The sequence below is a fragment of the Canis lupus genome, chromosome 17 (genome assembly GCF_011100685.1).
Source record: "Canis lupus familiaris isolate Mischka breed German Shepherd chromosome 17, alternate assembly UU_Cfam_GSD_1.0, whole genome shotgun sequence".
Classification (NCBI taxonomy): domain Eukaryota; kingdom Metazoa; phylum Chordata; class Mammalia; order Carnivora; family Canidae; genus Canis; species Canis lupus.
The window spans coordinates 54346011-54417684 of record NC_049238.1 but is presented as its reverse complement, the minus strand read 5'-3'; the positions used below and the strand labels follow the sequence as shown (position 1 = coordinate 54417684).

At 45.1% G+C, this 71674-nt stretch overlaps 1 protein-coding gene across 1 annotated transcript; it reads right to left on the bottom strand.

The window, feature by feature from the left end:
- Nucleotides 1–42090: 42090 nt before the first annotated feature.
- Nucleotides 42091–60953, bottom strand: ATP1A1 (ATPase Na+/K+ transporting subunit alpha 1). The gene is made up of 22 exons (NM_001389224.1): nucleotides 60849–60953; nucleotides 60085–60144; nucleotides 58066–58269; nucleotides 57165–57278; nucleotides 56755–56889; nucleotides 56497–56614; nucleotides 55784–56052; nucleotides 55111–55309; nucleotides 54723–54832; nucleotides 52780–52914; nucleotides 52321–52513; nucleotides 50844–51019; nucleotides 49727–49863; nucleotides 48785–48935; nucleotides 48029–48197; nucleotides 47737–47891; nucleotides 47065–47188; nucleotides 46092–46237; nucleotides 45847–45977; nucleotides 45478–45579; nucleotides 42901–42992; nucleotides 42091–42448 (listed from the first exon to the last, which is right to left on the bottom strand). Exons 1-22 carry the CDS (start codon nucleotides 60876–60878, stop codon nucleotides 42420–42422), a joined length of 2979 nt encoding a protein of 992 aa, NP_001376153.1. The 5' UTR covers nucleotides 60879–60953; the 3' UTR covers nucleotides 42091–42419.
- Nucleotides 60954–71674: the final 10721 nt, after the last annotated feature.

Genomic DNA, 71674 nt, shown 5'->3' with positions numbered 1-71674 from the left:
GGAGCCAAGCCTGGAAGTCTGAGAGATACCCAGCTGGGTAGTGGCCTGCCCGGGCGGAGGGTCACTCGAAAAACACTTTGCTTAAGCGGTGGAGCAGCAGCTGCCCTGGCCCACCACCCCAATCCCTAGGAAACCGGACAAGGGATGCTCTCTTCTGGATGGAGTCCCTGCCAACACCCAGCAGGGAGCCAGTGTGGCATCAGAGTCAGAAAGCCGGGGTTACAGTAGCATAGATGAGGTTCCTAACCTCTGTGTGACTTTCCTCATTTATGTAAAATAAGGATCATGTGGTGTGGAGAGCATTCTACAGGTGTCAAGCATTGCTGAGCATGGGGGGACATATTAGTAAGCCCTGAAACACATACCCACCCACCCCCACAGCCACCCACCATGCATCAGCCACTCAAGGTCATTTTATTTGTGTATTTATAGTTTTGAATGACTTCTGTGTGCCAGGCACTATGCCAGACAATTAGGGAGAACCAATGAACAAGAGACTAAACCCCCTGCCTGGTAGATTGCAATTTCTCATGGGGGGAGACAGACAAGAAGACAAGAAGCAATAAAACTAATAGGTAGGGAGAGCCCATAGTACGTTAGAAGGTGGTCAGAGCTATGGGGCAGACAGAGCAGAGTAAGAGGAACAGAAGGTGCAAGGCAGGGGAAGGTTTCAGTTGTTCACAAGATGGCAAGGAAAGGCTACATCCGGAGGGCCACACTTATGGAGAGACTGGAGGGAGGTGAGAAAGGGAGCCAGGCAGATTCCCCAGGGGAAGAGCATTCCAAGCAGAGGCAACAGCTCTGCAAAGCCCATGAACGGGAGGGGTGCCTGGTGAATCTGTAGGAGGGAAGGGGTGTCTGTGCTAGGGAGGGTGGGGGGGGGAGAGCCATGTTCCAGGGCCCTCTCTTGGCTCCTGCAGTTCCTTGGCTTCCTCTGTCCTCATAGGGCATTCTCTCTGTTCATGTGTCTATGTCCAAATCCACCCCCAACCCGCCTACCCCCGCCCTGGCCGCCCTTTATTAGGGCCTACTCTAATGACCTTATTTTATTTTATTTTATTTTATTTTATTTTATTTTATTTATTTTATTTTATTGTAATGACCTCATTTTAACTAATGACCTCTATAAGGACCCTGTCTCCAAATAAAGCCACATTCTGAGGTACTGGGTAGGGGGTTAGGACTTCAGCTTATCTTTTTTTGAGGGATACAGTTTAACCCATAGCAACCCTGAGGGCCACTAAAAAGACCTCAGCTTTTTGTCTGAGTGATGTGGGAGTCATCTGAGGGCCTTGGGTGGAGAAGATGGGAACTCTGGGACTTAGATTTTAAAAGGATGACCTGTCTCTCCAGAGGTGAGTTTTCTTCTCATGTGGGTGTCCTCCCTGAGTTGTACTCCTGGCTGCTGCTCCCTGCTCTGTCACAGGCCAAAGCCCTCCCTGCCTCTGCTCACAGCACTGGCCCTGGCCACATTGCTGGGGAGGGCAGAGCTGGCCCTATGGAGTCCAGGGGGCCCAGTGCCAGGAGCCTCCCTCCCCCTGGCTGCCTTACCATTCTTCACTGCACTGTCACCATGTGCAGAAAACCCAGAAGGGGTTGCAGTGTACTGGGGGAAATTTCTGAACTGCCACCAAGTGCAGTTTCCCCCTTAGAGCTGAGCACACCCCCCAAGACTTAAAACTCTGCCCAAGAATTTCATGTGTCCACCCCAGCTCCTTGCCTCACTCCCCTGGGGCACCTTCTTCTCGCTTCTCCTGCAGTCCCCTCTCCTTGAGGAAGCCCATGCTCTTGGAGGTAGCCATGTACCGCCCTTCTTCCTCCTTCTCCAAGCCTTTGAGTGTGGGCACTCCCTCGGAGGTCCTCCCGTAGCTGGGAGATTGCTGGAAAGCACGCGTGCACCCGTGCATGCACATGCACACACAGGTATCGGCACTGGATTTCTTTAGGAGTGATCATTCTCAGAGTAAGTACAGCTGAAACCCACAGGAGGCAGAGGTATGTTTCCCTGACTGCCATAGAGTCTGGCAAGCCTGTCATTACCCCCTAGTGTGGCTGGAAGCTCACCCAATCTGCCCATCTGTGCCAGGGACAGTGGTTGGCATTGATGCAATAAGCACACAGGATGGCCTGTCACATACAAAAGGAACAGTTTCCCTAAATTGCTTTCATGTGTGGTTGAGAAAACATCCGTTGTCTGTATTGTCATGTAGAGTGATAGAGGAGGAGGCTATGGAGATTGTGACCCTCCAATGCCCATCTGTTCCTGGGGCCCAGTTACCTGGCAGGTGGGGGAAGGGGAAGGAATGTGTGAGATGGGCCAAGGCTCAAGCTCTATTTTCCCAGAGCTCCTCCTGTGAGTTTGGGAAAGTTGTATCTTTATCTGAGGGCCTGAGGTTATCCATCCAGGTGGATAACCTGGAGAGCCCTCTCATCATTCTGGGGGTGTCCCAGGAATATAGAACGTCCCTCCTACAGGCTTCCCAGGGCCTGACACTAGAGCACGCCTACCCCCTAGTTGACCCTTTCAACTCAAGGGCTCAGGGCCATATGATAGAAATAACATGATCTGTTATACCATGGGCCTCCTTTATACAGGTCAAGCCACCTAAGCCTTCTGCAAAGGTGGCCCATTCTCTGACCTGGTAGTATCCACAGGGCACATATTTTAGGAGGAATGTTTTGGGCCATCGTGTTAGTGCAGGTCCTCTGAGAAGCAGATGGCAAGACAGGGTTACATTGCAAGCAATGTACCAGGGGAAATGCCTATCTATGGGAACTAAAATGGGTTGGGAGTCCGATGAGGCTGGGGAGGTATCAGATTCTTCTCATGCCTGACCCAAGTGAAGGTGAGGGAGAAGGGAGCATCCTAGACAGTTTTACAGTCTAAGGAAGGTTCAGTACAGCCCCCAGGGGGTCCTCCGACCAGTCAGCAGTCAGAGAAGTCTGGGTTTCCCCGGACTGGGTCTGCCTTAGTACTCCTGCCATGTTCAGTCACTACATGGGAGTAGTTGGGAAGAGGGTAGCTTGGTGCACTCACAGCTATGGGTTTCAAGTGTGGTAGCTGTGACCCTTGGTTAATTATGCTCTCTGTAGCTGGAAGACTACAAGCTACATTCTTAGGGCCAGCTATAGACATGGCCTCTTCAAATCACCTATGGCCCTGATTCTTTGGAAATGGCCATGTCCCCACCCTGGGAGCTCTATGCCAGGTTTGTGTGAGTGTCAAACTCAGGTTTTAGGGTTACCAGACTATTTAGAGATCTCACAGAGACCAAACACACCACCCCAGAACACAGATGACTCTCAAAGTATAGCCCATTGACCACTTGCAGCAGAAGTGGTCACCTCCTGATGAGGAATGTTTGTTCAAAATACAGCTCTCTGGACTCCATCTCAGACCTACCCAAACTCAATCTCTGATGGACGGCCTAAGAATTGGCATTTAACCCACCAAGACACTTTAACACGCATACACACGCACACAAACACATACACACACTATTCTTGGGCACTCCGATTTTTGAATTTCAAATAGCTTGCATCATTCTGCTGGGAATGAACCTGTATATCAGAGTTTGTGTCTCAGAGTCTGGATTAAAAATGATGGAGTGAGGACCACAGACTTTCATACTGAGCTCTGAGAGACCTGGTCTAGCCAAGCACAGGTGCTTACATGTCACCTTTCTCCAAAAGAATACACCAGGTGTAGAATTTCTTGGAACCCACTCACCTAGGAATTTCAGTGTTTTCCTTTCTGTCTCTGAACAGTGTACAACACCACATCTCTCCAGTCCTGGAATAGTGCTTCCTTATGAGGATGTAGGGACTCTGAATCTCCCAACAGATTTCTTTTCCTCATTATCCTATGGGAAGGTGTGCTTGGGGACCTTTCCTTTAATCATTTTACATGCACCTATTGCCAGTTTCCATGGGCCGGGCTCCCATGAACCTTTCCCACCTGTCATCTGTCCTTCCTTTCTTCTCCTAGCACCAGATACTCAGGGATTTCTTGTCTTATCTGTGCTTATCTGCAGCATTCCTGGAGGGTCAATGTACATCCTGCAGCCCCATTCCTTCTAGCCATGAGCAACTGGAAACATTCATGCCTTTGTTGGTTTCCTTATCTCTGCCTTCCTCCACCTTACCTTAGAGGCCCTTTTCTGCCTTTGGGTTCATTCCAGCTCAGTTGCTTGGCCCTCCCTGTTCTCAGCCAAACCCAGATCACTCTTTCTCTGGATGGATATTTGCAGAAGCATCAACTCTAAAGATCAATTTAATTATTATAAAAACCAATAATTCCCAGCACTAGTAATGATACTGAAAATCTGGTTTTCTTGTTGCTGGTCATGGAGGCTTTGTTACAGTTCTTTAGGAACATCGTTTGATAATATTTATGAAATATGAAGATATCTAAGTATAGAAGATTCAAGAGCTCTTTGATTTGGGAATTTCACTTTTGGGAACCTAGTTAAAGGAAATAAACCTGAAAATGAAAACATTTCATATAAATGACAACGTACATCACAGAAATTTGTAATATGGAGAAGTTGGAAGTACTAGCAAATGGCTAATATTCATTATGTGTTTATTAGGTACTGAGCATAATTAAATTCTTTATCATTTCATCTAATCCTCACCATGTCTCTATAAGATAAGAACAACTATTTTCAGCAGTAAGAACTGTAATTATCCCCATATAACCTCTATAATTTCCTCTGGGCACCTAGTAAGTGAGAAATATGTGGTAGTTTGGACAGCTGGCCCAGGCTCTTCCCTAAGGTGAGGTTCATTCCCTACACTTTGAATACAACCACTTCCTGCCCCTCCCTCTTCTCAGTAATTAGCATACAATAGGGTAAGTGCCCTAGCACAGCCAATTGACTACAGGAATCACTACTGAACCAGTTCTCCCCTCCCTCCTTAGAAAGTTGGGTTTATGAATCTGTCAAGTCTTTAAATGAATTGGCTCAATATTTTTAATTGAATAAGTTGGGAGGAGCACCTCATTTATAGTCTGGCTCCTCATTTAAACCTTCAAGATCATCTGGATCCTGATCCTTTCCTTTAGTAGAACTACCTCTTTCAAGTTTTCTTACTACAGATCCCACAGTACATGCTCTAAGTCTTCACTGCAGGTGTTGATTTGCTTAGGACCAAGCAAGGTAGTGCCAAGAGACCCTCTCTAGATCAAGATAATCCTGCTAAAACCCAGCCACTGCCACTTCAAAAAAAAAAAAAAAAAAAAAAAAAGATTTGAAATTACGTATGAACTCCCTATACGTAAAGTCATAAACTGAATTTTAATCAGCTATCTGTGAGCTCCAAAGCATAATTTGAGTACTGAGTTGGTTTTCTGGCAAACTGCCCCAGTGTCCTCACCTTGATCCTTCCATCTCCACAATGATGGAAGAGAAACAGATGACAGTGCCTCCCACAGTACTTGGCACATGGATAGCCCTCACTACATATTCATACATTCACTCATTCATTTATGCCCACTTCTCTTCCATCATTCATTCAACATGTCTCTCGAGGGATGTAAATGTGGTCCTGAGCCCTCCCCACCCCATGGGAAGCTCCTGGTTCTAGTGGGAGAGCCAGCAGGGTGGTAGAACACAAGCCCCTGACTTTTCTCTCTGGGGAGGCAGGCCCCTCTATACACCTCATCCTGTCACAGCTGGCTGCTTTCTGCTGGAGGTATAGGTGAGGCAGGCAGCCCTGGATAGGAGGTGAAGAAAGGCATGTAGAAGGAAGCCCTATCCTAAGAAAGAGAATGCCTTGGCCTGTACTGGGCCACAATGTGATTTCTGGCTTTAAGTTTGTTGATAACCTCTCTTCTCTTCTCCTTTCTTTTTTTCTTCTATCCTCCCTTCCTTCCTGATTAGGGGTGAGAAAATCATCTTTACTGAGTATATACACTTGAAAGGCAAGGAGTGTCTTCTAATCAAATTAATGGTCTCCTTTAGGAGCAATTACTGCCTATTGGGACTTAGAATATGCTAGAATCATAATGTCTTCACCAGTTACATTTTTTTTGCAAAAAGATCTGTGGAAGTCATTTCCTAGAGGAAGACGCTATTATGTTCATGTAGGTAAATTCTTTTTCCACTGGTGCTCCCTCCTTTCCCCTCCTGCCACCCCTGATTTGTCACCTTGTTCCAGGTATTAAGCTGTCCTTCAAGTGGTTGGAGGAATGAAGCAGAATGCCTAGACATGGCGTCCCAAGGGAATGTCAGATTCACTCATTCGTCAAAGCCTTTTGGAAATGCGACTCTTCTATTCCTTAACAGTGAACAAGACTGAATATAGCTCTGCACCCACAAAGTTTACATTCTAGTAGAGAGAAGCTGACAACAAACACACATGATAAAGAGGATACTCTCAGAGAGTCAAAGGTGCTGTGAGGAGGAGAAAATGAGGCTGGAAAGGATTGAATCATGTGCCCAAGGTCACAAAGGGGACAAAGCCAGGGCTTGATACCATACTTATCTTCACCAAAGCTCACCTTCCTGACTCTGTGCTAGGCAGACTCTCATAGCTGGTGTCTTTATCACGGCGGAGTGAGGGTTAGACCTCACCTTTGCATAGCACTTTATGCTCTTCAAGCTATTTCTGGCATATAGCCTCATTTCACCTTGGGACATGATTATTTCCAGCTTCTCCTCTGAGGCCTGCCACGAATGCAAAAGAAAATGGCAGGAGCAGATCCTCTAGCAACGGAGCCAATTAAGCTTCCGACGAATGTAGAGCAGTTAAAGTCCCATGACGTGAAGAACCAAGAAAAACCTTGAGGTGGCTGTGTCTAGAGCAAAATCTTATGGGCCAGAATTTAAATAGCAGAAGACCTTTCTTTCCTTCTTCTGCAACTCACAGAAATAAGTTCTTATGCCATCTCCTCAGTGTTGAAAGAATGTGCCAATGGGCAGCTGCTGTGTTCTTAGGTACTGTGGGAATAGGAGGGAATGACTGTAGTGCTCTATTTTTCTGGGATCTCCAGGGAAAGATACCTCCCACTGAGGAGAACAGTACTTACTCCTTCAAGTGCTCAGTCTCAGAAGTCAGGCGGCACTTGATTGTCAAGTATAGTGACATACTTTACCTTGTTGGTGCTTATGTGAACCCCATTGGGTAGGTCCTCACAGTCTTAATTTTTTTTTTTTTACACAAACTTGACCAATGTGTGACCATTTTTTTCCCTAAGACTTTATTTATTCATGAGAGATGCAGAGAGAGGCAGACACAGGCAGAGGGAGAAGCAGGCTCTCCACAGGGAGCCCAATGTAGGACTTGATCCCAGAACTCCAGGATCATGACCTGAGCCAAAGGCAGACACTTAACTGCTGAGCCACCCAGGTGTCCCAGTCTTCATAGTCTTCTTAATTTCAAACGAAGAGACTGAGGTCCAGAGAAGGCTGGCTCCATATGTTTCTGTGGGGCTGGCAGGTGAACAGGGCCTTGAGATTTCTGACACCAAGGGTCCCCCTTGCTCCACTATGCCACATTACCACTGAAAGGACATTTGCCTTTGTGATGGCTAGAAGGAGCTCTTCCAAAAACATATTCACTTTCCTGCCCTTTGAAGCTGAGGACAGGGGGGAAGGGGAATGGCAGTGTGATATAACATTTTCACGATGAATAAAGGTACCTTTGTGAATGCACATGTTTCTGTTCTGCCCAGAAATGTACCTGTTTTATTAGTTTTTCTTGCTTTGCTTTTTGATATCACTGGGCCTACATATTGAAGTCCTGTGTTCTCTTCATATTTTTTTGAAGATTTTTAAATATATTTATTTATTTAGAGAGAGTGCATGCTGGGGATGGGGGAGGGACAGGGGGAGAGAGGGGAGAGAGTCCCAAGCAGACTCCACACCAAGCATGGAGCCCAACACTGGGCTCAATCCTAGGACCCTCAGGTCATGACCTGACCCCAAATCATGAGTTGGACAGTTAACTACCCGAGCCACCCAGGCATCCCTTTTGAAGCTTCCAGTCAGTAGTAAGGCTTATTACAAATTGTTAGTGGCGGGCAGCTTGGGTGGCTCAGTGGCTTAGCGCCGCCTTCAGCCCAGGGCATGATCCTGGAGACCCAGGATCGAGTCCCATGTCGTACTCCCTGCATGGAGCCTGCTTCTCCCTCTGCCTGTATCCCTGCCTCTCTCTGTGTGTGTCTCTCGTGAATAAATAAATAAAATCTTTAAAAAAAAATTGTTAGTGGCAATTCCAGTTAGGATGTAAGTTGCTACAACCCTCTGGAGGAGCAATTAGGCAGTAAGTTTCACAAGCTTTAAAAATGTTCATCATTTTTGATCCCACAATCTCATCTAAAAATCTAAGAAAACATTCAGAAGGCTTCAAAAATATTGCTGTACAAGATTATTTATTATGACATGATTTAGGAGTTTGGAAATTGAAAGCAGTCAATAGGGGCACCTGGGTGACTTAGTTAAGTGTGCCTTCAGCTCAGGTCATGATCCTGGGGTCCTGGAATGGAGCCCTATGTCAGGCTCCCCACTCAGCAGGTAGTCTACTTTTCTCTCTCCTTCTGACCCTCCCTCAGCTCTTATTCTTTCTCTCTCTGAAAGAAAGAAAGAAAGAAAGAAAGAAAGAAAGAAAGAAAGAAAGAAAGAAAGACAAAAAGAAAGCAAGCTTTTAATAGAAGGAACAATTGAGTATTGATTAAGTAAAATACATTAAGTTCATGTGATAGAATATGGTACAGCCATTGAAATTGCAGAAAAGTAATTAATGGCATTATGTTATATTCACATGTTAAGCAGGTTGTAAAACAGCATGTGCATTATGATGTCAATTTTGAAAAAAGAAACATAAACAGAAAACTAACAGAATCTGCATTAACATTTTCTGGGAGTTACTTCGGGATATAGGTTATGGATGGTTTTTGTTTCTCTCTGTATGACATTTAAAATTTTTTCTACATTGAACATGTGCTACATTTTAAATAAAATGCTCAAATACTATTTAGACATGAAATATTGGCTAGCTGTGAGACAACCCACAGAGGCTCTGAGTAAGGCTATGCTTGTGGATGTGGCTGTCAGATGACCATGACTTCATGGAACAGGGAAAATGTTTCTGCTGATTTCTAAATTGGGGGCTGCATTGTAAAGGTTTCAGGAAAGCTGTTATGGGAGATATTACTGATAATACCCTTGGGTATTTGTACTTAGTACTAATAAGTACTTAGTACTCACTAGAGTACTGAGAGTACACAAGGATGCATGCACCCCGGCCCCTACCCCCTTACACACACATCCATACCCTTATATTCCTGAACATTCCTTAGATTAGTGGGTTAGTGTAATATAGTACCTATGAAGCCCCAACTCGGCTAGTGGGGCTCCTGGCAGCTCCATCTCTTGGACTGAGTCTGCTGATTGTAGAGTCTTCACTGTTCTAAGAATCTGCTGGGTCAGGACAAGCCTCCATTTTCTAGGTGACTGGGGGAGGTGCACACTCACACTCCCCTCTCCTCAGTTTCCTTAGCTTCTCATGAAGGCGAGGCAAGCGGATGGACCCCAGGCTTACCTCAACCTAAGCAAGCCAAGAAGAGAACTGGGACAAGGTTTAACTGCCAACAGTAGTTGTTAACGTTGGTGTATTTTTTGGTAATCCAAAAAAATCTTCTAAGAAAATGAGATACTGTTATTCATTCATTCAGCAGTTACTTATTCATGTTAGTTTCTAGGAGAAAGGGAAATGATTAAGAAACAACAGTTCCACTCCTTGGTATCTACCCAAGAGCACTGAAAACATATGTCAGCACAAAAGCTGGTACATGAATGTACTTAGCAGTGTTATTCACAATAGCCAAAAAGTGCTAACAACCCAAATGTCCATCAACTGATGAATGGATAAATAAAATGTGGTACATCTACAGTGGAATATAATTTGGCCATTAAAAAGGAATAGAGGGGGTGCCTGGCTGGCTCAGCTGGTAGAGCGTGTAACTCTTGATCTTGAGGTTGTGAGTTTGGGCCCCACATTGGGTGTAGAGATTGCCTTAAAAAAAGGAATAGAGAATTAGTAGTGCTACAGCATGGATGAACTTCAAAAACATTATACTAAGTGAAAGAAACTGGATCCAGAAGTTCTCACTGCATGATTCCACTTTTCATGAGATGCCCAGAATAGGCAAATCTCTATAGATTTCTAAATAAAAAGCAGACTAGTGATGGCCTAGGGTTGACGAGATGGTAGGAAGGGCTGAGAGATGATGGCTAAGGGAAGCAGGATTTCCTTTAGGGGTGGTAAAAATGTTTTAAATTTAATTATGGTGCAGGAGGGAATGGGGTTCTATCTCTGAGAATCCAGCTCCATGTTGGGGTGGGTAGGATCATCAATCAGTTGGCAGAGCTCTGCCCTCATTATTTGGAGGCCCAAGGTGTAGCTGACTCCAAGCAACTTATTGTAGTGATTGATAGACTACAACAAAGCCTTAATTTTTGCAGACCAAGGCTGAAATGTGAAGTTAGACCGTGCGCAAGGTAATGATTCCTTGAATTGCTAGAAAGTCTAGGCTGCAATAGGCATTCGCTTCTCCCTCTGCAGGGCCCTTGAAGTATGGGACTAGTGGCAAAAACAGATGGTACGACCTGATAAGATACCCCTTTGTTCCACTGCTACCCAGTGTCGTCAGTCCTACAAGAGAACACTGTGTTGCCCAGTGCAATTCAGCTCTGGTCTCCCTTGTGCCACCACTATAATTCCAAGCAACTCACCCTTCTTCCAAACACCCCCATATTTTCTGGTCTTTGTCCATCAGTTCACAGTGTTTCCTCTGCTCTGGTGCCCTTTCTCCATCGTTCCCTCTTAGAATCCCACTTCATCTATGGTATCTGCAAGATCTGGACCAAATGCACTTCCCTCCACCTACCATGCATTCCCATACCATCTGCTTTCCTCTTACCACTCAGCAACAGAATGCATCACCCCCTCGTCTGTGACCCCCACTCCTCTGTAACCCCTTGTTATCCTTCGTGGCTAGGTGACAGGACCACCTCATCTGCCTTATGTGGACATATCTGGATGGTGATCTCCTTGAGGACTGGGATTTCTTTATGATGCCAATATTTATGCTCCCTGGTGCCCAATGCAATGCCTCACACAGAGCATGCCCTCGGGATACGGCTGCTGAATTATGGTATGGTATTTTTCTAACTGGGTGGGCTGTGTTCTGCAGAAACTCAGCATACAGGAATTCATCATTAACCAGCCTGAAATTTAGGAAACTGATTTCACAGATGGAAACTGTTGACAGAATTTTCAGCTCCCTCTGCTCTTTTGTTCACATAGGGCTATGTTCACTGGTCACTTCTGGGACATCTCCCTGTACCTTCCCTCAGATTGGCTCGTACATTGCTAAATGCCGGCAGCTTCTGCAGAGCATGTTGGGAACAGGTTTGCACACCACTGTGAGTGCTGGAAGGAGTGGAGAGGGAGTTGCCGAAGCTAGGAGATTTTTAGTTCATTATGTTCTGTTCATTTAAGCCATCAGTGATATTTCTTCTTTAGACCTTCATGCTTTTCTGCCAAATACAAAAGTATCCCAACCATTTGCCTTCATATTGGTGAATTGCAGAGAATAACACGTTGAATCTTTTAGTAGAAAACTGTTGTTCTCTTCCATGTGATTTTTAAAGGTCTATTGCCCTTTTGCACAGAATTTTATTACGTGTTGGTGCCTGTTTATTTTCCAGAGGAGCACATCTCCAAATTTATAATGAAAGACAAGCAAAGTGGGACTTCCTGGCCTTGGCCGGACACCAAGTGATAGCTAATTTTTGCAGCAGGGAAGACGAAATAACAAATCCCTGAACTACAATTTTGGTTTCTCCTTCTGTTCCAAAACAAAATTGTTTAAATAACAAACTCCTGTCTAGCTCATAATTAGTAGTTAATGAAAGTATGTCTGTATTTCAAAACATATTTTTGGTTTTTAAATCTTAAATGTCATCCTGGCATTGACAAGTGTGTTGGGGCCTTTACTTTTGATTAAGACAGAAGAGTCTGGCTAAATGAATTAATAGTTCATTTAACCTAATGACCTGGAAGACCAAACAGAAATCCAGTGGACTTATTGTTACTCCTATGGTTGACATTAGCTGTCATCTTGCCTTTAGTCAGTACACAGAAATGGTAAGTACATCCATTTGTGCAGTGAAGTAACATTTATGCTTAAAACTATATATTTTATGCTTACTTGATTAATTACAGATTCTAAAATTGGGAATGTCATTGTAACATAAATTCTAGGAATCTCATTTGCTTCCAAGAACAAATGAGGATCTTAATTTACCTAATTTCTTATGACAGGATATAAACTTTATATAGCCCTACAGAACCCCTATCATGTCCGTTGTTCTTGGTTTCTCAGATGTGTTGTATTTTACTTTGGAGTAGAGACTATTTTGCACACACATGTGCACACATGCATGTACACATAGTCCTATTTACACATAGAAACTTCCCTTCTGAATATAAATAATAGTGAAAGGGAATAGAAGGGAAGGGAGAAGAAATGGGTAGGAAATATCAGAAAGGGGGACAGAATATGAAGACTCCTAACATTGGGAAACGAACTAGGGGTGGTGGAAGGGGAGGAGGGCAGGGGGGTAGGGGTGAATGGGTGACGGGCACTGAGGGGGGCACTTGACGGGATGAGCACTGGGTGTTATTCTGTATGTTGGCAAATTGAACACCAATAAAAATAAATTTATTATTTAAAAAAAGAAACTTCCCTTCTTTTCTTTCTCTCTTTTTTAAAAAATATTTTATTTATTTATTAGAAAGAGAGAGAGCATGAGCAGGAGAAGGGTAGAGGGTGAAGGAGAGAATCTCAGTAGACTTAGCACTGAGCACAGAGCCCAACACAAGGCTCAATCTCATGACCCTGAGATCATAACCTGAGCTGAAATCAGGAGTTGGACGCCTAATTGACTGAGCCACCCAGGCACCCCCTTGCTATTCTCTCTCTTACTTGAGTTTCTCTGTGAGGTTATCCATTCTTTATGGACTCTGATCTCTGCTCCAGCTTTCAAGGGTGCTAATGGGCTAATTTATTTCTCATCTTCCTAAATCACATATCATATTTCTTCAGATCTAAGATGTCATTGATTGCAAGATGTTCCATTATTTGGTGTACCATTAAAAAAAAAAAAAACTACTGTAATTGCAAAAACCCAGAACTTTAAAGTTACATTATGATTTTAAAGATGTTTAAAGGGGGTGCCTGGCTGGCTCAGTTGGTGGAGTGTGTGATTCTTGATCTCAGCATTATAAGTTCAAGCCCCACATTGGGCACAGAGCCTACTAAAAATAAAAATAAAAATAAAAATAAAAATAAAAATAAAAATAAAGGTGTTTAAGTATGAGACTCTGTGACCCCTGGAATCAATGAAATGTGGCATTTGATTTTTGAAGGGAGCCTTCTGGAGGCAATGCCTTAGTGACTCCAGTGATGGAGTATCAATTATCTTGGCAGATTGGTGAGGCAAGATGTTGGAGTCAGGGGGTGATTTTGTTGCTACACAAATCCTACTGTGTAGTAAGCTGCCTGTTCCATCTACAGAGTGACTTTGGGTGGGAAGACCTAGTATATAACAAGAAAATAAGATGTAAACATAAAAGCATGTAAATGAAGGAGCAGATCTGCCCACTGCAGGAAATCCACAGATGTTCTCTAACACCATATAAGTCTCATTGATCAGAGAAGGCAGAGAAAGCCTATCCACATGGAGTGTTCTGAGAAGAGCCCATGGTCCATCTCTATGTTTTTGCTCTGCTGCGTTCCAGCCCAGAAGCTCAGTGATCTAGGCCTGTGATTTTCAAACTTTGTCCTCAGAGCTCAAGCCCCTTAGATGTGGGATAGACACAGGACTTGGGCTTCAATCTGAACAGCTCCACTTTAACCTGCCTTGGATATTGGATGCCTGTGGTTTCCTATTGAAAAAAAGAAACGTTTTTCTGCTAAAAGAAAGCTTGAAAATCATTGCTAGAGACAAACCCCACACTCTCTTCTACAGCCCAAATCTTCAGACTTATTATTTCACTCCAAAATGTAAGTTATAGAGAAACAGTAGAATATTTGTCCTTAGAGAGCAGCATCAAGACAAGACCAGTGCAGCATCAAGACAATGTTCCAGTCCATTCAGGCTGCTATAACCAAGTATCATAAACTGGGTGGCTTATAAACAACAGAAATGTATTTCTACAGTGCTGGAGAATGAACCCACCTGGATCGAGGTGCCAGCATGGTTGGGTGCTGGTGAGGGTCCCCTTCCAGGTCACAGATCAACTTCTATCCTCACATGGCAGAAAGAGGGTGAGATAGCTCTCTGGAGTCCCTTTTTTAAGGACACTAACCTTATTCATGAGGCCTCAAACAACAATGACCTAATTATATCCCAAAGACCCCCAACTCCTAATACCATTACATTAGGAGTTCAACTTTTAAGAATTTTAGGGAGGGATCCCTGGGTGGTGCAGCGGTTTGGCGCCTGCCTTTGGCCCAGGGCGCGATCCTGGAGACCCGGGATCGAATCCCACGTCGGGCTCCTGGTGCATGGAGCCTGCTTCTCCCTCTGCCTGTGTCTCTGCCTCTCTCTCTCTCTGTGTGACTATAATAAATAAATAAATAAATAAATAAATAAATAAATAAATAAATAAAAAGAATTTTAGGGAGACACAGTCTATAACTAGGACCAAGGGTGATTTGCATGATAAGTTGTACCAGTGGCTTCCTCTTTGTCATTGCTGTTGAGTTCTGCCTCCCTGGTAAGTGACCCTTTGGGATTGCTAAGGAAGGGGAATTGCCTAGTGTATGAGTTCCCTTATGGCTGCTGTTGACAAATTACTCTAAAGTCAATAGCTTAGAACTATATAAATGTATTATTTTATAATTTTGTTGGCTAGAAATCTGATATGGGCTTTTCTGGGTTAAAATTAAGGTGTTGGCATGGCTACATCTCTTTCTGGAGTCTGTAGGGGACAATATATTTCCTTACCTTTTCCAGTTTCTGGGGGCCACCTATATTCCTTGGCTTGTAGCCCCTTCCTTCAAAGCTAACATTGGGTGAAATGAATACCTTTCACATTACATTTCTCTGATCGTTTTCCATAGCCACACCTCTCTGATCCTCTTCCTCTGCCTCCTCCTTCCACTTTTAAGGATCTGAGTGATGACATTGAGCCTGGTAAGATAATCCAGTATAATCTTCCAGATAATTCCAGTATAATCAAGTATAATCTTTATTTGAATATCAATCTTAATTCCTCTTTGCCCTGTAATTATATAGTCACAGATTCCAGGTATTAGGATACAGACCTCTGTGGGGGCCAAACCTGGACATAGGTGTCAGAGTGGGACAGGTCTTGTGAGGGTAAGAAGGAGAAGTGATACAAAAGTAACCACAGAGCTGTAAATCAGCCTATTCTGAGTTATGGCTTATCCCCATATTATTGCTAGATGATGTCTATTACACAAGGGACCCAGAGAGTAGCAAGCGAGTATTTCATGGGGGATTGAGGTCACAGGTCGGACTCCCCTAGATGACAGAGGTTTCCACGAAGGTTATTTATTATAGAGTGCTTTGGGGATCAACATCTTTGGAAGGAAAGGGAAGTGAGAAAGATGTTTTGGGCAGAGAGAGAAGTTGGTTTGCAAAACAGTCTCAACAAAGGCCTCAGCTAATCTTCTAGGGAACTTTGAAGGTGGAATTGACCAGCTTTTATACTCATGTTGGCCAGTCGTTGGATGCCCTGGAAAAGGGGGTGTGAACTTGAGACCTCTCACTACCCAGAGGGACTTCCTAGAGAGGTCTGATACCCTAGGGCCATCTGTAACAGCTAGCAAGTAAGTCTGCTAGTTCTGGGGGGAGGGGGGGATTTGGGTGGTATATCACAATGCCCACTATGGCTAGACTGAGGACTCTATCTAGTGTGGGGCTGTTATCAGTGAACCAGAAGAGACTCTCCAAGGCCTGAGAATAGGGAGAGTGCGTGTAAGAAGAGATATAGGGATTTGCCCAGCCAGGCACAGAATCAATTCAGAAGGGATGTTTCTCATTGCCTTTCCACACCCCTATTTCTCTAAGACCCTTAGGCTCCCTGCCCACTGAGGGACAGCTTGTCTGCTAGTCACCTCCAGTTCCACTGGAGATAGATAGAACAAGTGGTGGTGACATTGGTCTGAAGATTCTGAGCAATGAGTAGATTTTTACGGAGTAAACAAGAAGCTTCCCTGAACTTTGGCTTGATTTCTCACTCCAGAGACCCACACACTGACACCAGAGTCAACTCAGCAATATTTATGTGTGCCTTAGCAGCTGGTGCACATGGTGGCTGTTTGGGGGCATTATCCCATGATCACACGTTATTACTCTCTGTTATCTTGTCATCTGTAAGAGGAAGGATGTGGTTATTGATAGTTTGTGGATCTGTGAATTATTTCACTTCTCCCAAAGTGAACTGTCTCCCATAGACCTTGTGACCCTTGGACTCCATCAGAACTCTCTGCAGTGGCTAGGAGTCAAGATTAGCCTTAGGCATAGGCAGGATAAGTGGCCACCTACTCAAGGTCACCAGAGAAATTCTCTTATCCCCAGAGAGCTTCCCTAACTTGCCCTTTGGATGCCTGAAGGCCCAACATTAGGCCTTTTCATTTCAAACTCCGGTCCTGGTTTAAGTATAGATGCTCTCAGAAAGGGTAACTAGGGGTGCCTGGGTGGCTCAGTGGTTGAGCATCTGCCTTTGGCTCAGGTCATGATCCTGGAGTCCTGGGATCTTCTCCCTCTGCCTATGTCTCTGCCTCTCTCTCTGTCTCTCATGAATGAATAAATAAAATCTCTTTAAAAAAAGAGGGGGGGTAACTACGTCTCAGTAGAAGCACATTTCAGAAGTTTTCCTGAAAGAAAATCCTGGGATGTAAGTGGTACTGTTCCAAGTACCAAAACCCAAGCTGTGGCATTCCAAGTGCTAAAACGCTCCCATGTAAAGCTATTTGGCAATAGCACTAAAAGCCCTTACAAACATTCACACCCTTTGACCTAGTAACTCTATTCCTGTGCATATAACCTAAAGAAATTGGTCTAAATACCAATAGGACTTTGGACACAAGAATGTTTGTCACAGAATAATTTATAATGGTGTAAATTTGGGAATGTTAACCTTAAAGGTCAGTTATTTCGCCAGCAAAAATGGGCTTATTCAGGATCAAGAGAGCATTGCAATTCAGGACATGCAAGCTATGATAAAACGATAGGCAAATCCAACAAAGGAAAGAAACAGTTGTTTTATGGAGAAGAGGAGGAAGTTGGGAGGGATTATTCTGAAGAAAAGTCCACTGCAGGAAAGCACAAGTCCAGGGTGATGACAGTTTCTCACTGCCCGAGTTTCAGGGCAGTTCAGCTCTTGCAGAGACACAACCCACACCTCTTCCTGCTGGGACCCGTAATGGATGGCTCTTGCCTGCAGACAGTTCTTCTATGGGAGTCTATAATTGACCAGTCTTCCTGTAACTGACCTGAGTGGTACCCACTCCGCCTTCCAGCCTCGCCTTCTCCGCTTCACCCTCCCCTTTAATGAAGATGCCTTTAATTACATTTCATAGGAACCACTTGAATGCTAAACTTTTGAAAATGCCCTGGTAAATACTAGTGTATCTACACAGTGCAAAAAATATCCTGTCATTAAAAATGGTAGGGAGTTTGTATGTCAGAAACATGTGTGTTATAAAACTCAACTGAGGGACACCTGGGTGGCTCAACGGTTGAGCGTCTGCCTTTGGCTCAGGGTGTGATCCTGGGGTCCTGGGATCAAGTCCTGCATCCGGGTCCCCGCAAAAAGCTGCTTCTCCCTCTACCTGTGTCTCTGCCTCTCTCTGTGTGTCTCTCATGAATAAATAAATAAAAATATTTTAAAAAATAAAACCCAATTGCATTCACATTTGTATGTGCATTTTATCATATAGCTTTGTAAAAATAAATCCCTATGCATGCAAAAGGAATGAAACCCAATATATGCAAATAGTAATAGTGATTTGCTCGGTGGTAAAACTAGAGTTCCTAAAGTCATTTTATGGTCCTCAAGATTTTCAAAACTCCCTGGATCGAATCCCGCATTGGTCTCCTCGGGGAGCCTGCTTCTCCCTCTGCCTCTGTCTCTGTCTCTGTCTCCGTGTCTCTCACGAATAAATAACATAAAATAAAGTAAAATAAAATAAAGTAAAATAAAATAAATAAAATATATAATATTTTCAAAATATGTGATGGCTCTATAATACTTCTTCCGTAAGGCACTGTTTTTTTTTTTTTCTTTATGATAGTCACAGAGAGAGAGAGAGAGGCAGAGACACAGGCTGAGGGAGAAGCATGCTCCATGCAGGGAGCCCGATGTGGGACTCGATCCCAGAACCCCGGGATCAAGCCCTGGGCCACCCAGTGCCCCCCAAGGAGGAGTTCTTAGCTGCACTTCATTAGGCCTCGGGAAGTGGTAGCAGTTCCTTCCTCGCTACGGTGATCCATCTACAAGCTGCACCTCCGCACACGCACACCTGCTGCCTGGGGTGCTGGTGGGCAGGGTGGGGAGCCCGAGGGAGCCAGCACACCCAGGCAGGCAGCGCCGGGCCCGCGGGTGGCCTGTCTGCACCCTGCACCCTGGCCCGCCTGCTGTTTCGGGCCGCAGTTCCCGCAGTTGCGGCGCCCGCGCCCTGAGGCCAGCCCGCAAGGCCAGCCTGTCCTGACAGCAAAGGCAGCGCAGCACACACTCCTAGCAGTGTCCCCGCAGCCAGCAGGTGGAAGGTCCTGCAGTCCCCGGGCCAGTGAGGCCCTCCGGGGTAGCTTCTGGGAAAGAGCGGATTCAGGGGCCTGCCCAGGCCCTCCCACCCTCCGGTCTTCAGTAAACCAGGCCTTGCACAGTACTGCAGAAAAGCAGGTTGGCATGCCTTCATTCTGTTGTCCAGATGAAGGGGTTTCACCTGCATTTAAAGTGAATCGTACCGGCTCTGTTTATGCAGCTCTTTCACTTTACACTCATTGTACTAAGTGCTCTGTAATCTCACTTAATCCAGGCAGCCAACCTCAGGATGTTCTGTCCACTTTGCCTTTGGGAAAGCTAGGACTCAGAGTTTGAGAGGCTTGTTGTAAGTCACGGCGAGAAAGCAGCAGAGCCAGAATTGTGAATCTGGGTTGATCTTGACTTCAAACAGTAAGCTCTTAATAACTACACTACGTTGGAGGTGAAAATAAAGATCTCTTATCTCTTCAAAAAAAATAATAATGACTACATGACACTAGATACTTACCTATATTTTCTGCTTTAAGTAAAATGCTTTCCCCTGGACCTTAATTTTCAGGGCCTGTAATAAAGCATTTCTCAGAGCACATTTTCAGTTCGCCTCCCCTCCCCCTCAACCAGGCTTCCTTCACTAACCTCTTATTCACTGTAAGCACATCATAAATGTGGGCTGACTTTGTAAGCTCAGCAGTGGGTTTAGCCGACTTTGCGTAGGGAAGTCAGCTGAAAGCCACTTGCTGCCCGGCCAGACTCTCAGAGCAAAATCCAAGGGTGCGAGGACCTTGGATGTGCCGTAGTAGTGGCTTCATGATATGGCCTCCTTGGGTCTTGCCTCAGAGACCTTTCCATCCACCTGTTCTAATGAATGCACTTCCCCTTCCCTGCAAGTTATTGGGACAGAACGTCCTATGCTTTCACCTTTCTGTGGCTTCAGATGTTGGATTTAATTAACAAAAATTCTGCAGCAGAAATGTGGTTATGAGTCAGGGATGTGTACGTGTGTGCTCGCCTGTGTGTGAAGCCAGTCTCTCAGCACCAGCTAAAAATGTGAAGCAGCCAGTCAATGCCGGGAATTGAGGACACCATATGCTGGCATTTCTAGGTCTTCCTAAGAGTTACATAACTGCCCCCAAAGCCAGGGGGCAGGAGCCCGGCCAGCCGTGGGAGATGTTTCCAAAGAGGAATGCTGAGGAAGGTCTGACCTTGAGAAGACAGGGAGCTCGCCAGGCTGTGGAATGTTCCCAGCCTCGGGGCTCAAACAAAAACTGTATTCAGAGAGAGAGTGCTCTGTTGAGAACAAGCCCGGTCTGTCTCCCCGCTTTGTCTTGGGGGTTTATCAAGGTGAGCCCTTACCCTGTGGGCCACTGGATATTGAATTTAGAGCTGGGCACAGCTGCCAGACCAGGGCCCTGGTAATCCTCCCAGCCATCTCTAATTAGCAGGCTTTGGGGCCCAAGCATCTTGAGGGCCAGGCAAAGGTGAGATAAGAGCTCTAACCTCATCTGTTCACAGAATATGGCTCCAGAGAGGCATTGTTGGGAGAGAACTGTGGGAGGGGACAGCCAGTCAGCAAGGGTTTATCACAGGTTCGCTCTGTGGTCATCTTTGGGGGAGGGAGGTATCTGATTGGCCCCTTGCCTTCTAGAGCATTCTCCTCACCACCCTCCCTGTCCCCTGTCTTGCTTGACCAAAGCTTATTTTTCTTTCAGACTTCAATTCGGAGGTCTGAGACCTAGAGCAGAATTTTTCAGACTGGGGGTCATGACCATTAGTAGCTTGTGTCATCCATGTAGTGGCTCACACCCAGCATTTCAAAAAAGGATGAAGAATAAAGTAGTTTATTCAAGCATATCAGATATGATAAAGTATGCGTTGTTTCAGTTATGTGTATGAGATTAATTCTTCTTGGTGATCGTGGTTAAAAAAAAAAAAAAGGAAAGCTTCTGGTTTAGAAGTTAACTCTGTCCCTGTTCTTCTTATTACAGCATCAGAAACCCTTGCTCAGTCTATTTTAGACAGGAAGGGCATTTATTTTATCACATAAAAGGAAGTTTAGAGATGGAGCAGGCCCCAGGGTCATTGATACAGGCTTCACCATGCTGCCAAGGAGGCCAGGCCTTTGTGATGGGTTTTAGCCTCAGGCTGGTAGCAAGGTGGCTGTAGAAGCTCCACCTCGCATCCAGAGAACATCGACAGAGAGGAGAGAGTGGCTGTCTTGTGTCTCTAAAGAGTGAGGAAATCCTTCCTGTAAGCCCTCCGGCTGCCTTCTCTCTGTCAATGGAGAATCATTCACAACTCTAGTCTCAGACCCATCACTGGCAAGGAGTGTATGACTCCCACAAATAGATGAGACTGAGCAGGATATCCCGCTAGAGCTGGGGCCGGGATGGAAGGAGGCATATTTGATCAGAAATAGGGTTCTGGCCATGTACTAGAAGGCTAAATGGGAGAAGATAATTTCAATGTCTAAAACTGACAAGTGACTGAGGGCTAGAATACCCAAGAAATTCCTATGAGTCAAGAAAAAGAGAGCAACCCCAACAGAAAAAATAGGCAAAAGATATGCAATATTTATGGAAGAGTTAATCCTAAAAGCTAACAAACTTGACAAGATACCCAGTCATTATTAATCACCAAAGAAATGTGATTTAAATGGGGCTGTATACTCATTAGATTAACAATTAGAAAACGGGGTAACTCCAGTTGTTGGCAACCCAAACATTGCTCATGAGAAGGTGGATTGGTATAGCCATTCTGGTCTTGTCAAGTGATGCAAACGCATATACTATGTGACCAGTGATTCTGCTCCCAGGGAAGCTCTAACAAAGGCCACATGGGACATGTGTGACGATGTTCCTTGAAGCTTTATCTGTGGTGGAGAGGTGTTGTCCACAGTTCTGCTCTCCATCACTGAGAAGGAAAAGGTCAGATGTGATGGATACACCAACAAAGCACTACGCATCACCTAGGGGTGATCTATTAGAAGTACCTATGGCAACATGGATAGATCTTAAAAACCAAGTGTTTTTTGTTTTGTTTTTTTTTTTAAAGAATCTACTTAGTTACGAATTTTTTAAAGGTTGTTTTTTTGTTGTTGTAGACACAAACTGTAGCATTTCTGGGTGAAATGACATGATGTCTGGAATTTGTGTGAAAATATTCCTGAAAGAAGTAGGTGAGCATGAGGAAGGGAGATTAGAGGAAACAAATTTGATGACTGTTTGTAATTGTTCAAGCCTGGTGGTGGCTATGTGGATCTTTGCTATATTGTCTCTACTTTTTCATACCTTACAGATTTTTCATGACAAAAGCTTAAAACAGCACTCTGAGGGCAATGCCTGTGCTGTAAGAATATATTGAAATAAAAACATGCACATTAAAGTGGTACCCATAAAGTAGAACAACACAATGGAAGATGGTTATGGCAATTAAAAGGGAAAAAAGAGAAAATCTTTGATGTCCCATGTGGAAGGCTAAGAAGACTCAGGATGGCTGTTGGCCTCCCTTGGACCATGGGATGAAGAAGCACACAGCATTTGTAGGCCATTGAGATCTGCTCAGTGCCCACCTTTATTTCCTCCAGGAGCCTCCTTCTGATCCTCAGGGCGTGGTTAGGCTCCTCTAGTCGGTTTCTGCAGCACTGGGGGCTCTCTGATTCTGGCATTTACTTCACAGTGTCTTACCACACCATCTTCCCCACCAGATGTGAGTAACAGGGCCTGGGACTGTGTGTTGTGTTTTGCGCAACAGTACATGCCCAGGGTGTGGCACAGTGTCCACCACATTGGATGCACTCCATAAAGTCTGTTTAATGGAAAGCAGTAGCCAAGGCTTATTGAGCATTATCTCATTCTATTCCCACAACTCTGTGAGGTGGGAAGTAGTACTTTCCCCATTTGATCAGGAAGGCAGTGGAGGCTCAGAGAGGTTAAGAGACTTGCTCAAAGTCACACAGCTAAAGCATGGCAGAGCCAGGATCCAGTCAGACGTTCTGCCGTGAGAACCCAAATGCTGTCACTGTACTATACTGTCCTGAGGAAGGGATTGCAGCCCCCAATGTCGAGAGGAGAAGCTAACATACCTGAAGCATTTTGAGAGCACCAGCAGGTACTCCCAAACCCAGAGCCAAAGGGGGTGGCACAGGCTCTGGTGTTGAGAGCATGGTTGAGAAGGAAATGGTGTGATCAGGGAGATGGGAAACAAAGGAAAGGAGCTTGCTACCGACAGCCACAGGAGGCCAGCATGTGACGGAATCCAAGAACACTTTCCCTAAATTGTACAGGGCTAAAGCTGGTGGCTGAGACCCAGCCCTCCCCGATGGTTTCTGTCTTCCCTTCTAATAGTTTGCAATCTGTGGTTCTCACCCCCGGGGGTGGTTTTGCCCTCGGGGATCATTTGGCAATGTCCAGAGAGGGAAGGGTGATGAATGGCATCTAGTGGGTAGAGGTCAAGGGTGCTGCTAAACACGCTACAATGCACACGGGACAACAAAGCCCCACCCAAAACAAAGAATTATCCAGCCCCAAATGTCAACAGTGCCAAGAACGGGAAACCCTGCTTTAAACCTGTAAATTGCTCTTAGCCTGTAAGATACTTCTGACCATTCACCCCTTCTCTTCCTCTAGTCCTCCTGTCTCAGCTTCCAGAAGCACTAAATGTAAGGACTTGGCAAAGACTTCATGTTGTCAGAAGAAGCCTGAACACTGGCCGGGCCCTGGGAGTTTGGTGTGTTGGTGGCATCCTCTCCTCTGATGGTTCCTTACAGTTCAGGACTGTCGCACCATGCTGCCTTCCCGCTCTCTGATTCTTGGGCCTGGTTAGTGTTTAACAACCACCTCTGGGAAAACAAGCCCCAGTTTCAGTGTTTGATCGTTTCCATGCTGTAAATACTCCAACCCTGGCCAATTTCAAGCTACCTGTGGGAGGGCGGTTGGCTTGCAAAATACCTGAAAATTGAACAATCAGACGAGCTGGCAGGAGCCGGCTCTCACACACCACTGCTTAGACCCACCTTCTGATCTTCCATATTCTGTCTTCACAATGTTTAACAATTTATTCCTCACCCATCCAACATGGGTGTTTCTGATACAGCTCTCCTATGTCGTCCTCCAGGCAGCTCGGGACCCACGCTCCTTCTAACTTGTAGCTTACCTTCCTTTGGGGAAGCAGTGGCTCTCGCCCTTCAGCATGCATCAGAATCTGCTAGAGGGTGGACACTCAATTCCCCAGGGCCCTGATTCAGCAGCTGGGAGGGGGTGGTGAGGAGGGCTGGCAATGGGCCTTTTCTCACAAGTCCCTAAGTGATGCTGGTGGACAGGGCACACCTGCTGAGAGCCACATTGGAATCATCTGGAGAGCTTTAGCAACTCCTGATGGCCGGGTTCCGTGTTCTGACATCCTGATCTAATTGGTCTAGGAGGCAGCCCAGGTGTGGAGATAGATAGGAAGTTTCCCCGGGTGATCTCAATATACAGCCAAGACGTGAACCACTGCCTTAAGGGCCTCACTATACCTTTTTGCATTCAGCAGATGGATGTAGAAAGCGAATGCAAACTTTATGGGAAGGCTTATGGGCCAGGCCTGGAGACGATCTGTTTATCAGCTCCCATCGCATTGCATGGCTGCATCTCACAGCAGAAGGCCAGGAAATATGGTCTTCCTGGGCACTTGGGTGGAAAGGGGGCACAGTTTTTGTTGAACAACTAGCGAGTTGCTGCTATACTTATCCCTAACTATGACTTTGAAGCAGTTGTACCCAAGATGGATGCCCATGTGTGTGGTCACACAAGTGTCGATGAGTCTGTGAGTGTGTGGGAGTTGCTGGCTTTAGGGTGAGTGTGTGGAGTTAAAAAAAAAAAAAAAACTAGCAGTGGCAACACATAGGATGTATTTGAATCCCTAGAGGGAGGCAGCTTGATGTGGTGGGAAAAACCAAGTCTTGCAGATCTGTGCTCAACCTCTTCCTGCATTACCTTTTACAAATTACTAATCTCTCCAAGTCTCAGTTTCCCCTCTGTAAAGAGGGAATAATTTCTACTTTTTTTAAAAAAAAATATTTTATTTATTTATTCATGAGAGACACAGAGAGAGAGAGAGAGAGAGAGAGAGAGAGAGAGAGAGAGGCAGAGACACAGGCAGAGGGAGAAGCAGGCTCCATGCGGGGAACCTGATGTGGGGCTTGATCCCGGGTCTCCAGGATTATGCCCTGGACTGAAGGCAGCGCTAAACGGCTGAGCCACCCAGGCTGCCCTAATTTCTACTTCTATCTACTTCATAGGAGTAAATGAAATAAGCATGAGGCTGCAAAGAGAGTGTTGTAGGCAGGCACACACAGTACATGTTGCACCAATGTCGGTTCCCTTTCCCTCAGAAGAAATTGCCCTGTTGGCACCAGAGCTCAGGGAACTGGAGTGGATGACCCACATAGACTCTGGGCTTCTCTCTTGGCACATGCATGAAGAGCCGAGTATGCTGGCTAAGGACTAGCTGGCTTTCAGTGTTCTGCTGTCTGTTCTTTGGGAGAGAAGGGACCCACACCTGGCCGATTCTCACTGTAGTAGAGGATGAAACTGTGTTTCTGGGACAATATTTAGTTGGCATTAACATCCTCAGATGTCTGTCATTTTAGGAAAAATTTAAGACCTTGCAACTAGTTTTAAATGGAGCAATTATTTATACTACAAGAAGATCCTTTACATTACTAAACTACTTCTTTCAACAATTCCACTTTCCAATGCACAAATTACACCAAGGCAGTCCTGACTGCAGGAGGTGGGGGGATCTTTGCTCCCTATAGAAGGCAGTGCCAGGAAGGACAGCGTTAGAATCCCTGGCCACTAAGAGCAGTCATTAACACTGAGGCTGCAGGAGGTAAGGGACTTGCTACCCTCCAGCTCACAGCCCTGTCACTGCCTGGGAAGCAGACCTGGGAAAGCCACCACAGAGCTGGCCTGGATTAGAGCCACCAGCCTTCGCGCTTCCCAGTTACACAAGCTACAGCTCGGTCACCCAGCAATTCCTGGGGGCAAATCCATTTGAATAACTGCTCAACAGCAGGTGCCTAATTTCCAAGAAAATTTCTGTGATCGTATGTTTTAACATACTCTAATCTTCCCTGTTGTTTTTCATAAAACCACTGCCTTTCTCTGATTCTTGACACCAGCATTCGCCCTCCACCGTGTTGCCAGTGCTTCCCTGGCACTTGCTTGTAAGTACCAGGTACAAAGTTTGAGGAGCCTGGACTTGAAGCTCAACTGCCTGGGTCTGAGGCAGCCTCCCCCATTTCTGCCACTTGCTAGCTGTGTGACTTCAGGCAAGTTACTTCACTTGGCTGAGCCTTGCTTTTCTCATTTGTACATGACTGTGGTTTAGGACATTGCCGGGCACAAATGGCTATTTCTGTGGTGGGGGAACACTGTGTACGCTCTCCTAGGTTTATCTTCAGGGGACACTTGGAGCACAGCTGTGGTGGAGATGTGTGTAGAGACGGGTGTAAGAAGTGGACCACCCGTTAATGAGCCCTTAGGAAGAGCCAGGCGCAACGCCAAGCCCTTTCCATGTTTGACTTCACTTAATCTTCACAGTACCTCATAAGGGAGGTATGGCAATCCCCTCCGTTTTGCAGACAGACAGGCTTGGAGAATGTAAATGCCTTGCCCAGATTGCCTTCCTATTAATCTGAGGAAGCAGCCTTCCCAGACCACTGCTGAGACCGCTGCTCTCCAGGCACATGAGGTGAGGGGGACTGAGGAGTGGAAATGGAACCCCATGCAGAAAACCCTGTGGGCCCACGCAGCCCCGCAGCGAGCCTGAGCCTGGCCAGGAGGCCCTCCACCCTGCAAGCCTCTGAAGCTCTGCACATAGGGGTCTGCCTCCAGGAGGGCAGGAAACAAAAGCCCTCAAAAAAAAAAACAAGTGATTTTATCGTCACTTTTTAAAAATTGAGGTATAATTGAATTACATATTAGTTTCAGGTGTACAACATTTATTTTTGTTTCAAAATAATCAGAAGTCTAGTGGATATCTCTCCCCATACATAGTTAATTTTTCTGATGAGGACTTTTAAGATTTACTCTCTGAGCCACTTTCAAATGTGCAGTGCAGTATTATTAATTGTCGTCACCATGCTGTACATTACATCCCCAGGGCTTATTTATTTTATAACTGGAAGCTTGCACCTCTTGAACTCCTTCACGCATTTTGCCCACCCCTTAACCCCTTCCTCGGGCAACCACCAATATGTTCTCTGTATCTATGAGCTTATTTGTTTTAGAATCCTTGTATATGTCAGATCATACAGTATTTGTCTTTCTCTGACTTATGTCTTACAGAAATGCTCTCATGTTCTATTCATGGGGTCACAAGTGGCAAGATCTCATTACTTTATGGCCAAATAATATTCCATCATACACCACATCATCTTTATTCATTCAATCATTTGATGGACATTTTGGTGATTTCCATATTTTAGCTCTTATAAATAATGCTGCGATGACATGCGGGCACAGATAGCTTTTTAAGTTCTTGTTTTCGTTTTGCTTAGATAAATACTCAGAACTGGGATGCCTAGATGGCTCAGTGGTTAAGCGTCTGCCTTTGGCTCAGGGCATGATCCCGGAGTCCTGGGATCGAGTCTTGCATCAGGCTGTCTGCATGGAGCCTGCTACTCCCTCTGCCTATGTCTCTGCCTCTCTCTCTCTCTCTCTCTATCTCTCATGAATAAATAAATAAAATCATTTTTAAAAATAAAAATAAATAAATAAATACTCAGAACTCAAATTGCTGGATTGTATGGTAGTTCTAGCTTTAGCTTTCCAAGGAACCTCCAAACTTTTCCAAAGTGGTTGAATCAATTTATAGTCTCACCAACAGCACACATGTTCTCTTTTCTTTACATCCTAGCCAACACTTGTCTTTGGGGTAATTGGCATTCTAACAGGTATGAGGTGATACCTCATTGTGATTTTGATTTGCATTTCTCTGATGATAAGTGATGTTGACCATCTTTTTTTATGTACCTTTTGGCCATTGTATGTATTCTTTGGAAAACTATTCAGATCTTCTGCTCATTTTTAAACCGGATTATTTATTTTTACTATTAAATTATGTGAGTTCTTTATATATTTTAGACATTAACTCCTTATCAGATATGTAATTTGAAAATACTTTTTCCCATTTTGTAGGTTACGTTTTTATTTTGCTGATGGCTTTCTTTGCTGTGTAGAAGCTTAGAGTTTAATATAGCCCCACTTCATTTTTGCTTCTGCTTCTTTTGCTTTTGGTGTCAAATCCAAAGAATCATCTTCAAGACTGATGTCAAGGAGCTTATTGCCTAGGTTTTCTTCTAGTTTTATGGTTTCAGGTCTTACATTCAAGTTTTTTTTAAATCTATTTTGAGTTCATTTTTGTGTGTAGTATAAGATAGTACTTCAGTTTCATTCTTTTATAGGTCGCTGTCCTGTTTTCCCAACACCATTCATTGAGGAAACTGTCTCTATTGTATATTCTTGACTCCATTGTCATAAACTAACTGACTATATATACATGAATTTATTTCTTGGTTCTCTATTCTGTTCCATTGATCTCAATGTCTGTTTTATTTTATTTTTTTAATTGAAGTATAACAACGATGGTATATTAGTTTCAGGTATATGGCATACTGATTTGATAATTATATACATTAGTCAGTGCTCACCAGGAGAAGTGGAGCCCTCATCTGTCACTGTACAGTGCTCTTACAATATTCTTGCCTATATTCTGTGTGCCATACTTTTCATAACTGAGAGTTATTTCATAACTGAAACTGGCACCTCTTAATCCCCTTATTTTATTTTGCTCATCATCATCACCCACCTCCTGCTGGCAACTACCAGTGTATTCTCTGTATTTAAGAGTCTGATAATTTTGCTTTTTAGATTCCTCATATCAGTGAAAGCATATGGTGTTTGTCTTTCTCTCTCTGACTTATTTCACTTAGCATAATGCCCTCTAGAACCACCCGTGTTGTCACAAATGGCAAGATTTCACTCTTTTTTATGGCCGAGTAATGTTCCATTGTATATATACACTACATCTTCTTTATCCATTCATCTATTGATGAATACTTGGGTTGCTTCCATATCTTAGCTATTGTAAATAATTCTGTAACAAACATAGGGGTGCATATATCTTTTGGAATTAGCGTTTTCATTTAAAAATAACCGGTAGTGGAATTACTGGATCATATGGTAATTATATTTTTAATTTTTTGTGGAACCTCCATAGGTTTTGCACAGTAGGTTTACCAACTTATATTTCCATGAATAGTGCACAGGGTTCTTTTTTTTCCACATCCTCACCATCACTTGCTATTTCTTATCTTTTTGATATTAGCTGTTCTGACAAGTGTGAGGTGACATCTCATTGTAATTTTGATTTGCATGTCCCAGATGGTGAGTGATGTTGATTGAGCATCTTTTCATGTGTCTATTGGCCATCTGTATGTCTTTGGAAAACTGTATATTCAGAAAAGGCAACTTATGGAATGGGCAAAGATATTTGCAAATGACAATATCCAATAAACAGTTAGTATTCAAAATATATAAAGAACTTATAAAACTCAAGACCCAAAAAATAAATGATTCAATTAAATATGGACAGAAGACATGAATAGACATTTTCCAAAGAAGACATACAGACAGCCAACAGACACATGAAAGAAGATGCCCAACATCACTTATCATCAGGGAAATGCAAATCAAAATTGCAATGAGACATCACCTCATACCTGTTAGAATAGCTAAAATCAACAACACAAGAAACAACAGGTGTTTCCGTGGATGTGGTGCAAGGATGTTGGTGGGAATGCAAATTGATGCAGCCACTGCAGAAAACAATATGGAGATCTCACAGTTAGATATTTAATCCATTTTGAGTTTACTTTTGTGTATGGTGTAAGAAAAGTCCAGTTTCATTGTTTGCATGTTGCTATCCACTTTTCACAATACCATTTATTAAAAAGAATGTCTTTTCCTCATTGTATATTTTTGCTTTCTTTGTCATACATTTATTGACCATATCTGCATGGGTTTATTTCTGGGCTCTCTATCCTGTTCCATTGATCTGTATGTCTATTTTTGTGCCAGTACCATACTATTTTGATTACTACAGCTTTGTAGTATATCTTGAAATCTGGGATTGGTTTTCTCCAGCTTTGTTCTTATTTCTCAAGATTGATTTGGCTATTTAGGATCTTTTGTAGTTACAAAGAAATTTTAGGAATTTTGTTCTCATTCTGTGAAAAATGTTGTTGATATTTTGCTAGAGATTGTATTGAATCTGTAAATTGCTTTGGGTAGTGTGGACATTTTAATGATATTCTTCCAACCCATGAGCATAGACTATCTTTCCATTTGTTTGTGTCATTTTTAATTTCTTTCATCAGTGTTTTATAGTTTTCAGAGTACAGGTCTTTTACCTCCTTGGTTAAGCTTATCCCTAGGTATTTTATTCTTTTTGGTGCAGTTGTGAATGGAATTGTTTTCTTAATTTCTCTTTCTGCTACTTCATCATTAGTATCTAGGAGCAATGCAACTGATTTCTGTATATTAATTTTATATCCTGCAACTTTACTGAATTCATTGATCCTAATAGTTTATTGCTGGAGCCCTTAGGGTTTTCTTTTTTTTTTAATTTATTTATGATAGTCACAGAGAGAGAGAGAGAGAGAGAGGCAGAGACACAGCCAGAGGGAGAAGCAGGCTCCATGCACCGGGAGCCCGACGTGGGACTCGATCCCAGGTCTCCAGGATCGCGCCCTGGGCCAAAGGCAGGCGCCAAACCGCTGCGCCACCCAGGGATCCTGCCCTTAGGATTTTCTATGTATAGTCTTAGGTCATTTTCAAACAGTGACAATTTTCCTTCTTCCTTACCAGTTTGAATGACTTTCATTCCTTTCCCTTGGGTGATCTCTCTGGACAACACTTTCAGTATGATGGGTAAAAGTGGACATTCTTATTCCTGATCTTAGAGGAACAGCTTTCAGGATTTTATCATCAAGGATGATATTGGCTGTGAGTTTGTCAAATATGGCCTTTATTATGTTTGGTGTATGTTCCTTCTGAACCCACTTTATTGAGAGTTTTTATCATGAACAGATGTTGAATTTTGTCAAATGCTGTTTTTTGCATCTAATGAAATGATCCTATTATTTTTATCCTTCATTTTATTTATGTGGTGTATTGTATTGATTGATTTGTGGATATTGAGCCATCCTTGCATCCCCATAATAAATCCCATTTGATTGTGCTGAATGGATCCTTTTAATGTTTTGTTAAATGCAGTTTGCTAATATTATGTTGAACAGTTTTGACACGATGTTCATAAAGAATCTTGATCTGTAGATTTATTTCTTTATAGTGTCTTTGTCTGGTTTTGGTATCAGGGTGATGCTGGCCTCATAAAATGTATTTGGAAGCTTTCTGTCCTGTTCTATTTTTTTTTTTTGAATAGTTTGAAGAGAATAGATATTAACTCTTCTTTAAATGTTTGGTAGAATTCTTCTGTGAATCCTTTTCATCATGGACTTCTGTTTGTTGGGAGTCTTTTGATTACTGATTCAATTTAATTGTTGGGAATTGGTCAATTTAGATTTTCTATTTCTTCCTGATTCAGTTTTGGGAGGTTATATATTTCTAGTAGTTATCCATTTCTTCTATGTTATCCAATTTGTTGGCATATAATCTTTCATAGCAATCTCTTCTAATCTTTGTGTTTCTGTAGTATTGTTACTTTTTCATTTCTGATTTTATTTATTTGGATACTCTTTTTTTTTTCTTGAAGAGTCTGGCTAAAGGTTTACCCATTTTGTTTATCCTTTCAAAGAACCAGCTCTTAGGTCCATGCATCTCTTATATTGTTTTTTAAGTCTCTATTTCATTTATTTCCCCCTTGATCTTTATTATTTCCTTTTTTCTACTATCTTTGGGCTTTGTTCTTCTTTTTCTAATTCCTTTACTTGTGAGGTCAGATTGTTTATTTGAGATTTTTCTCAGTTCTTGAGGCAGACCTGAATTACTATAATTTTCGCCCTTAGAACTGCCTCTGCTGTGTCCCACGGATTGGGACCATTATGTTGTCATTTTCATTTATCTTTTGTATGTTTTTATTTACTCTTTGATTTCATTGTTGACCCATTGGTTGTTTATTAGTATGTTGCTTAGCCTCCATGTGTTTCTGTTTTTTCCAGTTTTTTCTTCTCGTAATTGATTTCTGGTTTTATATTGTTGTGTTCAGAAAAGATGCTTGATATGATTCCAATTTTCTTTAATTTATTGAGACTTGTTTTGTGGCTTAACATGTGATTTATTCTAATGAATGTTCCATGTGCACTTGAAAAGAATATGTATTCTCTTGTTTTTGAATGACAGAATATTCTGTATGTATCTGTTAAGTCCACCTGGTCTAATGTATCATTCAAAGACACTTTCCTTATTGATTTTCTACCTGGATGATTGATCTATTGATGTAAGTGGGCTAGAAAAGTCACTGTTTTTGTACTCCTGTCAATTTCTCCCTTTCTGTCTGTTAATATTTGCTTTATGTATTTCAGTGCCCCAATGTTAGTTCCATAAATATTTACAATATGTTGGATTGATCCTTTTACCATTATGTATATATGGCAGTGTACAGATAGCTCTTGGGTTTTTTTTTATCCCAAGAAGAGGATAAGTCACCTTATGTCTTCTTATTGGAGCATTTAGACTATTTACTTGTAAAGTAATTAATAGGATTTACTTATTGCCATTTTATTAATTGTTTTCTGGTTGTTTTGGTAGTTCTTCTCTGTTCCTTTCTTGTTCTCTTTCCTTCTGAATGATGACTTTGAAGCTATGCTTGGCTTTGCTTGGCTTTCTTTCTCTTTTTTTGTGTGTGTGTATCTATTATAGGTTTGTGATTGCCCTAAGGGTCATACATAACATCCTAGGTACATAGCAGTCCATATTATCACTGAAGTTAGAACACATTCTAGAAGAACTTTATTTTTATGCCCCCTCTACATTTTATGTATTTATTATCATATTTTACATCTTTTATTTTGTGAGTTTAGCTAAATTTTTATATATAATTTTTACTTTTTAAAAATCTTTTTACTAGCTTATAAATGATTGCTCTGCTACCTTTACTCTGTGTTTGCTTTTACTCACGAACTTTTTTCCTTTCTAATTTACTTTCAGTTATGGTCTTTTCTACTTAAAGTAATACTTTTTACATTTCTTATAAGTCCATTTTAATGGTGATGTATTTATTTAATGTTTGTTTGGAAGAATTCTTTATTTCTCCTTCAATTCTGAATGATAACTTTCCCAGGTAGAGTATTTTTGGTTGTGGGGTTCCCTCCTGACCCTTTCAGTATTTCAACTATATCATGGCTCACCAAGTGTCTTTTTTTAAGATTTTATTTATTTATTCATGAAAGACAGAGAGAGAGGCTGAGACATAGGCAGAGGGAGAAGCTGGCTCTCCGCAGGAGCCTGCCCAATCCAGGACCCTGGGATCATGCCCTGAGTCAAAGTCAGACACTCAACTGCTGAGCCACCCAGGTGTCCTGCTCACCAAGTTTCTGATTTAAAAAGAAAATCAGCTGAAAGCTTTATGGCATTTCCTTTGTATGTAACCACTTACCTTTATCTTGCTGCTTTAAAAATTCTCTTTATTTCTTGACATTTGACTTAGTATGTGTTATGGTACAGAACTCCTTAAGTTCATCTTTCTCGGTCCTCTCTGTACTTGCTGGACCTGGATGTCTATTTCCTTCCCCAGGTTAGGGAAGTTTTCAGCTATTATTTCTTTTTTTATTATTAAAGATTTTTATTTATTTATTCATGAGACACACACAGAGAGAGAGGAAGAGACACAGGTAGAAGGAGGAGCAGGCTCCATGCAGGGAACCCGATGTGTGTGGGACTCCATCCCCAGACTCTGGGATCATGCCAGCAAACGCTGAGCCACCCTCTGGTATTATTTATTCAAATAAGTCTTCTGTCCCTTTGTCTCTCTCTTCTCCTTCTGGGATTCCTATAATGTGAATATCTGCTTACTTGATGTTATCCAAGGGATCACTTAACTTATCCTCATTTTTTAAAAACTCTTTTTTCTTTTTGCTGTTCAGTGTGAGTGCTCTCTGTTCCCTTGTTTTCCAGATCATTGAATAATTCTTCTGCATCCTATAATCTACTGTTGCTTCCTTCTGTTGTATTTTTCATTTCAGTTTTTGTATTATTCAACTCTGATTGGTTGTTTTTTTATATTTCTTATTTCTTTCTTGAAGTTGTGAGTTCTGAGTTCATCTACTCTTCTCTCCAGTCTGGTGAACATCAACTGCTTGAATTCTATTAGATAGATTGGTTATCTCCATTTCATTTAGTTCTTTTTCTGAGGTTTTGTCTTGTTCTTTCATTTGGAGCATAGCCCCTGGTCTCCTAATTTTGCTTGACTTTCTGGGTTTGTTTTTATGCGTTAGGTGGAACGGCTACTTCTTCTAAATTTGACGGAATGCTCCTATTGTGGTCATCCCCTGTATAGACTGTGTATGCCCAATAACTTTGGCTGGGTGGATGGTTAGAGATGTGGCTGGCATGGCCTGAGGGTCCTGCAGCACTGTGTTGGAGCTGCCCTGATGGGATGGCTGGAGCTGAAGTGGGCATGGGCCAGGGAAGTTCCAGGGCTCTGTGTAGGAGACACTCTGTCAGAATAGCTGAAGCTACAGTGGGTGCAAGCCAGGGGGCCCTGGGGTTCTCCACACAGGGGTACACTGGTGGGGCAGTTGGATCTGAGGCAGGTGTGAGCCAGGGGTTCCTGAGGCTCTCTATGCTGGGGGCTGCTCTGACAAGTCATTTGGAGTTGAAGTGGTATAGGCCTTGGATGTTCCAGGGTGCTTTGTGTCTGTGTCACCTTGATGAGACAGCTGGAGCTGTAGTAAGCACTGACGAAGGATATCCTGGTGTGCACTGTACTGAGACCATCTTAGAAGTGGGACACCTGGGGCTTGTGTGGGCTAGGAACTGGGGCTCACTAAAGTGGCAGGCCAGCTAAGGTGCCTGAAACCTGCTCCTGTCCATGTAATCAAGGTGGAAGGGGAATATAGCCCATAGTGTTTGCCAGCCCCTCTGGCCCACAGGAAGTTCCAGGAGCTCCCCTACCATTTTTTGAGGTTCTAGGCTGATTTCTTTATATTCTAATTATACTTTTAAACGATGGCTTTTTTTCCTGTGCCCCAGAGTAGACAATTCTGCTCATGGTCCCTCGGTGTTATCCCTCCCTACTACAATTCACAGTGCTGGGGGTGGAAGTTCCTTTTGTTACCATGTCTCCATCTCTCTTGCCATTCTCTGTGTGGTCTCTCTATAGTTGTGCAGGAGCTGTTTGGTCAGCCTTCAGTTCTTTTTCAGGGGAATTGCTCTATAAGTATGTGTAGATTTGGTGTGTTTGTGGAGGAGGTGACTTCTGGGTCTTCTATGTCATCATCTTAGACTGGAATTAATCTTGCTTCTTTTTCTTAATTACTGTGGCCAGGACTTCAAATACTATGTTTTTTTTTTTTTTTTTTTTAAAGTATTTTTTTTTAAATTTTTTTATTTATTTATGATAGGCACACAGTGAGAGAGACAGGCAGAGCACAGGCAGAGGAAGAAGCAGGCTCCATGCACCGGGAGCCTGACGTGGGATTCGATCCCGGGTCTCCAGGATCGCGCCCTGGGCCAAAGGCAGGCGCTAAACCGCTGCGCCACCCAGGGATCCCCAAATACTATGTTGAATAAAAGTGATGAGAGTGGGAATCCTTGTCTTGTTGCTGATCTTAGATGAAAAACTTTCATCTTTTCACCCAGTGTGGTATTTGCTGTGTGTTTGTCATATATGGCCTTTATCGTGCTGAGGTATATTCTCTCTGTACCCGCTTGGTCAAGGGTTTTTTTTTTTAAATCATAACTGGATGTTAAATTTTGTCAGATGCTTTTCTGTGTCTATTGAGATGGTCATAAGATTTTTATCTGTTAATGTGGTGCATCATGCTGACTGATTGTAGGTTTTATACCATCTTTGCTTCCCTGGAATGAATCCCGTTCGACTATGGTGTATGATGTATTTAATGTAATACATTCTATTTAACATATGTTATGTATATTAATTATTGTTTGCTAATATTTTGTTGATTTTTGTACCTATGTTCATTAGGAGTATTGACTTGTAAATTTCTTTTCGGGTGGCACCTCTGTTTGGTTTAGGTATCAGGGTATTGCTGGATTCATAAAATACATTTGGAAGCGTTCTCTCCCTTTCTATTTTTTGGAAAGGTTTCAGAGGAATTAGCGTTAATTCTTCTTTAAATGTTTGCTAGAATTCACCAGTGAAGCCATTGGGTCCTGGACTTTGTTCTTTGGGAGGTTTTTAATTACTGATTCAATCTTACTAGCAACTGGTCTATTCAGATTTTCTATTTCTTTATGATTCAGTCTTGGTAGTTCTGTTTCTAGGAATTTATCCATTTCTTCTACATTGTCAAATTTATTGGCATATAATTGCTACTAGGTATTTACCTCAAAGATACAAATGTAGTCATCTGAAGGCGCATCTGCACCCCAATGTTTATAGCAACAATGTACACTTGAAAAGAATATGTATTCTGTTGCTTTTGGATGGTATATTCTATAGATCAGATAAATTTAACAGATACGTAATGTATCATATAAGGCTGATGCTTCCTTATTGATTTTGTCTGGATGATCTATATCCATTGATGGAAGTGCAGTATTGAATTTCCCTACTGTTACAATATTGCTATCTGTGTCTCCCTTTAGGTCTGCTAATATTTGCTTCATATATTTAGGTGCTCCTACATTGGGTGTATAAATATTTACAACTATTAAATCATCTTGTCAGATTGACCCCTTAGCATTATTATAATGCCCTTCTTTGTCTCTTACTGCAGTCATTGTTTCAAAGTCTATTGGTTGCCTACAAGTATAGCTACACTAACTTTCTTTTGGTTTCCATTTGCATGGAATATGGAATATCTTTTTCCATTCTTTCACTTTCAGTCTGTGTGTGTGTCGGTACGTTTGAAGTGAATCTCTTGTAGGCAGCAATAAATGGGTCCTTATTTTTTTTTAATGGTTTCAGCCACTGTCTAATTATTGATAGATATATATTTACTACCATTTTGTTAATTGTTTTCTGGCTATTTTGTTTTTGAGACTTTCTTTTGTGATCTGATGAGTCTCTTTAGTGGTATGCTTAGACTATCTTTGGTGTATATTCTATAAGTTTTTGCTTTGTGGCTTTGCTTTTTGCTTTTGCTTTGAGGCTTACACGTAGTAACTGATATAACAGCATATTTAAGTTGGTAAGAACTTAAGTTTGAATGCATTCTAAGGCTCTACATTTTTATCCCCTCCCCACTCCCACAGTTTATGTTTTTAATGTCACATTATATATCCATTTATCTTGTGCATCTGTTAACTGTCATAGTCTTTTAACCTCCACACCAGCTTTAAATTGATTGATCCACTGTCTTTACAATATTAGATTATTCTAAATTGTACTATATATATACCAGTGAGATTTCTATTTTTTATATTTGGTACTTTCTTATATTTTCTATCTCTTTTGTGAAATTTTCACTGTGTTCATACATTCTTTTCTTGATTTTGGTGAGCATCTTTTTGACCATTATTTTGAACTCTTTATCAAATGAGTCATTTATTTCTGTTTCATCAAGTACTTTTTCAGGGTTTTATCTTGTTCTTTCATTTGGAACATATTTCATTTTCTTCATTTTCCTTGGCTTCTTGTCTTGGTTTCTACACGTTAGATAAAACAACCCCTCTCCCCATCTTTAAGGTGTGGCCTTATGAAGGAAATGAACCTTAGTTCAACCCTGCCCTAGCTTTGGGTTATCTTGAACCTTTGTGATTGTCCAAGCATTATTTTTGGTGGCTTCCAGTAATTGAGGGTGTGCCAAGATCTGTCAGTGACCCAAGGGGGACTTCAGTCAGCACCTAGGTTCAGGCTGATTGGAAGCTAGACCTTTAGGCAGCAACTTTTAAAGAATGCAAATATATACAGCACTGTGGGACTGCAAGCTTAAGTCCCACTGGACACCAGAGCCAGGCAATCTTGAGGTAGCCTCTGGGTAGTAGTCACATAAATTACAGTGCCAGACAAATGTATGAATTCCGTTCTGGGAGATACTTGCAATCTGGAGCAAGGCAGAGGGACAGGGCAAAGATGGTGTCTACTGGCCTCCATCCCCAAAGTGCATCTTAATAGGTACCAAACCAGAAGCCTGCCCCTCAGGCTAAAGCTCCTGAACAAGCAGATAGACCTGTCACAGAAAAACTTGGTGTGTCTTTCAGTCTGTCGTCTGTGTAGTGCCCTGGAGGTGACAACCAGCCAAGAACCATCCCCTGAATTGTAGTCCCATGGGATCCATAAACACAAAGCTGCTGGTCACCAAGTGCCAGATGATCTATGGGCAATCCCCTGAGTGACAGCAATAAAAGCTGGGGCATCAGACACATGTAGAATCTCCTCTCCAGGAGATACTGGCACTCTGGAGTGTGGCAGAGGGAAAGCGAGAGGATAGCACCCACTTTCTGAGGTCTCTGGAAAGGATGACAGTGAGGCTTTGACTGTGTGCTTCATTAGAAGCTGGTCCCTCAGGCTGATGCTCTAAAATCAGTAAATAAGCCTCTTACACATAAAGTCTGGATGGTTCTCAATCAGCTGCTTCTGTGCTGGTTGTTGGGAGCAAGTAAGTCTGTGCACAGGCTTTTTAAGAGCTGTTTTTCAGTTTGCTATTATAGCATAAACTTCATTGGTTCTCAACGCTAAATGTTTTGGGGACTTGCGTCTCAGGTGAAGGTCTTAAAAGCTGGAGTGTGGGCAGCCCGGGGGGCTCAGCGGTTTAGCGCTGCCTTCAGCCCAAGGCCTGATCCTGGAGACCTGGGATCGAGTCCCACGTCGGGCTCCCTGCATGGAGCCTGCTTCTCCCTCTGCCTGTGTCTCTGCCTCTCTCTCTCTGTGTGTGTCTCTCATGAGTAAATAAATGAAATCTAAAAAAAAAAAAAAAAAAAAAAAAAAAGCTGGAGTGCCTAGTGTGGAGTACAAAGCCTTTGTTTCTCTCAGAGAAAAGCTCCAGGTTTTGAGTTCCCTCCAGTTGTGGGCGCTCGTGCCACAGGCGGGGTTAATGGCAAGATGGTGTTTCATTCTCTCACATCTGCTGCAATGGGAGTTTTTCTTATTTGCCTGATGTGCAGGCATCACTCTAGTTTCTAGGGTTTTCTTCCAGAAGTTGTTCCATATACAGCTGTAGATTTCACATGTCTGTGGAAAGAGGTAAGTTCAGGATCTTCCTAGGATGCCATCTTGAACTGGAACATGCCTTTCTCCTTAACATAGGGAGTACTGGCTAACTGCTGAATGCCAACTTCTCTTTTTAAGGCACTGAGTTGAGCATGAGGGATAAAACGGAAAAGACAGGCTCCTGGACCACACAGAACTTACAGGTTAGCAGGGGGAAATGGGTATTAAATTAATAATTACATAACTGAATAACAGCATTGTGAATTCTGTGAAGGGGTAGAAGGGCAGTGCCAGGAGAGAAAGGGATTTATTATTGAGCGAGCACTAGCCACTGCTCTGGTCTCCACATATAATCGCAGTCCTTTCAACAATTCCCAAATGTCACCCTTATTCTAGAGTAAAGGAAGTGCAGAGAGGCAAAATTCTGTGTCTATGGCCAGTAAGTGACCATATCTAGGCGGAGACAAAGCCTGTTTTCAGCCACACTGGAATTGACAGTACTTGGTGATTGGCTGCGTGCTGGTGGGGCCACGGCAAGTAAGGGAGACCAAAACTTCCTGTGACTTCCAGCTTTCTGACTTAGGCAACAGGGTGGTGGAGGTCATTGCCTAGAACATGTTCATTTTGAGACCTCAAACTTGGGTTTGTATTTGGAGTTTAGTGTGTTAGGCTTTCTGAACAAATATAGATATCCGATAGATAACTGGGGGCCCAGGAGAGAGGACCAGCCTAAAAGCATCATGTGGGTGACGTTATGACACCCCAGGAATATGAAGCAGGCAGAGGGAAGGGTACGGGGAACTTCCTGAGGAAATGAACAGTCAGGGAGCATGTGAAGAGGAAGCTGAAAGCTAAGGAGTAGGCAGCGATGATCGTGGAAAGAGAAGAGGTCTGATTTCAGGAAGCGTGTGATGGAGGCATAGATGCTGCAGAGGCCAAGTAAGGGCTGGGATGTGCTGCCAGACTTCATAATCAGGTCAGTGGCGATCTCAAACAGGACTTTAGAGGATGGTGTTAAAGGAACAAGAGGTGGTGGAGGGGTCAGTATTCAGGAGCTGTTTCTATCATTTTTCTGGAGCCATACTTAGCTCCACAGAAAGAGCTAACAGGAGAATCTGCATGTGAAGTAGAACTGAGCCCAGGCATTCAGTCTTGCTTTTAGAAAGCTCAGAAAGATCTAGCCCATTAGGTCTGGTTTTGGTACCAGTTGGATGCATCACTTAGCTGCTTCCTGTAGAGCAGGAAGTTTTGGCCCTAAAACTTTTTATTTAGAGAATTGTCAGGAGGTAGAACTCTTTTGGTGGGAAGGGGAAAGAAGGTTCAATCCTCCCCTGGTCCTGCTCTACCCTACTCTGTGTGTTTTGAAGTCTGGGGCTGCTAAGAGCTGTGAAAAGCCCTGGTCTGGCAGCCAGCTGGGGTCAGCCCCATCTACTGTGTCAGGCTGCTGACCTTCATCATAGTAGTGTGTGCTCAGCGGTCAATTCTCCGGGGGTCCCAGAAAGCAGACATACAGGGAATATGGATGGGGGCAGCCAATCTTGACAGTGCTGTGTCAGTTTAAGCACATGGCAAGGACCCTGTTACTGCCATCACAGCAGTGATGTGCAACATGTCCTCAAGCAGCCAGTTACCACCTGTCTCATGGTCCAATAATCCTGACAACTTTCTCTTCATTTTCATCCTAGTTCCCTTCTGTCGGGCTGAGCAGATGGCTCTCTTTAAAGATGACTTGTGTACCAGTGCAGAGATCACCCCAGGGGAAAGTGCCCTGAGGAAGAAAGAACTGGTAGGTTAGACTAAGGGCAGACCACCCAGCTCTCCCAGTTCCTCCAGCTGGAGGGGGTATTACAGTGACAGCCCATATGTGGGAATGCCATCTCCCTTCCCCTCCCACCTGTGTAGCTTAGAAGTGAATTCAATTTGTCAGGCAAATTGAATTTAAATGAAAAAACTGTAAAAATAAATAAAAATAATAATAAAAAGAAGGGAGTGGCAGGCAAGAGGCACAGGCAATGAATTAAACTTTCAGAGGAAAAAAATACTCATTCTATGATCACCTGCAAACCACAATCACTCTGGTGCTAGCAGTAAGGACTCTGGATTGTTGCCTGCTTGAAGCAAGGACAGCCTTGGAGCATGGCTAGTTAACAGCACTCAGGCTGTTACTGAACCAGGAGACCGAGGGGGGGTGGGGTGGGCATTTTACACTCACTCATTGAAAGCAGGCATTCTCAGACTTGCCCCCGAAGTAAACAGATCTCTTACCTTTTTTTTTAAGTGCCTCTGGCACATAACCACTTTCTGAAATGGAGCTATTTGATGCTACATTAGGAACAAGCTATGTGAAAGGGAAGCACTCTATGATACACATGCCATGAGACTACAGATGTAGGTTCTGCTGCTCAGACAAACCTAAGTCTAGGGAAGCTTGAGGCTGTTGTCGTGGGGACCTGAGAAATGGCGAGTGGCCTGCAGGCTGGGACCAGACTGGTGAGAGTTTTATCTCAACCAAGCAACTGAATCTTTCACAGCACGTATTTTGCCATCAAGAAACAGGTGCTAGATATGTTGCCAAATTGAATTTAAATATAGTAAAAATATACTTCATAAATAAAATGTTTTTAAAAGTAGATGCTAGGCAGCAGGTAGACCACTCACCCAGAGGTGGCCCACAGGAGAATGGGTCAGGTAAGTTCCTCTACTAGAAAAAGAGGGTCTGGGCAGTTTCCTCTGAACACTGGTTCACAGACATGAATGTGTCTCCAAATAGCCTAGAGAGCTGATTAAACCAGATGGCCGGTTGGTTAGCTTTGGTTCAGCAGGTCTGAGTTTGCCAGGCTCAGAAGTTCCTGGTTGGTGCTGAGGAAGCTGCCAGCACCGGGATGCGCACTCAGAACAAACATCTGGGCAACAGAAGTGATGAGGCCATGAGACAGATTCCATTATAATAGCCATCTTTATTTGTAAAAATCCAGATATAAAATGTATTCTTTCAGTCTTTCCAAGTTTTCCTTTTTACAAAAACAAAAAGGCACATAAAAACCATCCCCACTGTCATTCCCATAGACGATGTTTTTCAGGCAGCCCTCCCCCCTCCCCCCCATATAGCTACATGCTTCATTCCAGGACGTCTTGCTTCCCCCACATGCTTCGGTGCTTTCCTACCAGGGTAGAGTTCCGAATTCCAAGACTGAAGTACACAAAGAGGGGGTGGGTGGTGGGTGCAAAGTGTGTGGCATGATGCTCCACGACGTGCAGGACACGGGGGTCTAGTAGTAGGTTTCTTTCTCTACCCAGCCTGTATGCAGCAAAGAGAGACAAGACACAGTGCAGTGAGTCCTCCTGGCTCTAGTCACAGTGGGAATGATAGTGACAAGGAACGACTTGGGGGTGACAAAGTCCAGGGAAGGGGGATGGTTCACCCAAATTCAATACTGGACCTCAACTGTTATTTAAATGTTTTTAGAAAGAATGTATTAGTTGGGAAGATGGTTGAGGTTTCTGACCAACTTTCCACCGTATCCTATTGGATTTGTAGTTTAGCCTAAAATATGATTGGTTCTGAAACCTTAATTGAGATCTTTACTCTGGGGATGAGACTGGCTGGACCCAGTTTCCAGCTGGCCAGGCCAGTGGCCTTAGCCAACCAGACTGATCACAGAGGGAGCCCAGACACTTCAGAGGAAATAGAAGCCACAGAACTACGGCCTCTCCCACACCCCTGCTAAAGCTAAAAAGGTCTGTAATTACCGCCAGGGCGTCGCCTGATGATGAGTTTTCGGACTTCGTCGTACACGAAGATGAGAAGAGAGTAGGGAAAGGCACAGAACCACCAGGTAGGTCTGGAAACAGAAGCAGGTAGCAATTTACTTATGAACAGAATTCGAAGGAAAGAGATGATGAACTAAGCCTGGGAGGAGGAGCCACATACAGTCACCGCTAACTACTGAGCCGTTAGCATGGAACACACAGAATGGTCTTAAGAACAGAATGTGGCTCCCTGTGCTCAGGGCCTAGAGGGACTTCATGAAGGAAGCCCCTTCCCACCTTCAGTTTGCTTTTTATAATCTGTAGCGTGAGTTGAGATTTTTTTGTTGACCATCCGACAGCAAACGGACATTTCCTTTCCTCCCTTTCTAAAGTTTAAGAAGCTTGAGTGTGCAATGTATCTATGTCCTGGCACTTGAAGGTCAAGAACTACCAGGTTTATCCACCCCTTGAATTCAGTCACCTGTGTACTGAATCCCAGCGCCAGGGAATGAATAACGCCGGGACCTAACAGAGAGTGGAGGCCTTTGGGAATGTAGCGAGCTGCCGCTTCAGCCCCCAGCCTGGAGACAGGTGCCCCAGGCAGCCTTGGTGGAGGGCTCTGCTTCCCTGACTACCAACGTCTGCAGTCAACACGTGAGGGCGGCTGTCCCAGGGCAGAAGCCTGGCCCTCTCCTCCTCTTCCTGGCGCTAGGCGATCTCCTCCGCAGCTAAGATACGACCTCATCTGACTCAGCCACCCGAAGTAACTAACCCACCTTCCAAATTGGGTAGAACCTGTTGGGAACAAGTGATCTGGTCCTAGCAAAACATGTCCTGAGGCACTATTCCATTTCAGGGTCATGCTCCATCTCAGCCTTTTAGACAGCTAGGTGGTTCTCCTACCCTCCTCTTGACAAACAGTGGCTCAACCTGATAGAATCCAACTTGGACAAGGCTTTGCCCCTTATTGTATACCAGCTCTGTGTAAGGGGCCTGGGCTACACAGTAAGAAAAAAAAAAAATTCCTATAGCCCATGCCTTAAAGATTATAAGCTAGTGGGGAACAGAAATGACAAGTAATACCAAAGAAGGGGTGCAAGTACACCAATCCAGGAGGGTGAGACCACATGGGACAAGCTCCCGGGAAACCAGTCCTGAAGGATTATCCAAACTAGTGGGGTGGGAGGAAGCATCCTTACCAAAATATGTATGCGGGGAAAGAATACTGAATTCACCCAACAGAAGCTTGGATGGCTACAAGAGAAGGCTAGAAAGACCATTTGGACAATAGTGAGAGACCCTAGATGCCAGGCTACCCTTGCACACAGGGGATATCTGTACAGACCCAACAAGATGCCAGGGAGGCTCATGGGGCTTGGCTACTTCAGGGATGGGGTCAGTGGAAGGAGGTGATGGCTACCAGCCAGGTAGGATGGATCTGAGAGCAAGGCTGGGGAGAATTTTTTTTTAAGAGTTTTGGGGTGTATGTGTGGGTTGGGGGATGGGGGGTGTGGGCACAGTGAGAGAGGGAGAATCTCAAGCAGACTCCTTGCTGAGCACAGAGCCCTATGTGGGGCTTGATCCCATGACCCTGAGACCATGACCTGAAATCAAGAGTCAGACAACTAACCAACTAAGCCACCTAGGCGCCCCAAGGGTGGGGAGACTTTTTTTCTTTTCTTTTTTTTTTTTTTTTTGAGACTTTTGAATCAAAAGGTCATGTTACAGGGGTGCCATATTTTGTACTTTAGCATCTTTTAATCAAGTTACAACTGTTTAACCTCAACCAGCTAGCAGATACCACCACACTCTTTTGTTTCAAAAAGCTACTGGAGGGACGCCTGGGTGGCTCAGTGGTTGAGCATCTGCCTTCAGCTCAGGGCATGACCCTGGGGTCCTGGGATTGAGTCCCACATTAGGCTCCCTGCATGGAGCCTGCTTCTCCCTCTGACTGTGTCTCTGCCTCTCTTTCTGTGTCTCTCATGAATAAATAAATAAAATCTTAAAAAAAAAAAAAAAAAAACTACTGGAATTTGCACTTGTGATAAACCTGAATTTTTCACATACAGGGTCTACCACAGAGTCCTTCACTGTGTTTAAAAAAAGGCTAGTCTGATCCTGAGCAAAGACTTAGTGGTCAGCTTCCTTTGGTCTACTCTACTGTGATCTACTTCAAGCCTGCTTCTCCCACCTTCTTCCTTTGAAAACAGAGGATTCCGAGGCCCAAAGGCGGGGGCCTGTGATAGGACACACAGGAACTAGGCAGGTAAATCAAGATTTGAACCCATTCCAAGCCCTAGGCCTCTCTGGTCTGCCTCTAATGACAACTAGACAGTTGCTGAAGGTGGCCTGAGCACTGATGCAGTTAGCTGGTGAGCAATCCCAAGGTACCAGAGCCTGTCTGGCCTGATCCCAGGTAAAGCCTAAGGACACTGGTCAATCCTTCCTAATTTCCAGCCAGAGAAATTCTTGGATGTGCCACCCCAAATTCCTAACAGTAATAGTTACTAGTGCACATCATGAGAGAAGTTCCACTTTTCTCTCACACTTTGCGGAGCTGGAAGAGGAGCAACTTACTTGAGGGGGTACATCCTCAGGGCAACACCCATTCCAGGGCAGTAGGACAGGAAAGCAGCAAGGGCCGTCTCTTCAAAGAGGCCAAATATTAGGATCTTGTTCCTAAAATCAAGGGAAGAAAAAGCTTAAGAATGCAATCAGATGTTTCTCTTCTAATGCTATGTGTTAAAAGACAGATCAAGGTCTTTATGTGTCAGTTGTACTTAGGAACTTGCGGGCAGATGAAAAAAAAAACCCGGAGAATCACATCTTGCTTCCTAAATCTGTTCCAAAAGAGGGGATTTTCCAGAAACTGCCATGTATTGGGTTCGGGGAGTTTAGAGATCACCAAGATGCCTCCCGTGAGGGCCCTGAGTGTCCTCTACTCACTTCATCCCCTGCTGGAAGACTGAGTTCCTCCTGGTCTTACAGATGACCAAGTCAGCCCACTGCACCACCACGATACTGACGAAGAAGGCCGTGTGGCAAGTGAACTCCACGATTTTCCTCTGTTCGTAGGTCTGAAACACAGAAGGCAGACAGGTGAGCCGGCTCTTGGCCTGCATGGCCAGAGGCTGAGTGGCCACTGTCCTCGGGGGGCCTAAGGAGCTCCCACTGTTTGGGCCCTCACTCACCCACTGCTGCCCATAGCTGTCCTCCACGTCGTTGATCCAGCGGTCATCCCAGTCCACTCGGAGGCCCAGCAGGTGGGTCGGGAGGAAGCCGTTCTCAGCCAGAATCACAAAGTAAGTGAAGAAGCCCCCCAAGGCCTGGATCATACCTGCAGGGGTGGAAAAACAATTCTAACCTGATTCCAGGGCATCTGCACATACTTCATCTGAGTGCTGCAGGAAGCCTGGGAGGGGACTTAGGGGCGGCTGTCACTGGTTGAGAGAGGACTAGAAGGATGGAGGATCCCAGGGACATAGCCCTCACTCGGTGCCCTCTTCTCTTTTTGAATCACTTTTTAGAGCTTTAAAAGGGGAAGACACACAGGCCTTACTCTGAAACCCCCGAAACACCCACTGCTATTACATGGTCATGTATCTCTATGGGGGCAGAGCCTTTTTAGGGGGGAAAAACGCATCCCTATTTTTTAATCTCTGATACAACACGACTATTTTCCCATCTCAGTTTTCACACATTCAAAATAAGTGAATTTTCTGACCCAACCCTTCTCCTCCTCCTACCACTTTCAGGACGCTTCTCCTCTGGCCTCTGATCCCACACCACACTATCCTGAATTCCTCAGGGCAAGATTTCGTCCTATGCTCTGGACCTAGTCTTCCTTGTTAAACTTAGGTCTTCCCGGCCAGTAGCCAACCTCTTCTCAGCAACTGTCGACAAGTCTCTGTCCTATTTCTACAACGTTCTTATCTGTTCCATTTTACCCAAGTGTTCACAGTACTACAACCTATTAATCCAAAGGCCTGGGCTGCTCACAGTGGCCTTGCCGGCTTCTCCTGAAGGCCAGTAGGCAGAGCATTTAGGATCAAAGGGCATTTTCACTGCCCACCTGTTAGAGGTCATGTTCCACTGCTGATAGAGCAGGAACCAAGCCCTGGGGGTGGAGAGAGTTGGGGTGCAAGGTCACCAGCAGCAGCTTACCGATCTGTCCATAGGCCATGCTGATCAGCCGCTCATTCACAAGCTTGTCCGTTTTGGGGTTTCTGGGCTGTCTCTTCATGATGTCGCTCTCAGCTTGCTCATAAGCCAGGGAGATAGCAGGAACCTGGGGACGAGAGGCAGGAGTATAAAAGTTGTCAGATACCAGGAAGCTGACACTGTGAACCTTCCATTATAAAGTCCTTGCCCTTTCCCCCTTTATTTTCTTACTTTTTAAAGATGTTATTTATTCATGAGAGATACTAGAGAGAGGCAGAGACACAGGCAGAGGGAGTAGCAGGGACACAGGCAGAGGGAGAAGCAGGCTCCATGCAGGGAGCGGATGAGGGACTCGATCCTGGGACTCCAGGATCATGCCTTGAGCCCAAGGCAGATGCTTAACCGCTCAGCCACCCAGGCGTCCCGCCCTTTCCCTTTTAAAACTGTTTTTCATACCATGAGATGCTATTACCAGTCCTATTAAAAAGGAAAAAAAAAAAAAATCTTCCCTTTCATATGCTGCTATCTGACAAGTATTGACAGTTGCCCTAAAGACTAAGAATGCTGCTTCCTGGGGGCTGAAGCTGTGACGCACACCGGGTGCCACTAAACCCGGTCTGACCAGGTGTCGCAGCGGCGGGTGAGTGAGGGCCTGAAGCCCTGCCAGTCACTTACCATGTCTGTGCCCAAGTCAATGCAGAGGATGGTGACAGTCCCCAGTGGTAGTGGAATGTTTGCAATAATAAATATCAGGAAGGGGGTGATCTCTGGAATGTTACTGGTCAGGGTGTAGGCAATGGATTTCTTCAAGTTATCAAAGATCAGACGACCTGGGAAAGCAAGATTTTGGTTTTGTGTTTGTTTTTTACTACAGAGCTAAAGGGGATGGGCAGGCTAAGAAGTAGATACAGATGGGAAGTATTGGGATGAGTTTTTAGCGAACGCTTTGAACACAGTGCTCTCTCACCTTCTTCTACTCCAGTCACAATTGACGCAAAGTTGTCATCTAGAAGAATCATGTCGGCAGCTTGCTTAGACACGTCGGAGCCAGCAATCCCCATGGCAACCCCAATGTCTGCCTTCTTCAAGGCTGGAGAGTCATTCACGCCATCACCAGTTACAGCCACAATAGCCCCCTGCCAGAAGAAGGGGGATGGGTCTGTAAGAGCCACTCCGTCCAGGGGTGGAGACACAGGCCTCAACTTGCCTCTCCTCACTACAGACCCCGCCCCTTTCCTAGGAGATTCTCCGCAGGCTCAGAACCGACTCAGCTAAGAAGCCACCCAGGTACTATCTGACCACAGAATTAAGGACTGATGATAAACATATCCCCTCCCGTTACAAACAAGGGCTCCTCAAAGCCATGACTTTGGTGAGTGGACCTCTGTACAGCCCCATTCCTGTAAGGTCTTTTCAAGGGATGGGATGACAGTCTCCCAGCTATTCACATCCCCAGTGTAGACATTAGGAGCCTGCACTGCTATTCCAGGTAAGCATGGAGCCTCAGACTCTGGGAGATGGTGAAGACGTGTGTTGTCAAGTGTGTGGCTCTGCTAAGCCATTATCAAGTTCCTCCTCCCTCTGGAGCTTCTTACTGGCACATATGCAGTGAGTCTCAGAAAAGCTGGGCCACGTGTCCAACACCGGCGCTGTGTTTTCACTGGCACTGTGATCACAGAGGTCACCAGTGCCTGAAAGAGCCTGGCCCTGGTCGCCCGCTAACCTGTCTCTGGCAGCCTTCCACAATGATAAGCTTCTGCTGAGGAGAGGTCCTGGCAAACACGATCTCCGTGTGGTACTTCAGAATGTCATCCAGCTGCTCGGAGGTCATGTCTTTCAGGTCGCTTCCATGTACCACACAGGCCTTGGCGTCTCTAGGATCAGGATGGGAAAAAGGTCACCCATGGCTTCACCAGCATGATGCTTATCTCCAAGAGGGGCTGTTTTACACAGAACACTTTGTAAACAACACAAAGCCAGAGGAAGTTTTTCCTCTCATGTAAGAGCTATCGCTATCATCTCCGCAGTATCCTACAGGTTACAAAGCACGTTCATAGGTCTCATCCAAAGACTCACAACCACCTGCAGGCAGCGTACCTGTCATCTTTCTCGATCTTTAGAGAAAACACACTGAAATACCAGGACCAAGTTTCAAAGAATAGACCCAACCCTCTGATAGCCCCAAAGTGGGTGAGCCGCCCCCAACTTTAGCAAAAAACAATACTTCTTGGTTTTTGTTACCTATTTTACTTTACTGTCAAAATTCATTTTTGGTCTGCACTACCTGGACAAGCCCTGGAAATGGACTCGGTGCTAGGTGTTAGGTTGTATTCTTTGTGGCTGACAGCATGAAATTGGACGCTCGACTGCAGAGCGTATGACAAAGGCTCAGCTTCTCAGCTCTGCAAAGTGGGACCACCACCTCCCTTAGCAGGTTAGCGCATCAAGTGCTTAGACTATGTGAGCACATCTAAGTGTTGGCAATGATGACTTGCTCTCATTGAACCTGTCCCCTGGAAGGACAAGGTTGCCTTCTGGAACTGTAGGAGCATTCCCCATTCAGAGCAAGCCTAGAAGCAAACCATCAGAGAGCCAAGCTGATGACTCTCAACTACCACCATTTGCACATTCAAGGCAGACCAGCTTTTGAGCTTCCTTGTCTTACCTGGGGTTCACCTGGCTCACTGGGATGTTGAGACGGGCAGCAATGTCTTCCACGGTCTCATTGCCTTCTGAGATGATGCCTACACCTTTGGCAATGGCTTTGGCTGTGATCGGATGGTCTCCAGTGACCATAATGACCTGGAATAAAAAACAGGGCAATTTAGTGAATGCAGCTGCCTCAGGAGGCAAGAGTAAATATTAAGGATAATTCATCTTGGAATAACAAAGGACAGAAATGCAAACCTAAAAACTGATAAACATTAACTAAAAACATAAATGCCTGTTTACAGAAAGCAACCTCCAGATTTTATCTTAGTATACAATCATGTAAGACACATTGCACCTACTTTTCCTTTTACACAGTCATAGAAGAAAACTCAAATTTACCAAAACTGGCAAAAAGAAAAGGTAAAAATGTGATGCTGACCACACTAGAGGGCAAAGGTGCCACATATTGTTGGTCAGCACTCCCAAACTGGCCTAATTTGGGAAAGCACTGAGTATGTAAAAAGAATTAAAAATCTTGTTACTACTTTTTTGAGCCAATGATTATATTCAGAAGACTACACTTAAGAAGAGAGTCAAAGCGAATAATAATTTTTGCAAAGCTCTTCAGGGCACTGTTACTAACGAGGATGAGAAAGTGGAAACAAATCAGACAGCTAGCACCAAGGGAGGCTAAACAACCGCCCCGTTATCAGTGCATTTGAACAATGTTCCATGACTTAAAAAGATAGATGCAGAGGACACCAAACATTCATTAAAAAACCAGTTAAGTGAAAATGGAGAAGAATGCTACTCACTGCACGAAGTGAATCAATTTAGAATGCAAGAATTTCAAATCTAAAACCTTATGCCAAGTCTTTTTTTGCCCTTTTCAGTTATTGTTTATGTTCCCATTTCCTTTCCCAAAATGTGTTTTCTTTTAAACCCCTCATCTGCTGCTTATGCCAACATTTTAGTACCATGTGGCCTTTTTCTGGTGGTAACCAAAGCTGTAGTGATAAGAAACTAACCCTCCAGGTGAGTAAATAAGCTGGCTATGGGACTCCCATGGGGCCACATGACTAAGCAGGGTACCCCAAGGCACTAAGATGATGCCAAGGACCAGGCACTACCTTAATTCCAGCACTTCGGCATTTGCCCACAGCGTCAGGAACAGCAGCCCGTGGAGGGTCAATCATGGAGATGAGCCCAACAAAGCAGAGGTTCTCAACAGGGAAATTCACATCATCAGTGTCAAACTGGAACCCTTCAGGAAACTGTTCATCTGGCAGGAAAAGGTGGCAGAAACCTGCAAGGAAAGCACGGCGTCTGTGAGCTTGGTGATGCAGGTGGTACAGGAAACAGTAGCTGGTTCTTTGGATTGATTACCTCGGGCTCCACGGTTACTTTGGGAGTATTTCTTAAAAGTCTAGTTTTAAAACAGTGAGGCTTTATTTAACATGTATAGATGCTATGGAATCAGGAAAACCCACACTAGTGACAGAAGCCATCACCACGCCTCCAAGGAAGGCCAGGGCTTCTGAGCATCAGGACCTCAGGGTTCTAGACCTGCCTACTAGGGTACTTAGAACTGGCAAATCATGGAACTGTATTTATCTCTGCTTCTTTCTTTGGAAAAACCGAGTCCCCATCATCTCTGCTCACTATTCATTTACCCAAAATACATTACTGGGTAGCAGGGAGGCCCATCATGCAAAGTACTCTGAGGATAAATACAAAGCAGACACATTCTGCCCAAGGGGCTTATCACATAGTATCATTACCACCAGGATCATGACATTCAGGATGTTCTTGCAATGCTGTAGGAAGGTTACGATGTTCTTTAAAGTGGTAGGAGGTGGTACATGGATTCAGGGAGAGAGAATGCTCCTATTGTGGACTGGTAGACATGGGGAAGCAACACTTGACAGGGATTTTTCAGTGGACAGAGTACTTCAGATTAGAGGAGGGAGCAGGTATGAGCCAAAGTATGGAACCAGGCAATCAGTTCTGAGTCAGTAAGCTAAGTGGAACAGAAGAATTACATCAATAATGTCTTTTTATCTGCCTGCCTGCAAAATATCACGAAGGCCACTTTCTCAATTACATTATACAGTGAGTGTAATGCACCTCTCCTCTGCAGGGACTGACATACTGGGAAGGACAAGCAGCTCCCTAGATGCAAAGTTTACTGTTAATGTCATTTGTGAACTGACGCATGAGCTCCGGTGTGAATTCACAGCCATTCTGTGCCAGTCAGGAAATGGTTTTACTCTTGAAGCCCTGGGAATTAATTTTAATTTCATTAAGTCTGTAGGTCATAGTCATAGCAACAAAGGGTTGATAATAAAGTTCTTCTCCCCGGTTTTTTTTTTTCACCCAGGCAAACAGAACTGACCAGCATGAGACCAAAGATCTAAGTATGAATCAGAAGCAAACCAACAGGATTCTGTTGCTCATGGGCCCAAAACACCAAACACCTCTCCAGTCCTTACTCTTTCCAGGAGAGGGGGCAGATCGAGGAGAATTCTTCCGGAAGGTTTAGGAGAGGTAAGGACACCATGCAGATGTGTACCAGACTGCTGGCCGTGCTGCTGGCCGTTCACATACCCAGCACTCGCTCTCCGAGGCCGCCCAGCTCCAGGTAGGCATTCTGAAAGGCATCCTTCAGCTCCTCATCCAGAGGCTGCTCCTTGCCGTGCAGGAGGATGGAGCTGCAGCGGTCCAGGATCCTTTCCGGAGCACCCTTCATCACCAACAGGTGTCGGGGTTCAGACGTGTTAGGGTTCTTGTGGATGGACAGCTGTAAAGGATGTGGAGGTGTGAATGCCAGTGGCTGAGCGTGGCAATCCGAGTGGGTAGCTCAGCTCACTTACTCCTTAGTACATGTCATAAAAACCACCAAGGTCTCCCATTTCTGAACTTTGGTGTCTCACTTTGTAGCATTACTTTGAATGCTACCAAGAAACCCACTTAAGCTTATAATATTTCAAACAGGAAAACAGCTCTCCTTCCAGCTTCCACTCCTCCCCGCCTGCCCCCGGCCCACCCTTGCCACCGCCAAGCCACCTGGTACTTGTTGGTAGAGTTGAAGGGGATCTCCACAATCTTGGCATATCGATCTCTCATCTCCTTCACAGAACCACAGCACAGCTCGATGCATTTTAAGAGTGCGGACTCTGAGGCGTCACCTGCAACTGCCCGCTGTCAACAGAGACATCTATCTGTTAATCAGCCTGAAACGCTTCACCCAGGCACCAACGAAAAACTGGGAAGTCACCCAGACATATTCTGGTCTCATCAGAAGTGGAAGACAGGGTGGGTGAAGAGGAAGCAAGCCTCCCTCTGCCTCTTCCTCCTCCTCTACCCCACACATCCAGCTTCTGGAATAAGAAGGGTGCCTGAAGGGGTCACTCACTCTTGGGAAGAGCACAACACACTCTTCTAACCTACTTTAGCCTATTTATTTTTAATCTTCCCCCCTGTTGCAAAGTCTCAAAGCCAACACTATTCCCAAGGACATATTTCTGATTATGAATCTGAAAATACCAAGTGAGAGTCCAAATATTTACAGCAGCTACAATTTAAAAGAAAATCCCTTAGGTTCCCAGGACTGGGGGCAAACTGTCTGTGTCAAGGGCAAAGTAGACGGCTTTAGACATAATTCAATTGTGCAAAATTATCTGGGCCTGATTGGTGTGAACTGAAAGCTATTATTAGCTCCAGCAGTCATATAATCAGCTAACATTTTAAGTTACAGCCCACACTTGAGGTAACACATACTTCTATTTTGTGAAATATAGTAGGACATACTAAGAACATTTTTAGCTGTAGCCAACTTTTATATAAACACTTTTAGAATTCTGACATGCAGAAGAGAAAATTAATGCTCACCAACAAAGTAGTTCTGTTTAATAAGAAAGGTGGCCAGGTTTGGTAAGAAATGTGAAATAAGTGGAATCATTTTTAACAAAGCCCGGTTATTAAAGTAGGATAGTTGCATGCCTTTTGAGAGAAGGGAACAGTAGTGTTGCTACTGACATGCCCCCCCCCCCCCCATACTCAGAAATACACCCCACGCTCCCTTTCTGGCACTTTTAAATCAGGAAAGATTTGATACCTGTTGAGCCCTATGCTGAAAGCCTAGAAGATTTCCATTTTGAGGTAAGGAAATACATAAAAATAGGCATCTCAAGTTTTATCCCAGGATACATAACATCCTCCTCAAATGAACACCAATTCGATGCCAAGAACTCTTCCTTTAAAGGATACAAGGGTCCCATCTTCACAGGAGAAGCCACCGCAGTTCCCTCTATAGGAGCCTTCTTGCTCTGACAGCTCGGTTTCTACCCAGAACCACCCCCAGCAGCCTCACCGAGAACAAGCGAGCCCAGAGGGCCTCACACACATCTTCCTCATCCTAAACAACCCTGGGTAGCTATGACCTTTCTGAGACTGTCTCCACCGGACAGCACAGTGAAACCTCAGTCAGTTCACATGAATTCCATGAGGCTGAGCTTATTTTTGCATCATTAGTAAGCAAGTAGAGAACAAATAAGATAAGAGAAATAGCTGAGCTATTTTAAGAAAATAAATGGCTTAAGGGATTTACTGGAATCTACTGTATCCTAATATGCAAATACGATTATCGAGTCACAAAAGCAGCCCTCACCGTCTGCTGGGTTAGAGGAGTATCATACACTCAGAGTGGCAAAACCGGGTTTTATTCATTAGGTTTCTCACGGTGAAGACTGCCTCCCACCTCTGGTCAGTTTTTACTGTATAAGCCCTTTTTTCTGACCTATATGGACCACAAGGTAATCTTAAGTGCTCTGGGATCCCTGGGCAACACAAGCTACATACACAGAGCATCACATGAAGGGTGTGCTACGAGGACTGGATCCGAACGCAGAGAGCACATGCTCTCTAGGGAGAACACTCAGGTGGTGGTTCTTGTGTGTACCTACACCCCCGAAGGTGGCCTAATGGCTAACAGGAATTCCTAGGCATACCTTAAGGATAGGCAGGTTTTCCTGGTTAGCCTGAAACACCGCCCTGTTACAAAGACCCGCAATTCTGGACAGAGCGAGCCAGGTGGCTGAACTCTTATCGAACGAGACACCTGATGGAAGCAGAAGAAAAGAAAAAAAAAAAGATAGGAAAATAATGCATTGAACTTGGTATTAAGGTCCCATCCAAAGTGAAAGGATACATCTCATTTCCCAGCTAATGAAACGAATCAGGTTTCAGGGCAAAGTCAAGAGAAATCTAAAACCCCATACCCTTAACTCTTTTACCAAATGATAAAGACAAACACAAAAAACAACTTAAAAAAAAAAAAAAAAACAGGAAGCAATGTGAGCAGGTGAGGTTGAGGTATGGGGTGGGACCTGGCCTCACCACTCTGATTCTCTGTCGTGTCGGCTTCGTGGATTTGATTGTCGAACCACATGTGGGCAACGGTCATCCGGTTCTGAGTCAGAGTTCCAGTTTTATCTGAGCAGATGGTGGACGTGGATCCCAAGGTCTCCACAGCTTCTAAGTTCTTCACTAAGCAGTTTTTCCTTGCCATGCGTTTGGCAGTGAGGGTCAGACATACCTAAAAACCATTAGGGACCAGATTACCTCAATCTCAGCATTGTATACAGACTCTGGCTACCTCCTAAACATGGAAGAAGCTGGTCTAAAATTAAACCTGTCCAATCATCCTCCAAAGTCTGAATCATGACCAGAATGTGGATAGAGGGCCTTCCCTCCTCCCATAAAGTAAGAGATAAAGAAAAATTGAAAATAGCCAGGATTTACCACATTGTGTTTCCCCGGCTCACCCCCAAATTCTCCCCCTTGGTCACACTGTTGTGGATCATGCAATAAGATCAAAATCTAGGCTTATTCGGGCTTTGGGATGACCATCTTCCATGTAAAAGACATGCTCAGCCTCCTTGCTATCTAACCCCATGCAAGCGAGGGCGATCACACCTGAGCTGGCAGCCGCTCTGGAGAGCACAGTGGTGGAGTCCCACGTGCAGGCTGATTTACTAAGAGCGAACACTGATGTCGCCAAGCTGCTTACCGTGACAGTGGCCAGCAGACCTTCCGGCACATTGGCTACGATGATTCCGATGAGAAAGATGACGGCCTCAAGCCAAGTATACTCAAGGATCAAAGAAAGGATAAAGAAGGACACGCCCAGAAACACAGCCACACCCGTGATGATATGGATAAAATGTTCAATTTCTGCAGCGATGGGAGTCTGGCCTCCTTCCAGCCCAGAAGCAAGTGTGGCAATTCTTCCCATGACAGTGCGATCCCCAGTGTATACAACAATGCCGCGCGCAGTGCCTTAAGAAAGGGAAGGAGAGGAAATTGTACCTCGTTTTATCAAAGAAGTCACAGAACTTGCAGTTGCCTGGCATGGTTAAAAAAGAGACAAACCGCATGTTTTTAGGGGCCAGCGCTTTTGTGGGGTATATGCTGTTTTAAACCAGAGAGACTGGTGAAGGGCTTTCTATCCAGGAGGACAGCAGCTCCAAATGCCACTGGCAGGTCAGCAAAGCCAACAGAAGAGGCATGTCGGAGGCGGGGGTGGGGGGAAGCAGACTGAGAACCCACAGGCTTTCTGAGCCTTCCTGCCAGGGAGTTGACCGCATCTGCCGTGCTTGACCACAGTTGTCAGACAAGGAGCCAATAAAACGAGAACAGAAATTAGGTCTACGGTTTTCATCATTGTTGCTAATGCCCAAGATAAACAGCATGCTATATGAGTAGTGCCGTTAAATGGTCTACCTTCCACGCAGTTCGTTGAGAAGAAGGCAATATTCCTCGTTTCCAGGGGGTTTTCATTTGTGAAGTCTGGAGATCTAGTCTGGGGCTCTGATTCACCAGTGAGCGAGGAGTTATCCACCTGTCCATGAGACAAGAAAGAGGGCTGTGTATGTGGACACCGGGCTGCTCTGCGCACTGTGCCTGAGCCGCGTGTATGTGGACACCGGGCTGCTCTGCGCACTGTGCCTGAGCCACAGGGGGCATCCCTGCTGAACCCACCTTGCAGCCGTTGGCAGATATGATTCTGAGATCAGCAGGGATTCGGTCTCCTCCTTTCACTTCCACCAAGTCCCCGACTACAACCTCCTCTGCGTTGATGCTCATTTTTTCACCATTTCGAATCACAAGTGCTTGCTTTGGAAGCAGAAAACAGTTTACATCATTCAATTAGAGAAAAGTGGTTACAGACAAGGATCGGGTAGTGTTCAAACAAGAAAACCAAATTATAAAAGGATCTCTAATGTGAATTATCTGAGAGCACGACCAGAAGGATTATTCTATTTATACAAGTTACAAAAGCTTGTTGGGAGTTATGTTAGAGGTGGCCCTCTTGTTCCCATTGACTCGGAAACCTCAGCTTCACACTCTCATTTGGGGCTGTCAATGGAGAAGGGCAAAGCGAAAGGTACCTGAGGAACCATGTTTTTGAAGGATTCCATGATCTTTGAACTTTTAGCTTCTTGATAGTAGGAGAAACAGCCAGTAATGATGACAACAGCTGATAGTACCACACCAAGATATAGCTGGAAGACAACAAACAGGTTAGAGCCACGGGCTCTCAGTAAGGAGTTGAAAACATTCAGTTAATTTTTGACAGGTCAAGGCTTCAAAAATAAATATAGGACTCATGTCTTTGAATGTATCTTTCTAGAGACCGTGTATAGGAGGGTCAGGGATGAGGTCACAGAGACCCTTGGTCATAACACTTTGATGGACTTTTGGAAATGTTCTAGATGAATCCCACTTTATTAAAACAAAGACATTTTCAAAACAATTTGTGACTTCTGAAGAATGGCTCCATTTCTGGCTGTACATTAGGGGCCAACATTAAACGCTGTGCTCTGCCATCTGGGTGGTGGCTGGCCCTGGGCCAGGACCTGAGTGGAGCTGCCCATTCACAGCAGGGACAGAAAGGCTGGACATCGGCATGGAAGAGCATCTAGAAAGTGGGAGATGGAGAGAGAAACTGGAAACGAAGAAGGAAGAATGGATGGGCCTTGAAGGCAATGGTTACTGACAGTGCCTTCCCCTTGTGTTTGTTTACCTTTAAAGATTTTTTGAGAGAAAGCAGCAAAATTCATTGAGCACGGAGCCCAACAGGGGGCTCGAACTTATGACCCTGAGATGGTAACCTGAGCCGAAATCAGGAGTTGGGATGCTCAACCAACTGAGCCACCCACACATCCCTTTCCCTATTGTTTAAAACCATCAGCTAACCAGTGGTAACTAGTGGCAAATAAGTGGGTAGCAAAGACCAGGAGGACACCTTACACATACTTGGTAATCTAAGTTAGCAACTACAGAACTCACATTATCATTTTGAGGTTCCTCTTCCGTGGCAGCTTGGATGCCATAAGCTAAGAAACAAAGAATCGCTCCAATCCACAGTAACATCGAGAAACCTCCAAACAGCTGCCGACAGAACTTGACCCATTCGGGAGTGGTGGGAGGTGGGGTGAGGGCATTGGGACCATCTCGAGCCAGGATCTCAGCAGCTCGAGCGGTTGTTAGGCCCTGAAAAGCAGAGGAATATAAGTAAGACACATTGCCCCAGAACACACAAGCAAATACACCTTGATAGCTGGAGGGCCACAGTAATGGGTTCAGGAGGAAAAAAAATTCCCCATGCTAGACAGCCTATGAAACCTGGCAAGTTCTGATGAAGAAGCCCCCTTCCTGGTCCAGGCACACAGCTGCCCAAACTTCCCAAGGAGCCCACAACATCCAGACTGAAATATATATTAAATGGACCAATGGACAGATCAGAAACCAGTCTGATCTAAGCTGAGGTAAGGGACTCATGCCAAACTGCATTTTTGCCAGAACTCAGCAATGTTAACTCATCGAGTCAGCTTTGCAAATTAAGAGCTTTGAGGGTTTTTTTTTGTATATTGGATCTGTCAGGGAGGGGAAGAAACCCTCTCTATACGTCAAAAAAGGAAAAAAAAAATCCCTGTAGGAATCAAACCTGTGAATGGTTTAAGAGCCAAGTTTTCAGTATAGAACTCTATCCTATGGGTGGTAAGTGAAAGGACTATGTGGCTGGGAGGGTTCACACAGGTGCATATTCCAGCTCACCACAGGAACCTGCCAACTTAAAAATATTCACTGAAAAACTCCACAGTACCAACGCCTTGCACTTCTCTAAATGGGCCTTAAGACCAAGATACATGGACAGTACACAGTAGATACAAGGCTCCCATTACAAGGGGGAAAATGTAATTACTTTCATATTATCAAAATACTCAAGTCAGAGTAGAAAAAACAACGACAAAACTAATTTTTGTCCAAAGTAACCATTAATATGTAGTTTGTATTCATGTTATTTTAAATATCTGAATTACACAGGGACTATGGGGAATAGTGAGAAGAAAACCAGGCAGTTAAGGGAGAAATGAGGACTCAGGCCCCTCCTCAAGCCCCTTATGTAACCCTCCCCTAAAGTAGAACTGACACCCAACATCTGAGTGCGCTCTACCTGCTAGGCACTGAGTCCAGTGCTTCCCACGAGTTACCTTCATTCTCACGACAACCCCTTTAAGGTATTACTAAAAATGAGAGGATGCTGTGCTCAGGCAACGGTGATGGTCAGCTCAATGTGGGACTCATGCCTCCCCTTGGAGCCCAGGGCACCCATGCCAGCACGCTTCTTACTTACAATGTCTTGATCATTTACTGAAATAATGGCTATACACTCACTGGCTACCACTCAAGTTTTTCCCCAGACTTTTTACTTTATGCACAGAAATAACCAACTGTGCCCTCCCCCGTTTCCTTTTATATTGTTTGTGTGGCCAATTTATACCCAACTCCCCCCAGATTACAAGGATATAGAACACATACTTGATTGAGAGATTTCAGTTGTGTAAAAAAACAAGTTTCAAATAAATGCTACTAGAATAATCAAGGCTCTGAGATACTGCAAAGGAGCTGGCGGGTCAAAGTGCAAAAGCTGATGTGCTGAAGATTCAGCTCATTGAAATATTCAACTCAATTTCATGAACATAGAGGAATAAAGACAAAGATGTGTAATCAAAAGTCAGGGAAGGAGCATGGCTATGGAACCATTCAATTTCAAATCCTGGTGCTTCCCCTTATTGGATCTCACCTATTCTAAAATGGGGAAAATACCGTCTACTGTCAAAGTTTCAGGGGCAAACAATGTACTAAAGCAGCACACAAAAGCCCAAGCTCTCCATGTGGCACACATTAGTTACTCAGATGGTGCCTGTCATCATTCTCCTCCCAGGGGCTCCAGGGCTAGGCCTGTGACACAGGGAGATGCCTACGGGAAACAGGACTCTGTACAAGTGTGAAATGACAACATACTCGACTCAGGTCTGTTCCATATTTGCGATGAAGTTCATCAAGGCTCAGTTTATGGTCATCCTAAGGGGAGAGAGAAATAAGAATTGAACACAGGACCATGAAAAAAGATTAGGAGAAAGCACTGATGTCATTCATCACTAGTACTACCAAGGCTCAGAAAACGGGCTTTCCTTCAGTGCGGAAGGTGGTAGACTTCTTCCTCCCAGTTGCCTAATGGCTCAGCAACCACACAGCCTGGTGCTGAGAGCCCGTTCCTGGAGGACAGTGAAAGCTGTGGGATGAAGCCCCTTGCTGCCTGCCTCATGACTTCAAAAAAGCCCAGCAGTCTCGGAGGTGGAGTAGAACCTTATCTGCCTTCTCTGATGACCAGGCAGGTTCTAGACAAGCTCTGTCTGTGGGAGCCTCCACAGCTGGAGAGGCTCAGGGTTCTCCCTATGTTTGGTAGAATCCAGAAACAGAAAAGCAAAGGCTCTAATATCAACCACAGTTGCTTCTGTGGACCTTTGGTTATGCCAGGGATTGGGGATGGGGAGGGAGGGCAGTGCGAATAACTTTCCCAATGCTCTAACAGCCTGGAAAGTGAATTTTTTTTTCTTCTACCATTCAGTAAGATCTAGATGATAACCACAATAACTGCTTTTACTTTTAAAATAAATTAAGCCTCTGACTGAAGGATTAGAGGGTGGGGGGAATTAAACAGCCAACAGATAGGATAGAATTAATTTATAAGGAGAACAAAAAGCAACCTGCCTCCTAATACTTACCATAGAAACTTCTTTCTTCAGTTCATCCATATCCCTTTCTTTCTTGGCCTTTTTTTTGTCGCCATGCTCTGAAACGGCCGCAGGTTCATATTTATCACGTCCGACCTAAAGGAAAACGTGGGAGAGGTGAGGTTGTATATTATGAACAAACAGAAGATTTTGGAGCAGGGGATTTTAGCAGTTTTTAGCACATCCAACATTTTGAATATTCAATGGGACAATAATCGCAGAAATAAACATGCATACACCAGAAGCTAAACGAAAGTGACCCTACTATCCCAACTATCAGAAGCTCAAGACATGCCACCTGCACCCGAGGGCAATAAGACCCGTAGAGAACTCATGGCAACCACAGAATGGTCCTGCCAGTCATTTCCATTTGGGGTGAACAGGGAGGGGGCTGTGCTGTCAAATCTCTATATCACAACCTTCCATCTTCTCCACTGAGAGAATGAAATCATCTTTACATTATTAACTGAGAATATAGTGCTCAGTCCTTTGTACTCTGAACCAGACAAGTCTGAGTTAGACTCCTGCACTCTACCACTTATCAGCTATGTATCCTTGGGTAAGTCACTAAGTATTAAGCTTTCTTTTTTTTTTCTGCCCCAGCACAGAGAGAATAATTGTGCCTACTTCCAGGTAGTATTTTCTGGGAGAACCAAATGCTAAATTAAACAAGACACGTAAAATGCCAAGTTACTTTTATTATTATGTTTAAATTCTTAGCTTTGCAAAGAAGCCAATTGGGGATCAAGGTTAAGTATTTTTAAGGCTTACATAAGAACAGTGACCTGTTCATCTTTTATTTAAAAATAAAAAAAAAAATCAGCCTAAGAATCCTTAAAATCATTTAAAAGACCTCCCCCCGCCCCCACAAAAGTCCTCTCTCCAGTCTATAGCCTGAAAATAAACTCCTGAATCAAAGTCACTGGAAATGTTTTGACATAAGCAGAGTGTAGGAAAAGCATGTGCATTAGCACACAATTCACAGGATCCACCTACGCCTCTTGAAAACTGGAACAATTTTTGGAGAAAATGTTGATTCTATAGTTTAAATTTAGATTGCTCTGGATACCCCTCCCCCTGCTCCGTTTAAAATGCTTCAGCTTATCTACACACAGCCTGAACTTGGTGCTCCAGACCTTGGTCTGGCGGAGAGGAGGCCTTCACTCCAGACACCGCCAGCCCTCAAACTGCCTCCGCAACCACCCTCTCCCTGAGAAGGGCAGGGGAAGGAGACAGACGGTAGCATTTTTCTTCAAAATGGATATATAGTGCTATTACTATATTATTTTGTCGCTCTTCTTTACTCACTTCTAACTTTCAGAAGCACACTGCCAGCCGTTAAAGCAGTTAAGTGAGAACCTGTGTCCAGAACAAAATTTTACTAGGCTAAAAATCAAATTAAAAAATAAAATAAAATCAAAGGAGATAGGTGGATTTCAGTCATTGCTAAGATAGTTGCAAATAAAGATAATATTCACTGAAATTTAAAACACTGTCTCTTAAGACTCTAAAGAGAAATCCTGCCCCAAAGGAACTGGTGTTGCCCACAGGCAGAGACATTTATATTATTCATGTTGTTCAACTCCTGGTGGTTACTTCTGCAGTGTTCCTTGATTAACTTCTCCCAACAGAGTGGAGTTCTTTTGTTTCTATCTTATCTGTTAAGAATGAAGCAGGTCTAAAGATAGTCGACATTCTTGAAATTCTCTCCACTGTGGAGCAACCACATTTATAAGTGCCTCTTTGCGTAGAGCCCCTTGGTGCCAGAGTTAAAATGGAAAATAATCACACACGAAAGCAAACACACAAAACAAAAAGAAAGGACAGGGCTTCCACAAGAACCACAGTCTAAAGTGGAATTTCTTTTAATGGGAAAGCACGTCACTTCAAAAATCATTTTAAAGGTATTGACTAGGGAATCTCTAAAAGACTATGTGGTTGGTTTGTATTGATTTTTAAAATACAGTCCACAATTTCACTTTAAGCAAAAATATCATTAAAATAAGTTTAATTTAAATGCATGAAAATCAGGGGCGACTGGGTGGCTCAGTGGATTGAGTATATCTGTCTTTGGCTCAGGTCATGATGGGGGAGGGGGGTGTATGTGCTCAGGGGGTGTCTGCTTCTCCTTTCCCCTGCCTTTGCACTCTCCCGCTCTCTCTCACCCTCCCTCTCAAATAAGTAAAACCTTTAAAGGAAAAATATACATATATGAAAATCAGATTTAAAAAAATCTCTCTGCCTCACCAGCTATATGCTTTATCCTCAGACTGTCAGTATTTTCCACTCCAAAAAAGAGGGAGAATGATAAGAGAGCTGAGCTAGGCCCTGGACAGGTTCCAAATTGTAGCCCCTTTTACAGAGAAGTATGTTGCCTCCAGCCTCACAGTTATCAATGGTTAAGCTGGCTGGGAGTTTGATCTCCTAATAGCCTGCGCCCTTTCCTCAATTCATGCTACATAAAGCGTAGTTTTAAGTGAGGACATTTGTGAAAGAGACATGGGAAGGATTAACATGTGGAATTTCTTCTCCTTCAAGATTTTAATTTTTTCAATAGGCAATGTTTGTCCAGAAGACCAGATGGCTTTTACAATTCAGTTCTTCCCTATAAGTAAAACAATGATTTAATATTCGCTTATTGTGACAGGAACTAAATATTCCCTAAGTCCCTATAGGTCTTGACTATCACAGATTCAAAGCAGAAAGTGTGTGTGTGTGTGTGTGTGTGTGTGTGTGTGTGTGTGTTTGGGGTGGAAAGAGTGCAGGGTGGGATCGGGGAACAATGCTAAACACAGGGAGAAACAAAGGTGATGGCGAGAGAGAAACATGGTTTCTCCAGTCACCTACAGGAACCTTCCTGCTCCTCCGGGCACTGGGCACACACTGCTACCCTGATCACTTCTCCCACACCCACCATGTTTCCCATGATCCATGATGGCACCCCTCACGCACCCCCTGAGGTCTCTGAGGGAAGCTACAATGGAAGCTCAAGGCCCTTCACAAATGGGCCACTGGTGAAAACGATGAAGTAAGTTCAGTTCTGATTTGTACGTTGTCTTTTTTTTTTTCCCCATTCTAATTTAGGAAGTGGGAGGTCACAATGAGGGCAGGGGCTTGCCCAATGTGACACAGCTGAAAATGGGTCATTACTTCATCCTGTGCTTCCCAGGGATTCCATCCTCTTGAAGATGCCCTGGGAATTTTGCTACTGTTGGATCTGGGCAGAGGGAAAAGGTGCCCTGGAAATGGGAAGAGAAAACTCTTGACAGAAGAAACCAAGGTTAACACAAGTAACAAGGTTCACTCATCTTAAAACATGGACTGCTCCCCAGATGTGCTCCTCCCTCTCCATCAGTAGTTAACCAGGTCAAGGGGGTGCAGTGGGGGACACAGCGGGCAGGTAAAATTATTCCTGGGGCACCCAGGTGGCTCAGAGGTTGAGCCTCTCTGCCTTTGGCTCAGGTCGTGATGCTGGGGTCCTGGGATCAGGTCCGGCACTGGGCTCCCCACAGGGAGACTGCTTCTCCCTCTGCCTGTGTCTCTCTGCCTCTCTGGGTCTCTCATGAGTAAATAAATAAATACAATCTTAAAAAAAAAAAAAAATCCCCAAATTTACAAAGGCACACACAGAAAGCTGCCATGGCATCTGGGAGATAAGCTTCCATCCCAGAGTGAGATCACTTGAAGTCTGCGGACAGTGAAGCAGCCACAGAGGCCTCCATACTTCAGGGCTCCACCTGGCATTAGTGCATTAGGGACTTTGGGACGTGCTGGCCATCGTGTCGGTTCCTACCCAACAACAGATGGCCCTGGGAGCAGTGGGAGCTCAGAGTTTTTTCAGACTTTTGCAATGGCTGAAGAAACCTAGGGGGTAAGTAAGCCCCCAGTCATCCTGGCTGGCTGCGGGACCCTGCACAGTCAGCCTCAGCTGCCTGTCCCTCAGATGGCAGTCAACCCTTGGCCTGAGGACTGAAGAGTCCAGAAGGCATTCTGATCATCTGATTCATCAAGGGCTGCCGTCAAGTCTGAAAACAAAACACCTAAAACCCACACACAAACAAAAGCTTTGGACTAGCAAGAGGGGCCAGAGGGAGCACTACACCTTCCTTCAAGTGGGGGGGGGGGGGGAGAGGGAGGGAGGATGGGCTTTTTCCCATCTTCCTAGGATCCTGTCTTAGTAAATTATTGTCACACAACAACCGTGTATGTAAAGGTACTCTGCACAGCACTGCACCAGGGTTATTATTAAGCCTGGGTTTGAATTAACATAGAAATTAGTGCTATTCCTCACTTACTAAGAAAACCCCTTTCAACCTTTCATCAAGGTACCCCCCAACCCATTTGGGGTATTTTTATTTCATCTCATCAATGAAAACTGAAAGAAAATATCAGAAATGATCAAGCCCGGTTCATACATCATCAGTTGCACCTAAATGACTAAGTGGTTTAGTTTACGTGCAAGGAATTTTCTAGCCAGGGGATCTGAGGGCCCTGAGACGGCCGAGGTTGAGGGAGGACACGCGCGGCCTTAATACTGCAGCTGCTCTGCGGCCTGGAGCAACATTTAGGGCAGTTAAGGAATGACCAGCTTTCTTCTGCAGAGGACGTGACCCACGGGACCACCGGGCCTTTGTACTCCTTGTCACTCACCTGAACATGCAGCAAGGCTGTAGAAAGAAGGTCATGTGGCAAAGCCAGAGCAACCGGTCCCTTTGTGAGGCCAGCTCAAGACCTCCATACTTTGGCTGTAGCCCATCCAGCCAGTGGGGGGCAAACAGTTCCAGCTCTATCCAGAGGGTTCCCTCAGCCCAAACCGAAGTAGGTTTAACCTTCCTCCACAATCTGCTGGGAAGTAAATTCTAAAGGAGTGTGCCAGCCCACACTACCTGCAATGATGTACACTCATGATCAAAGACAATTCTAGAATGTCTAAACAACCGATATACTTCAGATTCACTACATCTTTTAAAATACGCTGTTTTTCCAGTTTTTGAAAAAACAAAAAAGAAAACCTCCAAGCTTGTTTTTTTCACTGGGGTTAATTCTACCTCTATCATTAGGGCCCCCGGGCTATTTAGAGTTAAAACTTTCTGCCTGTTCCCTCCATCTGCTGCCCACCTCACCCCTTTTCTCCTTTTGCCAGACCACTCTTTGTCTAGTGCTACTCAAAAGATGTCAGTTTGAGAGATGAAGGATTACTATCTGGCACCAGCGCTGCAAGGGGACTGAATCGATTCCCAACCCTCATCCCTCCTCAGTTGGTACCCTGAAGCATAGGGTACAAAGTAAACCAGCTGGTAGGCTGAAGGGGACAAAGAGAGCATAAGGCCCCTCAACACAGAGGTCCCCTGAATGGAAACAATAAAACAGATATGGCCCCGTGGAAGCATCACATGGAAGATAAAAGAAAAACACAGAAGGATATGGCCCCGAAGTGCATGAGGGCCCTGGCCATGATAACAGCCTGGAAAGAGACATCCAACACCAAGACCCACTTACTCCCACACCTGACACTCTTCACTATCAGGCCCCCAAACAATAGAAGCCCCAAAGACACAGTGCCAAGCCACCAAGAATCGACTCTTTGGATCATGAACAGAAAATACCTAGCAGTTGTTACTAAGCAGAGTTTGAATAAAATCAAATACAGAGATAATTAATGTTCAGATACAATTCATTGTAGAGTCACAAAGGAACCAAGGAATGAGGTGTACTGGCCCCAATTCCCACAGCTCAGGATGCAAATGAAACCAGGGAGAAAAACTGCAGGTGGGTGGGTGGGTGGATGGGGGCTCTATTCTCACAGATAGAATTTGCTACCCAAACATCAGTCAAATAAACGCGAAGAACTTCTTGTGGATTCCTGACAACAGATTTCAGCACAACTAATGAGGTGAGTCATATGCAAAGAACAGTCTCTCTGAGATTCCAGCCAAAGAATACACTTCCTCTCATAAACTCAATTCATAGCAACGTGAGAAAGTTCAAACCTGACTTGGTCACATCTCCTTTTCCAAAAATATAGAAATGAAAAGAGTGTAAAAAAAAAAAAAAAAAAAAAAAGCCAGTGGACTTTCAAATTCTCTTTACTTCACATTATCACTTACTGGCCATGTCTTTTCAGAGTCACCCAGAACTGGACAGCTCTGGCAGGGATGGGGAAACGTTCTGCCCAGTGTTGTGCTGTCCAAACGCAGCCACTCTGATTACTGTGAGCCCATCTGATGTGACACTCGTGTTTCTTCTTCTGGCCTGCTAGCTGGCAGAGAGCCCTGGGCAGCTAGAAGGCACCGCAGCACAAATGTTCACACTCCCTCCCATCGGAGGGCTGAAAAGCATCCCCCCTACTTAACCATGCACCTTTCCTCCCCCCCCCCCCCCCCCGCAAGACTTTTACAAAGACTTTAAAGAAAAATAAAAGATGAAAAGTGAAAGTAGATGAAACCTCAAAGATGCAATTAAGTTAGGAGGTCAGTGATGTCAAGGGATACGTCCACTTGGCTTTCCTCTGGAGGGTAATTAATAGTATTTCCTATTATTTTCAATCCTCAACGGTTTTTCAGGTGAAAGAAAAATTCTCCAGTTTTCAAGTGTTGAAGACTAACTGATGAACAGGAAACCTACAGGTTCTAAAGATCTGATTTTCCCTCAGTGCCAAATCCTTGGGAAGCCTGCCCAGAGCTGTGAGGTTTGCTTGCATCACACACACTTTGGACAGAACAGAGGTGACTTCCCTTGGTCCTCAGTCTACCGAAGGGCCAGCTGAGTGAGAACCTGCAGCTGAGAACCTGAGAATCTTCTCTTCTTAAAAAGAGAAACTTTTTAAAACCTTTTTGTTCTTAAACGAACAAACTAATTTTACATACTTTTGCATACAAATCCCTTGCAATAGTTAAAGCTTTCTTCTCGTTCTTAGGTTGGGATATATTTGAGAGAACACAGCTGATTTGGGCAGGAAGTCACCCAACCTAATTTGTTGCTAAAATAATCAGGAACCAAAGACTTGGATGGAGTGGGCCTGGGTACCAGGTCTATTGTGCTTTATAATCTTGAGGTCACTTTTTATTTTTTTTAAGGCAATTTAGCAGTGACACGTCCAGAGGTCTGCAGGTTTTAAGTCTCAGCCCTCACCTGGATGAACGTTTACCCAATTTGTTATCATCTCCCCTGATGAGGGGGAGGGCGGCAGGGGTTGGCCTATTCTCAGCCTTCTCAGATGGATGAGACACACCTCCCCCTTTCCTACCCTCCCACCCTAAAGGTGAGTCACTAGAGTGTTACAAACTTACTGGCAGGGAACACTACAAATTAACAAACAGAAAGTTACCAAAAGAGGATACACCCTCAGAACCGGGTACAGAAAGAACCCTGGGCCGGGGAACTGTCACGCTCACACACTGAACACTTCCACAGGCAAGAAGAGTGTGATGCAATCCGGGTCCTCTGGTCCGGCCCCAGGGCTGGTCTACAGTTCCTCCTGTCAGTGCTCCACTTGCTCCTGGCCAGGCCTGGGCAACTTTCCACCCTTGAGGACTCTGCCTTATAGTGTTTTCAGTCTAAAGTACTAGAGCTTTATAGCAGCCAGAGGAGATTTAGTCACACTTTCAAGTTGAACTCCAATAGGGCAGTTGATAACATTCCCATAGGAACAGGATTTCTGCTGACATGCGGATCCCTTGTAACCTTCACTTCAATCTTTTTCCCTCGGCTCCTCTTGAAATCATCACCCATAGGCTAGGATTTATTTTCTAGGTAACTAAGTTAATATTCAAACAATGGAGAATCGCACAGAACGACCTGGTGATATCCTTTCCCTCCCTCCCCCCCCCCCCCCAGCTTTTGTAAACTTGAGAAAAGAGAAATTTTGTGTACCTTTGGTGAACCAAATAGTTGTGGGTGGCAGGCGGGTTGCAGATTTAAGCCAAGTCACTGGCAGCAACACCCAATGTGAAAAAAAGGCACAAAATCCTATTTCACCCAGGAATGATTCAGCAGGAGCTGTTCTTTCATTTTCTTAGCAAGAGCTTAGGAACTAGACTTTTTAGGGAGCAATAAAATCACCTGAAATAGCATCAAAACCTAGGCCCCCAAGGCAGTGGGAAGAGGGGGGGAAAAAATTAACAATGACCTTAAAAAATTAGCTGCCAGCACAGGCTTCCTGGTTAACCAATTATCAGCAGGGCTTTAGTCACCACTCCACCCACATTTTAATCCCCATGTGGAAAAATCCCAACATTTCAGCATAAAATTTCCTTCTGAACGTTTGGACCATCACAGTAAGTCACTGGGGACAAAGGGGATATAACTTTATCCTAGCAGAATCGCCACGCACACATCTATCTCCCCCCTTAATGTTCAATTTATCAGAGTCCCCAAAACACTAACTATGACCCAGCAGACAAGAGCATATCCTCCTGTGAACCAGCCATAACTCAATTTTGTGTTTGCCAGCCACTGGCGTTTTATTAAGGATCCGTAGGACAGGCTGGTTGAGCCTCCACAACCCAGGTGTGTGAGATCTTTCACCACTCTCACGCGTGTGTTCGGTTATGAAAGACACATACAGACATGTGGAAGGAACTTACTCAAACATCTCTCGGTTCCACTAATTCAATATCACAAATACCCCAGTTTCATCTGAAGAATAAGGCTGGAGTTCTACATATAAGGTGATGCTAAGGGAGTGAGTGTTCAGGCCAGGGAGACCACAGGCTGTTCAGGAGTCAAGCCTGTCTGGTGTGTCACTTACCAACCATTTGACCTTGAGCAAGTCACTTCACCTTCCTAGGCCTCGGGGGAAGTAGCTGTGATCACTACACCCCCGAAAGCAGGAATGTCCAGCTCTGGATTATCAACTTTTTCCCTTTTTGAGGGAGGGGAGATGAAGGGGTGAGCTTAAAGGGCTTCTTTATGGGAATGACCTCGGGTTTGATGGTGTGGTACAAGCACAGGCCACTAACCCACTTTTATATCGGGAGTAGAGGCTGGCACTGGCACTCAGCTCTTCGCCTTTGGCTCTGTAACCCGGAGCAGCCCTCCACGATCTGGGCTTTTTAAAAGATACCAGGGTGCATTCCACTTCTCGCCACTCTCCCTACCGGGCCCAAGCCTTTCCTATGACCTCCCTCAAAATCCAAAATTCAGAATCCCCAGAGACGCACCCTGCCTCCTCCCCTACCACTCAGGCCACACTGCGGAGCCCTGAAAACCTCCAAAGACCTCCTGGAAGCCCGCACTGTGCAAGCCCTGGACATAACGGGGCGGCCTCTCTCCTACCCGGGTCCTCCGGCCTGGTCATTTTCTCCCACGAATTGATACGGGGGTGTGTGTGCGGGGGTTGGGGGGCGGTTTATCGTGTATAAACTTTTCTCAACTTGACTTGGGCTCCATCAGGGTCTGAGACCCGGTCCTGGGCTGCGGCTACGGGTCACAGAAGCACAGGGGCGAGCAGCGGCTCCGGTGCTCCCCGGCGTTCCCGGGGCCGGGGCCTGCCCCTCCCCTGCCCCTCCCCTGCCCGGGGACCCCGCGGCGCGGCGCTCCCCACCACCGCGAACTGCCCGCCGCCTGCAGTCCTCTTTCGGGTTTATTGCGCCCTGAGGCCCCGGTGGGTCAGCCTGTCCTCCTTCCAGGCTCATCCCTCAAAAAGCAAAACAAAACAAAACAAAAAAACCCAAAACCCTCTACACACCCCTCCCCAGCAGGGAAATGACCACTCCAGCCGCCCCAGGGCGCATCCAGTGCTCACGGAAAGCGTCCCATGAAAGCTCGCAAAAGTATACCTTAAAGGCCATCTTAGGGCGGTGAAGACACACCCTTTCTGGCACCAGCCAGCACGACCGGCTCCGCAGTGAAGGGAAGCCAGCTTTTTTTTTTTTTCCTCCTTTAGGGGAGGGCGGCGGGCGCTGCGGGGACCTGGCTCGGCCCCAGCGCCTCCGGGAGCGGGAGCCGCAGCCCCCGGGTCCCCCCCGCGTCGGATCCCCCGCGGGCGCCCGGACCCCGGCGGCGGCGGGGAGGCAGCCCGGGAGGGGCCCCGGCGGCGCGCCCCGGGGGAAGGGGAGGAGCACGCCTTTCCTCCGGGCACGGAGGGCGGAAGGAAAAGGGAAGGCGAGAGATGGGGAGGTGAGGGCGGGCGGAGGGGGCGCGGGGGGGGCGGGGGAGCCGGCTCCGGGGATGCGGCGCCGCCGGCAGCTCCTTCCCGGGCGCCCCGGGCCCGCGCCTCCCGAGCCCGCCGCCAGGAGCCCCCCGGCCCGCAGCGCGCCGGGGCCGCCCCGGGGTCCGCGCCCCTCCCCCGCCGGCCGGCCGGCCCCCGCCGCCGCCGCCGCGCTCCCTCCATTTCCAGAGTGCGTCGTCCGTGAAGCCCGCCCGCCCGCCCGCGCCGAGCCGCTTCCTCCGCCGCCGCCTCCCGACTTCCTCCCCTCCTCCCCGCCCCGCGCCCCGCGCCCCGCGCCCCGCGCCCCGCGCCCCGCGCCCGGGCTCCCGCGCACTCACCCCTTTCCCCATGGTGGCGGAGGTCCGTGCCCGGCGCCCGGTGCCGTCGCCGGAGACCAGGGAGGCAAGGACGGAGCAGCTCCCGGCCGGGGAGCGCGGAGCACGGAGCTGGGGCTGCCGCGGGGCGGGCGGGCGGGCGGGCGGGAGGGCGAGCGGCCGGCGGCCCGGGCCGACGCCGCCGCTGGGGCTGGGGCTGGGGCTGGGGCTGGGGCCGGGGCCGGGGCCGGGGCCGGGGCTGGGGCTGCTACCGCTGCTGCTGCTGCCACGTGTCCGCCTCCTCCCGCCGCTGCTCCGCGCCCCAGACCCAGCCGCAGCTCGAGCCCGCGCCT

What these genes read in the sequence shown, in the direction of transcription:
- ATP1A1 (NM_001389224.1), bottom strand. Translation starts at nt 60,878, where the DNA reads ATGGATGAACTGAAGAAAGAAGTTTCTATG. An exon ending in TGAAGAAAGAAGTTTCTATG is followed by an intron (nt 60,145 to 60,848) that starts GTAAGTATTAGG and finishes CTCTCCCCTTAG; the next exon opens with GATGACCATAAACTGAGCCT. An exon ending in GTCTTCCAGCAGGGGATGAA is followed by an intron (nt 45,580 to 45,846) that starts GTGAGTAGAGGA and finishes CCTTGATTTTAG; the next exon opens with GAACAAGATCCTAATATTTG.